Source organism: Pyxicephalus adspersus, chromosome 1 (assembly GCF_032062135.1).
Source record: "Pyxicephalus adspersus chromosome 1, UCB_Pads_2.0, whole genome shotgun sequence".
In the NCBI taxonomy this organism is placed as follows: Eukaryota; Metazoa; Chordata; class Amphibia; order Anura; family Pyxicephalidae; genus Pyxicephalus; species Pyxicephalus adspersus.
Genome location: NC_092858.1, coordinates 75042201 through 75114289, shown reverse-complemented (window position 1 = coordinate 75114289; position 72089 = coordinate 75042201). Strand labels below are relative to the sequence as shown.

Below are 72089 nucleotides of genomic sequence, written 5' to 3'. Positions count from 1 at the left end.
TACAAAAAGCACAACTACTGTTCCCCTTTTCTTAGCCATCCAGCCTCCAGGCCCAGAAAAGGTTCTGATTAAAATATAGGTGGTAACCAGCTTTAAGGGCATTTAAGGGTAATTCTAAGGGCTTTTAAACTTTCAGCCATGCAGTTGTCAACAAATTACTTACTGACAAATCAATTATTACAAGCTCTGCAAGGCTGGAAAAGATAGAATTTCATCAGTGAACCTGGGTGATCCAGCAAACTTGGAATGGGTTTCTTTAAAGTAATTTGCTATTTGTTAGCAATTGTTTTTATTCCTGGCCTAGCTCCATTCCAGGTTCACTGGATCTCCAAGTTTCACTGATGAAAGTATATCCTCTCCAGCCTTGAAGAGGTTTATTAAATCAGGCCCACTGCGTTTAAATCTCTTAGCATAGCAGTAAACTACATTGAAACAACATTTTTTCTTTATTTTTGAGGCAATACAAAAACAAATAATTGAAACTGATTGGGATCATGTTTAAATATGGCCAGGACATCCGGTGAATACTACTACTACCTATTTACATTAATTCTAAAAAAGTAAGAGTTTGCAGAGAACAGTTGTTGAAAGGGTTCAATCATTTACTGACAGGGCTATCAGAAATATTTGAGGTGTATGCCTCAACCGTGGTCAGTTGTCTGTCTAATTCTATGGCAGCTGTCTTACGTGAAGACTTCCAATATGCAGTTTATAGTGCTGTATCAGTATGCCATTTCATTTTGTAATGTACGAGAAGCAGATAGCAAATGATGACTCAAACAGTTACAAAGCAGGCTTAGGCAACCTGAAGCTTTGCAGCTGCTGTTCAACTTCTGTCTTGTGGTTAGACAATGGCCTAAGTGCAGAAATACTTTTGGACTTTGGTATGAAAAATTTGGTATGATGAAATTATATACAAGGTCATATGCTGACTTCAAACCATTATTCTTTATATGAGTAGGACTCATATTTTGATCTCCAAACAATTTAAAAAGTCTGCTCATGTGTATTGTTATGTTATATCCAATAAATTGATTTATGTATAAGGTCTAGTGTCCTTTATAAACATGACCAAGCATATCAGTACCTGATAAATTGTGAATTTATTCATTCTGGAGGCGTAGAATATTTCTGTACTGCATTACTGACATTGTGTTTACAATGCCAAATGTTGTGCTCAGTATGGCACCAGCAACTGCAACAACAGCTTACTCATTTGTGCATTTTTGTATTTCGTATCATGATATCTTCAGCCTAGGTCATGCATATATTAATTTCTTTTAATGTTATCTTAGCATCAAAGCACTTGTTGCAGCTGTTCTAGCACATGTGGCATCTGACAAATGGGTAAAACTTTTAGGAAGGGGGGATGAATTTGAAGTTTCTTCTTACATCCAAGTTATGCGAACATGAAGTACTAATGTACCTCCAAAATAATGTGTAACCATTTATTGTTTTTTCAAAATCCATACCTCTTCAGTTAAGCCATGCTTTTAAGTGAAATCCTCTCCAAAACCAGAGGGGTACCTTATTAAACTTTTCCCTCACTTTTAGTTCCAATAACAACCCCTAAATCATTGAATTTCCTAGCAATTTCTTTCCCTTATATAGACAGAAAGGGCTATTCTCTAATCTAATCTCTAACTTAATAAAAAAGTTTCAAAGTTTCACTTGAACACACCTTAAACTGTACTTAAAGCATATCTACTAACAATGAACTTGTATTTTAACCCATTTGCTCTCTTAAATCTATCAATAAAATTGTTATTCCTGAATGACAGCCAGGCTATAGGGGGTTTACAGAAGGAGATTACCTTTTGCCATGATTTCTCCTATGCCAGGTTTCTTTTGATTTGCAATTTTCAGGAAGCAAATGTTCTAGATGAATAAATGGCATTGCACATAAAATATCTGAACCATCGCATCCATAATGTATACGTTTACTGACAATGCATATTTAAAACAATATGGCAAATTTTAATATCACAGTTTGTGCTGCATATTCAAGTCTTTTTTACTTGGAAATTCTGTGACTTGCTTTCTATTGGAACATGATGCACATCCACCAATATGGTTTTCTTGGTTTATGGTTTATACAATATAATCTACAAAATAGTTACACAAGTCATGTTGTAATTCAATGTTATTATGTAAGTATGACCTTTTCATTTTAGGCTAAACCTGCTATAACGTTTTTAAACTGGACTTGTGGAAAATGAGAGCTCTCACAGAGTTTCAAAGGAAAGCAATGTATTTATGGAGACTTCTGAATTGAATTCAATGGAAAACTCATACAGTACCTTTCAGCAATGTGTGTTTGTAGCTCAGTGAATGCAGCTATTTAAAGTGTGCAAAATGCAGTAAGCCCAAGACAAGTGCTAGATGTTTACATCTGACAGGTTTCAGCTTGCTACAATAGAAAAATAGCTAAGATTTCATTTAATTTTGGAAACAAATTTCTCTCCAGTGCTTACAGATACAGAGGTAAGAGGTGGCTTGTTTTAAAAGACTTTTACTGCTTGTGCAGGATATATAAATAGTTTAAGATGCACTATCAGGGCACAAGTTTCCTTCCAAGCAACTATGATGTAAAGCAATTGGTTGACATTCATAGTCTAATGATTTAGTGCCAATGGTTATGTCAGCTATGGCCTTGATCCATAGCTTTTACCATGGCTGGTGTTTAGTGCATTTTGCATTGCTAATTGTTATGCTAGAATTGTGTGTGTGTTGCTATAAATATTGTTGCTACCTTAGTAACCAACAAGGGCGGCTCCAGACATTTTATATGCCATTGCTATGTTTGTGCTGGAAATATGTGTGTGGAAGTTATGTATCCTGAATCCTATGTTATTCCAAAACTGGACATAGCCATATTGAGAAATGAAAGTGTACCACCCAGAAATTGAAATGTACTGATATAACGTTAGCAATGGCAGTTTAATAAAAACATAGACTGGAACCTATGTTCCAGTCTATGTTTTTATTAAACATAGACTGGAAGAGCTATGGTGAATGGTGCACATAGCCCCATCTCACTGAACAGTAGATTTAGCCCATGAAGGAATAGTTTAATAGAACATTGGACTTTTTACTGCTATACACTCTAGCCACAAAACACATTCCATATGAGTTTTCAAGTCAATACCAAATTGTGTGCTTTTTCGGATATCAATAGTATCTTTCAAAGCAAAATAACACAGGTTTTTTTCTTATATACTCTTTAAAGTATGATGTGTGGATTGTATTATCATTGCATTACATTAGGCTTTTATCTTGGTTGTTCAATGTATTTTTGCAACTTTTTAATGATCCTGCATTGGTAAATGACCATCCATGTATTATTTCAAAGTGGCAAAACTGGCTATGCTATTTGCTTTTTATGTTTTGGCTACATTTAGTAGCATAACATAATAAAATAGCAAGGAAAAGAAGAGGGTTAATATTTTACTGTGTTCTTCTTTGTTGCATTGAGACTGGCCTGTAAAGTTTACTGGCCATTGTCCCAGAGGAGTGTCGGTACTTCATGATCTGCTATGCTTCGACTGCGGAATGCAAGACTCCGAAATGGGAGCTTAAAACATATACATGAATTGTAGCAAATTGTGCCAATAAACGCTATTTTATGTGAAAAGAGCATTGATCATCAACTAATTCGAACAAAATAAAGAGAAAACTGTTTTCTTTGCAGCAATGTAGTAATGCTAGCTATTGCTGTAACATGCTGTAACATGTCTAGTTCCCAGCAGTTGGAAGTCATCCTTGTAATTCTGTACCTTTGTACCATTTTTATCATTCTTAGGAAATTACTAGGAGTCTGGTCGTGGTGCTAAAATTCCAGCTTCAATTCTTGGTAGGTCTCTCCCACACAGAACAAGTATGACTGACATGTAAATAGAAACCCAATGTTTATGGCAGATCCCAATGAAATTTGCAGGAGACAAATCTTGCATCTATCTCATTTCTAGAGCTTACATCCATACTACTGGAAAACATAAAGCATGGGGATCCAGGCTTGTTTGCTCATCACTTGTGGCAAATTACAACTTGGTGGGTCTTTTCATGGTCTTTTCATGTGGCTTAAAACACACAATTGAAAATATTTTAAACCTTTAGTTACCATACTAGAGGAAGGAAATATATACCTAAATAATGGGGCAGCTGACACATACCAAAGCCCTTATAGCTAAACTAAACCTGTGATACTCACCTGTCCCAGTTCCTTGTCAAATCCTGGCAAGCAAAGCTGTGCTGCTCATGTGGAGATACCCTGAGAAATCAGCCAGGTAGGAGGGATTACGGCAGAAGGAACATTTTCTGCAATTACGACCTGCCTTAAGTGGAGCCTTAGTTGAAATATTGGCCCTTATAACCCCCCTGACTGCGGTTGAAAGGTCAGGCACACAGGAGATTTGTAAAGGTTCACAGAAATAGCCGAAGATAAATGGCAGAAGTTCATATCAAACCTAGGGTGGGATAAAACTCAAAAGTCTTCCCTACTTTTAAATACTATAAAACTAGCATATCAGTTTCATGACCAGACTACCCTTATGAATAGAGTAAGTCTGTAAGAGACTGGAGTAAAGTCATTTTTAGGGTATCACTTACTCAGCAAAAAAGCACTGTAACACACAGGAATTACTCATTCCAAACCACCTAAAAAGTGCTTGATTTTAAAACATTAAGCTTGCCTTGAAAAATTGTAACCTGAATAAAGATGAAAGAAATGATTTTCTGCAGTGGACAGCTGAAGAATTCTGTTACAGGGTGCAAAGGTAATTCTAAAACTCAAACAGTATATCTTACGTATGTGTACCTCTGCCTTTTTTTTAATTGAACACCCCACAATATACTTTCCCGTTCTGCACTGGTATGCTAAGATGAGTTGGAGTGACGGGTAAAGTTATAGCACATTCCAGTGCCTACTGTATATTCCTGCTGCTGAGTTGAATAGGACATCTTAATCATAGACTCATAGGAATATGTGCTATGGAGGGTGCAAAATGTAGATATTACCATGAAGTGAACTGTATGGTATAAGTATGCAGGCAGGTGCCTCGAAATAACTGCACTTTATAATGAATGGCATAGTGACATAGTTTCTTTGTTCTACAATGTCTCCACATATTGTTTTGTTGATGTACTCTAAAAAACCTGTGTTGATTATATCTAGCCAATGTACCTAATTTACTGCCATTTTGTAGGTTTATAAAAAGCGTTTATGAGCATAACAAAAAAGTGGGAACTTAGCTTTTCTGGAAGCCCTAGGTGTGTAAATTAGGTTTGTCACCCATAGGGTAAAAAAATAATACTGTCTTTTTATTGGGAATAACTGTGACATCAAACCCCATTTATAGGCCTGTAAAATATTATCCTGGTGGAAATTCCAATGTAACCTAATGTGTGATGGTGTGAAATGTGGATTGTAGTATTTATATAAATCTAAGCCTTACCAAACCCAAATTAAAAAAGGCAAGATCTAATTGCAATCATGTTGACAAGTGAATACCAAAAGTGCGTATATTGAAGCGTTGGACTAAATACCTGCCTTATAGGTCAAATGTGCTTGCACACTTCACTACATCTCTGTAACTCTCATCTCTGAATTCAGTCAGGGAAGGGGCGAACAATTTGTGCCAATAAAGCAATCAAAGACAAAAATGTCCCTTCTGCAATAAATAACCTTACCTCCCAGATCACAATTATTTTCAAACACAATCACCTGTCCCCATTTTGTTGTACACTTCCTATTTTTCCTTCTTCTCTTCCTTGCTGCTATCTATGGCCAGGATGACATTAGTCCCATGCAGGAGCACAAGAGTTTGTTCAGTCAAGTCACAGGGAAGACCGGATGTTCCAGGTATCCTGGTATCCTGTGCTGAGCTGGGCATGTGATGTTTGACAGTTCAGGAGAGCATCAGGCAGGTATGATTTGATTGCAAAACCCTGCCTGATCGCAAATTTAACCTAGTAAACCTGTCTTTTATACCTAGGACAAAAGCAGATGTTAGTTTCTTTTTAAACCACATGCTCAGTGGATGTGTACGTATAGGATGCTCACATTATGTGGAAAGCTTGACATTTCCTGTAAAAACTTAGCTTGGCTCTACCACTCTGGCTTCCCATACTGGTCCTTAAATATTACAGATAGTCCTACTGACCCACAGGAAAACAAGGTCGTCTAACCTGTCTGTAAGATATGAAGGGGCAGACGGATAGTGAGGTCCTGGGTTGTTAGCAAATATACCTGTAGACTCATTTGACTCACAATGGGAAGTGTGCATGAAAGGTTTCTTTCAAGGATGGTATGGTGTCAGTGATGGCAAACCAAAACTGGGGGCATTTTTTGCAAGTACTGATTGATGGAGAGCTGTAATTGTTTGTGTACTGTTAAAATAAGGTGCACAATGCAGTACCAGCACTACTACAAGTGGCAATATTCAATAAATCCATCGCTCTGGTGTTGTTTACTGACTCTCTAGTTATGCTGATGTTGGTATGTTTGTTACACTTTCACAAAATTCCAGTGGGGTAGGGATTACTAAAAAGTTTATGTAAGTAACTTTATGATTGTGCACTGTAGTTATGATTTGTAACCTGATAAACACCACCATCATTATCATTGTGCTTTCTATTAATAATTAACGATACAGATATGTGCTAAACACAAAAACAAGCTCTGTATGCATATATGAAAACTGAATCCATGGGCTAATGAAATAATATATATATGATGTCATGGGTGGCTTTATTCCATCATTAATTCTTTAAGCTTGGCTCACCCAAAATTAAGATGTCTTAGATAACACACAACACTGTCCCCCTCACTGGAAGAAGCAGAATTGTTCAGAGAGGCCTCTAGCCGTAAGAATTTAGGTATAGGGCCACATGACGAGGGTGGGAGGCCTAGTCCAGGGGTGTTAGAGGTTAATAAAATGTAGTAAGGCTAGAGGGGGCTATGCTAGTGTGGAGCATAGGGTAGGAGGGGGATGAGAAATAAGGGGCTGGATGTAAGTCAGAAGCCCTCCTTTGGAAGAAAATTCAATGTAATATGTTTGCGTTATCTAATCCCGGTTAAGTAATAATAATAGAGTGTTATGTTCATATCAAAAGTGTAAATGTATTTATTTGTCATGTATTTACTATTGGATATCTGTTAATTACTTGAATGGTTAATTTATTTAATGGTGTTTAATTAAACGGCTGCGTGACCGCCAATTTAATCAAAGATTGGTGTCTGGGTATTTATTGGTGCGGGAGTGGTTGGTAAGTGGGTGGGGGTCGGGGGAAGGCAGAGGTTCTGATGGTGGTGGTGAAGGATGGGCTAAGAAGGCCAAGCTACCCTCGTCATGTGTACATATTGCAGGATATTCTATCTGTACTAATTCCAGACAAGCATTGCCTGTCTGTGCTTACGTGACTTGTGAAAGTCCACAAGTTTGTTTGAAGTTATTCAGCGCTATGAATTATGTCAGCTAACCTTAGAGTCGGACAAGCAGATAAATATTTTTGTCTGTGCAACAGGTTTATAATTGATCATTTCCTTCTTATGACTTGTAAAATGTAATTGCATTCTGCTTCTTGTAATGGAAAGTAATTTGTTTCCAAAGTTCTACTTCCTGTTTATTTTATTAAATGTGAAATCCGGAACATCTGCAAGAAGAAACAGGAGTCACACTCTCAGCACCACATTTAGCTATTACTGTCACAAAAATTTGCTTTGCTTTGCAGAGCGGTATATAGTACAAGTAGTTTAAAAAATACTGCAAAGAACAATAATGCTAAGAGAAGTATAATTAGACATTTTAGAGCACCTAAAATGGGGCAGAATCAATTAAAGTGTAGTAATTCAATTAGAAAATTGAGTTACTACACTTTACAGGCGTATATTTAAAAAGCAGTGAATGTGACATTCCCTTAATATTCAGTACAGGTGTAACTTCCTTTTCTAAGCTTTAAATGGCAGTTATATCTTGATAAGTATTCATAAGAGGTAAACATTACAGCAGCTATTTTTTGTTTTTATTATACCTTGTTGAGACTGGGCAGGAAAAAACAGTGGTGTGCGGCCTGGATGTTGTTGTTCTTTCCAACATAAAAAACTGGATCAGATCTATCACAAGTTTGTGTAGTCCTATGTAGCTAAATACAAAGAAGGCCAGTGTATGTTTTTCTGTTTTGGTGTGCCTTCAATAGTCACCTAATTATTTGCTATGACACATTCACTCTCTTTGTTAGAGATATTAACTTTCTCCTTAAGGGTTTTGTGTGAGTATATCTAGCGAAATTGAGCCACAACAGTTATTCTTGTTTCTTTTATACCATCCAAACATACTTTGTTGCCAACTACATCTTTGTATACATGACACACATGTATGATTTAAAAAAATGATTTTATTGTTTCTGAAGAAATGAGTACCATGTATAGTAAAAGCGTTAAATTTGCTATTTGTGTTTGAATAATCCTGTTTATTGCATACAGTATATTCAAAGAATATACAAATACTGTTTAGAACATAATCTATTTGGTTGTCCATTTTCCTGAGGGATTTCCATTTTGGTTGCTGAATTCTTTCTATAGAGTTCTCCTGTGATTAAGACATGGTATTGGCTATACAGAACATGTGTGCTTACATTGCAGCCTATAGATGAACCACAAATCCCTTGTTGAATGGTTAATGTCACATTTTATTGGCTCGTTCAGCCATTCCCTGTCCCTTCAGAGTACTGAATCGTTTAAGATTGGGTCTGTTAGTCTGCTACTTGGCATCACATGTATGTCTTTTTTACTTTTACTACTCAGTTTCCCAATTGTACATTTAGGAATCCTACAAATGATCAGACTTCTTTCGCTAAAGAACAAGGCACGGGCTTTTAGAAAATTAGAACATCTGCTGGATGGCAGACATGATACAATCATCATTCCTTCAGCCTCTGCAAGTTCTACTGAGACAATGAGACTTAAGCTGCGTACACACGTCCAATAATTATCGTTGGTAATGAACGTTGAACAACCGATGAACGACCGATTAACCAAAAATCGTTCTAAAAAAAGTGACCAACGCCGCCCCCGAACGAGGATAGTCTTTCAGTGATCGTGCATGTTCCAAGCATGCGCGATGAACGAACGTTCTATACAGGCTCTATTGTGTTTATGTGTGTGTGTATATATATATATATTTATATGAATATATATACAATACATATAATATATATATATATATATATAAAATCTATCTCTCTATATATTTATCTCTCTCTAGTATTGGTAAAAAAAGTTATGTTTTGTTTTTATGGTTATTTATTGTTTTTTAAACTTTTTTATTGGCACTTTGTTACATGCACTTTGTTAAATAAAATTTATCTTTTGGTTATGAAGCAAATGTTTCATTTTGTTTTAATGATTGTATGGGGCCTCTACCTTCATGTACTCATCTTTCAAGCAGTCGATAATTGCTGCAGATGTCTCGGGGATGATATGACCCATTGCTTGCTGTGAGATCCCGGTGGAGAACTTCATGTCCTGCAGAGATCTTCCAGTGGCAAGGTATCTCAGCGTGGCGATCAACCTCTGCTCAGGTGTAATGGACTTCCTCATTAAGGTATCTTGTTTCTGCAGCAAAGGTCCAACTGCAGAAAGTAATTGCTGGAAACAGACATCTGACATACGAAGATAATTGTTGTAGTCATCTGGGAATGAGTGGCACAGTTCCCGTAGCAGATTCTCATGTGAAATGTTGTCTCGGTCCAACAACCAATCCTTACACCACATTTGCCGCTTCTTCTCAATGTCCTCCTCTTCAGCACTAAGCAGACATACCAAAGCAAGAGCAGCTTTCTTCTTCCTTGAGAACACTTTGAAGGGCATATTGCACAGACGGACAAAGGAACAGTGTGGTGAATGTCGTTCGTTTGACCTGATCGTTCGTACACACTATTCACTTCCTCTGGTGTACGTCACTTCCTGTATCGTTCAAAAGATCGCATCTATCGTGTGTACAATATCGTTGAACGATCGTGTCGTTATCTGTATGTACAGGATCGGTGCTATACAATTGTTCAAGGATATCGTGCAGAATCGTTCGTCGTTCGTTTACCAACGATAATTATTGGAAGTGTATACGGAGCTTTAGTAACATCTATTGTTAGAAGTGACATTTGCCACCAGAGCTCCTCCTCAGATATGCTAATACATTCAACATCTAGATGCAAAGCAGAGTGGTGATGAAGCAGAGGACTGACCTGATTTTAGTCAGCCCCTGTATGAGAACAAACTGTATTCATTAGTTGTTTCTTCATGGAAATTGTGGGAGACCACGGTGACCATGTGCTTATTGTTTCTTATTCACAAAAATGTACCAAAGATATTACAGAAGCCTTTTTCAAAATATATTGACATGGCATGGCTGCCCTATGTAGTCCCTGAAATAAATATGTATGCAAATTATAACTGTATGCATACCATCTGTAAGCTGCACGGTGGATAACCTACGATATAAATTAGGGTAATGGTTTATCTGCATCTATCAGGACTGCTTCTCACTGCTACTGTACATAAATACAGGTGTTAATACAATGTGCAGCAAGGCTTTCATTGGCGCAATGGGTTGACATTCATTCCTAATATTATTACAAATCCAATTTACTAGAGCACTGCAGCACAACACAAGGTCATGTATTACTGTGTGCTGTTTATACGTTATAAGATTTTAGTGGAAACCTTAACAAAGAAGCTATGAAGAAGAATTTAAATATATACATCAATACATATACAATGCATGTACTAAACTGACCATGTATCCGAATGCAATCTCAGAAAAAATAAATTCAGGATATTTGCTGGTCTAAGTACATACAACAGAATAAGAATAAAAGATAAAGGGACTATATTGATAAAAATATAAATTCATAAAAATTTGACTGCAAAAGGGACAGAGCAAAAATTTAGCACCTGCAAATGGAACCATGGTGTGCAAAAGGGAGATACAGACATCCAATACACCTAAAATTGTTTGATTTTTAGGTGGGTGTATTCCTAACTAGCTGACTACCTTCAAATACAAATACTGGGTATATTCCAACTTAACACAATAATGAAATTCCTTGATTGTCCAGTTGTCTGAAGCTTAGTGTACTGAATGTATAATTTACATTAAAATTACAGACTGAAACTGGATGCATTCAATTTCAGATTGGTGGAAACATTTACGGAGGTCACCTATACATGCATTAAAAAAAAGACGTGTGAATATTATTCAACTACATATACTGTGTATATCTCAAGATCAATTGCGTTCTTTGTTTCTTGGCTCTTCCTCCAAGTGAAGTCATGTTCCTCCTTTTCACCAACATCTTGTACTTTGAAAATTTAGAGTACATATTTATAGATGAAATATGTATTTTTGAAAATTGCAGTTCCCACTCTAGTGAATACTGATCAATTGAAGGAATATGACTGGGTTAGAGTAATGCGATGATTGATGCTGCGATGATTGATGCTGAGATGCTACACTGCCATTTCCATGATCAGAGCTTTTGTACAATATTGATGGGTTGGTGAGCTGCTCATAAGTCCACATGGTTTTTAAACAGGTTGTTAAGCCAGGGTTGTCTGTATACCAATTAAAATATTATTATTATTATTACACAGTATTTATATAGCGCCATCATATTACACAGCACTGTACAAAGTCCATAGTCATGTCATATACTTGCTCAACCACAAAGTCCATAGTCATGTCATATACTTGCTCAACCACAAAACCAGTAAAAATAAACACCTTGAGGAAGAGATTGCAACAAATATAACCTCAAAGATGACAGATAACAACTTGTAGGGACTGGTAGATTGCAGTCTACAAGTAAGTATCATGTATTTCTTCTTGACTGTCATAATAGGGATATTGTCAGGAAACTCCTTTCCTGGCTGATTGCTACTTGGCAAACCATTCTGGAAAGTGACTCATATTTAACAAAATAAATATCCGCAAGTAAAAGAAAACTCTTTGTCACAGGCTTTTAAGTGCAGCTTGTATATGTAAGTTTATCCTGGAGGTTTATCACTTGTAACTTCAGCACTACAATCAGAATTGGGGAAGGCAGAGTGAAGAATTTTTTTTTGTCTTTTAGATTTGATATCTTGGTAGTTAGAACTGTAACAGAATGGGTGTTATCTGTAAATATCTTGATTGGAAAGCTCGGTGGTTTGCAAGACAATGGGCTGGACAGAATTTTTGAAAGACAACTTAAGCATGCCAGTTGAGACACAATTAGCAAATACTCTTCAGCGTGTCATAACTTTTGTTACCCTGTTAAATTTGTAGTGACATCAACTCTGTGCAGTAAGTAACTTGGGCAGTAAGCGGAGGTGTAGGTAGGACTCCACCACAGGCTGCCTGCAGAAGACTACAGGGGGCATTTTACAAGACCAGTCAGCCAACATAACGAGAGAGAGCAGCTCCTGGTCTTTTTTTGCAGGAAACGGAAGGGTAATTTTGTTTCCTGAACCATTTCTCTGAACATTTATTTTGTTGTTGCACTCCCTTAGGCCCATTAGATGTCTGGAACATTGAAAGAAAAATAAAAAAAAATGTTGGAAACCTTAACCGGAATTTTTTCTGTAAAAAAAAATGTTGTATTTGGGCTTTAAAGTTGCCATTTTATTTCTAGAATTTCTCTTGATTTTTTTTTCTTACAAAGGCAGATCATTGTTCCAAGAATTTTTGCCGTAATTAAGATTGTCCTTTTTGCCTTTTATCAAAATGTAAAAATCCCTCTGTCATTACGATTGTATGTATTCATGTTCACTTAGAATGTACAGATAAAGAGTTTAACTGTTAAATTTAAAAGAAGTATACATACAAATAATCGTGACCTAATTGTTGTTTGCTTTTCTTTTAATTCCACTGGCAACGATCATCACCAAAAGAGGTTAATGCAGGAACACAGTTTAAGACGGTATTATCTCTTCTGTAAAAGGAAAGGTTAATCTACTGAACTTAAAAATGAAACAGCCACATGCCATGATGACAAACTATTACAGGAGTTTGTGCTTCCAGGCTATCCTTGTAAATGCTGTGTTTTATTACCTATGGTAAAATTTCTGCAGCTTGTCACAATCCTTTGTTTTCAAATCATGCAGTACCAACTATATAAAGTATGTAAGATGCTCAATTATTTTAGAAAACCTAACATTTTAGAAAAAATAGGCCATGCTAACTGCCTTGCTAAATCTCACTAAATGTTAGTACCCCAAATTACTGTATTTAAACAGATCATGCAACTTTTTTGCAAGTTCCACCCATATCCCAAAATATGCTTAAAGGTTTATTCCAATCCATACAAGCAAAAATTTTTTTTAATGTATCAAACAGGAGTATATGATAACTCAATTGGCAGCTTTGGCCAACATTATTCAGGATTTTTTCTAAATATTCCCTACAGGCAAATCAATCTCTAGGAATAGAAACTGATGCCTCAGGAGCAAAGATGAAAACAAAGAAAGATAAATGTTTAGTAAAGGTAACATTTATATAAAGTCTGTAGAATACCAAGTTACATACTGTTTATAGGATTTGTTCAGGAAGAAACTAAGGAACAATTTTAGCTGATCTGTTTCTGCACATTTAAGGCCTTTCATTTCTACATTGTCTTCTGTGCACAATGCTTTTCTTTAGTGTGTCATTATGCAATCATAATGATAAGGGCTGAATCCCACACACTAAGAGATGTAATTATATTCAGTATCTGTTCTGTGTGCTTTTACTTGCAGTCCTTTCCACCAGATAATAAAACACCTTGGTGTCATCAGACTATTTCCCAGTCTGTTAACCTTTAAAATAAAGTAAACTAAAATGTCATATATTTCTATTATTTGATACTATTGATAATAATGGCTTCTGAACTGAAAGTTTCCAAAGAGACTTAAAAAGTGTTTGAATTAGTGGTAAAAATGTGGTTTGTCTTCTAACTACACCAACCGATATGTCATGTTAAAGTGATAATATGTATTAAATGTAATATCACATGCAGAACACTTAATATCTAGATAGCCATTTATTACCCCTAATGCCCATATGTCCATGATGGTAAAAATGATTTCTATGGTTCCAACATCCAGGAAATAGTCACAGAAGGCTTTTTTTTTTACCCTACACTAAATTGTAAACATCTAACCTCCATCTTTTATGTATTATATTCAGATCTTTATTTTTTAATTTAATAAAAGTAAAAATTGATATAATTTATGGTTCTGTTATATAAATCATTTTCAAAATGTGTACAATATGTTCATGTTTCTAATATGTTTATGTTTTGCCCATCATACAAATATCAATATATATATAAATATGCAATGCAATGGTCATACAATCAGTGGTATGCCTGGGTGCCACTGTAAATTAAAATCAGATTACCAGACCAAACCTTGAGTTAGTCTGCTGGTTGATTTCATACATACTGCAACACCATGCCACACCATTGCTGTAATTACAGGCAGACACCAGTCAGGTTCTGGAACTCAATTTGAAGGCTGGCAACACTTGCAGCTCCGGAAACCGGTTTGTGAGCCTTACTCGGCAGTTCCTAACTGATGTTTATTCCCACAAAGATAGCATTTGCTGATAGTACAGGGTATATTTTATTTTATTTTTTTTTCATTGTCAGATGACAGAGCATCTGAAACCTAGGCCCTAGTTTGCCTTTTTCTTTATTTTGGCATCATGATGTGCTATCATAATACCAGAAAAACAGGCTGATATGAGACTGTTCTTATCTAGTGCAACATATTATAGGTTGATGGGGGTCTTGAATTACTCTAAATGAACTTTTCTCACTAAGAAGGTTTGCTGTATCTCCTAGCACAGTCTCAAGAACATTGAGAGGATACTGTAGCAGGGGACAGGCCTTTGCATATGAAGACCTGGCCAGGGCTGTATAAGGAAAAAAAAACAACAGCAAGACTGGTATCTCCATTTTTGTGTGATAAGGAGAAGGATAAGAAATGCCAGAGAACTTACACGATTACCTCAAGTGGGCAACTTGTCTGCATGTTTTTGATCAAACTGTCAGGGCCCAATGTTCTGCAGTGTGATCTGTACTCACAGCCTGGCCCCATGCAGCTTCATTGCCATTCACCAGAGGAAACTAAAATTGGGAGCTTTGCCAAAATTTGGCACCATTGACACCCCATTTTTTTCACAGATGGGACCAAGTTCAAACTGAGTAGATATCTGGCAGATGTGAAAGAGTCTGGAGATGCCATGGTTAACAATAATATGCCTGCCACATCACCAACATGACTGGTTTGGTTGTGAATCAGTATTAGCCTGGGGTTGAATATCCTTTAGGGGTAATACAGGACACCATGTGCTAGCTAATGGTACCCTGGCTGCTGTTAGGTACCAGGATGAAATCGTCAGACCCATTGCTAGATTTCATTGTCGTGCAGTGAGGCCTTTCCTCAACCTGGTGCAAGAAAATACCCAGCATCATGGTTAAAGATGGTGTAGGCCAGGCATGGTCAAAGTTTGGCCCGGAGGCCAATTACGGGCCATGTTCAGATTTCCACCCGCCAGCAGCCTCTGTCATAAAATCAACAATATGCGGCCCGTCAGCACTGTTGACCACACTATGAAATACACACGTACAAAAATGCTATTTTATATTTCATTAGCTGATCAACCACCTTGCAATTATCAGCTCATTACTCGGCGGGCATAATCGGCAAGATGGGAGTCCCCGTGTGTGCACAGGGAACCCTCTACGTCATTATAGTGGGTGTGTGCTGTGCGGGGCCTGCATAGACCACGCTCACTCTGATTCCAAGAACGTGCTCTGCACAGAGCCCGTACTAACACCAGACTCTGTGCACAGGGAAATCCCTCATGTCAGCCTGGTGGGTGTGTGTGTGCTGTGCGGGACCCGCGTAGACCACGCCCACACTAACCCTGAGTACCTGCCATTTGGTCGGCCCCCACACATTTTCACTTCACCAAATCTGGCCCTCTTTGCAAAAAGTTTGGACACCCCTGATGTAGGCAGTTATTAGATGACAAAGTCATCTATGCCATTCACTGGCCCCCACATACCTAGACCTGAATTCAACAGTGTCCCTAATCCAGGTCTGGGAGGATACTTGCCAGGACAACAATGTATATCAAAAAATATTTTCAACTTTTGGTCTTTGATATCTGATATGAGATGAGTCTTTGAGATCTGATATGTAAATATTTTGTATTGTTACCCACTACTACTACTACTTTGTACCGAGCTACAGAAGATGATGGTGCTTTGTAAATAAATAATAATATTGTGTACGTGGGTGTATTTAGTGATTTCAACAGATCTTAATTTTAAAAAATGGGATTAATTTTCAGTCTTTCTCTAAAATGATCATGAACTAACATGAAAGTGTGTATCTTTCCAAATAAATTGAATTTACACATGTGTGTCTCCTGATAGCCAGAGGATGCAGTAGCTAAGATTTCTGGCAGACTTTTATGTTAGTTGGATGTTTCAACCTGCTTGGAATGCATCTTAAAATTACAGAAGATTTCTACTGTTTACACTGTAAACCAATCTACAGCCTACTCTAGCAGCTGTTTAAAAAGGCAAAACATGCATGTGCTATGCAAGCAAATGATACTAAAATTATTACACCATTTGTCTTCACCTTGCCAGCAGACTCACACCATGAATTTTACATGTGTGACGATTGTCGCACATATATTTTTCTGTCCCAGACATTTGCCTATGCTTAGGAGAGAGATTAGGTAACAGAAAAAATTCAAGTTCTGCTAGAACAGATGGCTGTCAACAGAAATAACTAATCCATGATTGGTGCTGTTGTCTGAAAACACATGCTGCAAAGAAAACATATGCTTAAAAGTAAATATTTCAATTATTATGTAATGAAGCATAAATAATTAAATTCTTATTTAAGTCGTCTTTTGTCCTTAATTTTCCAAACATTTTGCAACAGGGTCAGTTCTATAGGGATCCTCAAAGCATATATAATACACATCTAAACACATACCAAGCAAATATACATGAATTATTGGTGTGTCTTAATACACACAGGATACACACTTCCAGATGTACATCTTCCAAGTGGAACATTTGTTGTTTGTGTTCTGCAGATGTAGGTAATAATAATCAAAACGGTATCTAATTAGTTTTAATAGAGACCATCTGATCAATAAATACTCAGAGAGTATTCAGAGATTTTTAATTAATATACACCTGTGTAAAAATCATGTGGTCACAAAAAATTACTATCACCATCTGTGTAGAGACTGGTCCATGCTGCATGTGTTGGTTCTAAAATTAGAGTTGTATTCTAGTACAGGTCGCCAACTGGTGGTCCGTGGACCACTGGTGGTCGGCGAGAAGATTTTGGGGGTTGTTGCAACCCCGAGCGGGGTCAAGAAAAGGACCCCGTCGGGGGGAAGCACCGGCCAGAGCCGCGGACCACGACCCCCATCTAAATCCCTGGCTCAGAGAAGTGGGCGGGCTGTTTTTCAAGACACAACGTCATCGTGCGATGACAGAGTGGGCGGGGTTATGGAGTTATGACATCACTATGGGGGAGGTTCCTCGCCTTTGATTGACAATTTTAGTGGTCTGCAGGACCAAAAAGGTTGGCAACCGCTGTTCTAGTACGTGTACAAAAATCTTTTTAAGTTTAGTTTAAATTGTATTTATCTTCTTATCAGCGTGCTACTTTTGCATTACCAGTGATTGCTAGCCTAAACCAAGCCTGTTGTCTGATACTTGACATGAGTTACTGCATTACTCACCTTGTGTGATAGTGAATAACTCAACATTGTCTGTTTCCACCCGATAATAAAACTTCCAATGGTACTTAAAAATAATATCATAATGGCACACCCTTTCCAGTTCACAGATTTTCCACCAGATGCAAAAATATCATGGTACCATGAGTGGCAGTGCTTTATTCACTGAGAGTGTCCCATTGTTTAGGCCAGGTCAGTATACTACAGATAATTCATAAAAAGGGGATAGTGCAAATGGTTGTAGTTGTGTTACAAGTTCAGTACTGCAAATCAGTTTGTTTAAAAACATTCACGGTATGTCCTTCTAGTAATTTTACTATTAAATATTACTTTTTCTTCTGAAATTGTCCCTAATTAAAGAGAGAGTCAAGAGTCATCAATACTCAATCAGGGGGATAGTAAGTCAACCAGCATCAGTGAGATTGCTAAAGGAATCTGGGAACATCAGATCATCACTGCAGCATAACAGAGTCATGCAGACATCACCTTGCTCAACCTTCCTGCCCTCCATACCCAATTAGGACAAGAAATGCGGAACTTTTATTAGTATTATTATAATTATTATTATTATTATTATTATTATTATTAATAATAATATTATTATTACCGATTTTAACAACACAGTAATATGCCCAACAAATATAACACCTAATAAAATGAATGGCAAAATCATAATAAAGAAAACACAACCCCAACTGTTTTTTTTAGTCTTTCAAGGTTGCCGGTCTATAAAGGCGTTTACAACCAATTTGGGATAGGAGCCATCATGATATTGCTGTTCCCTGACGCACTATCACCCAGATCCGAAATGATATCACAAATACTCACAGACTATTCCAAACTAAAATTAAAGTTTTCATTTTCACATCATTCAGGAGCTTAAACACCTACATGCCCCCTGCAACAATACAGGGACCACAGGGTGGGAAACTTTTACGGCTAATTTTCTTGTAACTTCAACTGCCTGGCCCCTAACCCTATATCACCTTAACCCCACTCTTAACTCTTATCTCCCATTAATCCACAAACTGACCCCCCAATAACCCCAAAACAAGTTTTTACCTTAACCTGTCTGCTTCCCTTTTCCCCTTTCATGCAGTACCCTTACATTGTTCTCTCCATGCCTTTCTAGTCAGTAATAGAGCAAAGTTCAAAGCGGAGCAATAAGGCTGGTGACCACCACTCAGAACACCACTCAGGCACCACTTAGCCTTAGGTCCCCTCTAAGGCTAAATTTAGGCAAAAACTCCAATGCTAAGGGATGTTCTGTGTGAGACACTTTGTAAAAATAAAATAGATTGCCCTGATGTCAGCAAACTTTAGCTAAGTTCTAAATCTGGTAATGTAATGCTTATTTATTTATTGATGCATTAGTGAAATGTTCCATTCAATAAAATGTTTCTTTGCATATAGAAATAGGCCAGCTCATTCCCGGCATTATCAATTTTCCTGCAGTAATTGATTGGAATTTACTATTGATTCTGTAAACCAGCAATCTGCCTTGGGTAAAGATTATCAATAATGCCACCTTCCAAGCAAACCAGCTCACATCAAGTGCTCATACTATATTACTTGTACCCTGTTTCCCCGAAAATAAGGCCTACCCTGAAAATAGCCCCTAACATGATTTTTCCGTGTTTTTGAGGATGCTCAAATTATAAGCCCTACCCTGAAAATAAGATACAATATATATGAATACATGGACAAAAGGTGCTCATTTAAGGAAAGTGCTATTGCTAGACATGAGAAGTTAGGGTCAATGGTTCTAAAGGAAATTAAGTCACAAGAAATTCAAGATTGAATTCAGAGTTTGGAGAGTTATGATGATGTTCCAGAATATGATGACATTACTATATTTGAATAAATGTTGATTTTTTGTTCAAGAATAAATGTCGACTGTTCATGAAAAAATAAGACATCCCCTGAAAATAAGTCCTAGTGCATTTTTAGAGCAATAATTAATATGACACTGTCTTATTTTCTGAGAAACAGGGTAATAGTTTGCAAACTGATATGGATTCAGTAGTACACAGGAATTCATGATTTACTTCTGATATAATTTTGATGGATGTTAAATGCATTTTTTATACTTGCTTTTATGAAACAATCTATATTCCTCAACCTGATGTCAAATTGACCTCTGGACACCATATAGCAAACAGCACTTCTAGGTCTAATGACCTTGTTTTTCCCAGTTAAATACAAAATGGCTTGCAAAACTTCCCTAAGACACCCAATTAGGTAATTATGGAGCATACTGTGTTCATAATTGTTTTCACCCTGCCTTTCTATTAGCAAGCTACTAGTGTTAGACTGACAGCTATCTGCAATGAAATGGTATTGAAATGGCTTACATTGCTAGGCCTTTCTTTTCACAATCGTCCGTGTAAACACATTTTAGAAATCCAATGTAGAGCCAGGTTTAAGCACTTTGTGTTTAAAATATATGCATACGTAGTTAAACTAACAGATTATTTCTTTCTATATGGAGTTTAGCTTCAAAGTTAGAGAAAAGGTAAAAATTGTATCTGGAAACAATTCTCTTGTCTTCACAATGTCTTCATGAAATTATATAGTAAAGCCACATCCTGTATCCTTGTGTTTATATTACACAATAGACACTGCTATATTTGGAAGCAAAGTTCTCTACAATGAACACAAAAGAAAAACCAAAACTAAGCAAGTTAAATCTCATTCAGTTGATCATTATTTCAGAAATCATTATTTTGTTGCAGTGTTTATTGACAGAAGATTGCTAGCTTGTCTAAAAAGGCCTCCTACTGAGGGAAGCTATGACCATACTCACAGAAAGATATCTTACAGCGTTTTATTGACTAGGGTCATGCTAAGTAGTTGCAAGACAGAGGGGAATAGAAGATTTTGTGAATTTGTATTTGGAGGAATGGTAGCAATTTGGTTAGATTTTCTACCCTGCATTCCAGGTGTACTTATATTGTAATTGTGTGCAGCACCCATAAGCATTGGCATGCCATTAGGCCAGAAACCACCTTTATTCTAGCTTTCAATGCCACCCTTTTATTAAACATCTTTTTCTTGTCCACAAGTGTACAGATCTTTTTCGATAAACACTGTGTGTTGATGGGGTTTCTTATGCTAGCATGTTTTGTAGATCAGTGGAATCAATGATCCTGAAATGTCTGTCCCTTACTTGGGTTATGTTTCACTTGTCTGCACATATAATAAAAGTATAATTTCCCATTTGCAGAATAAAGATAATAGTCAAATAGTGAAGTTTTCAAACATGTATTCGTTAAAAGTACTTAGTGAAACTGGTTCAAACTGGCCATATATGTCATGTAAGAATTGGAAGAATAATAAATAGCTGCCCTTCCCTTTTTTCCATAGCTAGCCCTGTGTTGGCCATGTTTTTTAGTCTGTATTGTTGTTCACTTTCCTTTCACAGCAAAATAAAAATAAAAAAACAACAAGCATTAATAAAAAGCAGTTATGAGTAACAGACTGAATTTGTGATAGACTGACCAAAGCCAGTCAAATGCTAAAGGTACTGTAGTCAATAACATGAATGATAAAATAAATGAAGTACATCTGTACTGGTCATATATATGTCATATAGCCGGGATGTCAATAAGACATATAACTACATACTGTATGTCACACTCAGGAACCCAACTACAAACACAACAGACAGTCTTTTATATGGGAAAGTATTTAAATTATATTTATTATAATTAGTATATATTATATATACTTTTATTATAAAGGTAGCTAAAAAAATGAAGGTGGTTTAGTTTTTTTTGTTTTACTAATGGCATGATTAAAATGATTCATTATTTGCACTAATTTCTTTTTACTATTTAATTTTATTTTTCTATTATCTATAGTATTTTATGATATTTAATTATATAATAATTTATTAGTATATTAAAAGGTGCTTTTTTTGCTGCTGTTGTATCTTTAAGCCCCACTCCAGGCTTGTGTAAAATTTACCCACGTGGTAAGCCCTCCATGCATTGTGTAATGGAAATACTTATGTGGCTAGGTGGTAAGGAGCAATTTAAAATACTTACCTTATTTCCCACTCCGGCAGACTTCCTATATACGTATGAATGGTCACCCAAAGTAGCTTAAGTTAGATGTCTTGCTAGTTGCAGCTCACTCACGATATGACATACAATGCAGGACCACCAGTCCTGCATTTGCAAGGACCTGCCAACATCCTGGTTGTGGCATACAATGGTGGAGAACACCAGCTGCCAAGGACGAATGGAATCAATATTTGCACTTATTCCTTTACCTCTAGCCAAAAGAGCATTTAACCCACCCTCTGTCAAGTGGGACCCCACTGCATTGATACATTTAACATTGACCCACAGTGGGGCTTTAATCATCATATATCCTATTGCAGATTTAGAGCTTAGTTTTGGAGTTTTGACTATTTACAATACTATTTTTGTTATCTACAAAAAAATCTGTTATCTATATATGATTTACCTGCACATATAATTTTAGACTAAATGTATATATAATTTTTTTAAATGCTTCCTCTTATTTAGTTCCTTCTTTTTTCCCAGTCATAGGATTACTATGTGTATATTTGTGATTCTTGAAAATAATAAGCTGCAGAAAAATAGCTTTAAATTTGTAGAATATCACACGTAGTGACCTCAGCATTTAGTTCTTTAAATTATTATTAAAACTAAGAACAGCAATAAATATATAACTAGTTATGACTGGAGCCTCAAACCGTAGGGAGGACATGAAAAGGGGTGGGGGGTGAGTGGAGAAGACTGGGTTAAGTTGGGGTGACAGGGAGGTCAGGTCAAGGAATGGTCAAAGGATTGGGTGAGAGAGAGAAGAGGTTAAAAAGGGGGCAGGGGAAAGGGGGAGGTCATTTGGAAGACAGCAGGTAGCAGCCTTCCCCTCCGCTCTTCCTGGAGGATGTATTTAATGGCCTCTGAAAGCATGGCGGATAAGGTCCTCGGAGGTGGTGCTTTTCGGTATGCAAAAGGTGGTGGGGGCCCATCATGGTGTGGAGTCTCCTGAGGTAATAGAAGGTCAAAAGGTGGTGTTTAGGGACATACATTTTTTTCTGCTACCAACCGTATACAGGTAGTCCTCGAGTTACATATGAGATAGGGACTGTAGGTTTGTACTTACCGTATTTTTCGGCGTATAAGACGCACTTTTTCTTCCCCAAAACTGGGGGGGAAAAGTGGGTGCGTCTTATACACCGAATACATGTAAAATATAATAAAAAAAAATCATACTCATCCGATACCGCGATCCCGCGATGCTGCGTGCTTCTTCTCCTCGCTCTCCTCCCGGCTGCAGCGCGTGTCTCCTCCTCCTCTGAGCGAGGAGAAGCCGGCACACGTGCCCTCGCGATCCGGTAAGCAGGCTGATCCAGCCTGCTTATGGTATCGCGGGGGTATGCGTGTCAGCTTCTCCTCTCTCAGAGGAGGAGACACGCGCTGCAGCCAGGAGGAGAGCCAGGAGAAGCCGACACCCGTGCCCCCGCGATCTCATAAGCAGGCTGGATCAGCCTGCTTACGGGATCGCGAGGGCACGGGTGCCGGCTTCTCCTGGCTCTCCTCCTGGCTGCAGCGCGTGTCCCCTCCTCCTCTGAGCGAGGAGAAGCCGGCACACGTGCCCTCGCGATCCGGTAAGCAGGCTGATCCAGCCTGCTTATGGTATCGCGGGGGTATGCGTGTCTGCTTCTCCTCCCTCAGAGGAGGAGGGGACACGCGCTGCAGCCAGGAGGGGAGCGAGGAGAAGAAGAAGCCCACAGCATCGCGGGATCGCGGTATCGGGTGAGTATGATTTTTTGGCACAGGGTGATCAGAAGGGGATACATTGTGTCAATGTATCCCCTTCTAATCACTCTGTGTCAATGTATCCCCTTCTGATCACTCTGTGTCAGAGTGATTAGAAGGGGATACATTGACACAGAGTGATTAGAAGGCGATACATTGACACAGAGTGATTTTTTAGTATTTTGTTCAGAATCTTTTTTTTCTAGGTTTCTCTCGTTTAAAATTGGGTGCGTCTTATAGGCCGGAGCGTCTTATACGCCGAAAAATACGGTAAGTTGAATTTGTATGTAAGTCAGAACAGGTACATTATTTTAATAAATGCAATTAGAACAGATGTTTGTCTCAACATAATATTACACAGTGTGGTGTCAGTTACTGTATAAAATCCTCACTGTAAACTAATCACAAAAAAAAAAAAAAATTTTACGCAGCCTAGACATTTATTAACTCCTGGAGCAAGCTGTGCTTTGATATGCAAAAAGAAACAACTGCAGAATTTGTCTGGGTCAATAAAGAGTTACAAGAGCTTGCAGAACAGCAAAAGATTTCTTCTGCAAGTCATGCATACAGCCTCCTCCAAGCCTCCGTCCTGCACACAAACCAGCAGGGAAGCCTGTTCCTATCTAGGAGTTGTCAGTACACAGTATTGTGGTGACTCTGACGCCATTTAAAAAAAAAATAAAAATAAAACAATTAGATGAGAAAACAATTTACTTGCTTTAACGAAAAGTTAATCTTGCTGAGGAACCTTCAAAATAAAAAATAGTAGTAATGTTATTTTAATACTCTGTGCATCCAACTGCTCTAATCATAAAACAGGAAATCAGATATTCCCTCATATATTCTTTGGTGTGAATCAAATGCTGCCATTTAAACACATGGACCTGGAAGATGCCAACGAGGGAATGCTTAGGTGAATGTCTGATTCCATGTTTTACGAATAGAGCCCTGAATGTATGGATACATCGCTGTCCACATTAGAAGTAAGTATATTGCTAGGCCTTATATTGTAACCTTTGGCTTTGGCCTGCTGAGGCATTATCAGCCTACAGTCTATGAAGTAAAGTGAGTGACACAAATCTCTTCCTCTGTGTAAGAACAAAGGCTATGAACTAACAGGAAATAGAAATGGAGTAACAAAGACCACAGAACACCACATGCAACCAATTGCTAACTGTCTCTTGCTTGTAATTGTAAAGGAAATCTACATCACAGCCTGTAGTAAATAACTGCCTGTGTGCAATTCATGTTAGTGTTACTTTCTGACCTCTGACACGGGAAACTTCAGACACAACAGGCAGGAAAAAAATGAGTTTCCATCTAGACGACAACCTGTATTGTGTGTTACATACATGACGTTGACATTTGTAAGTCAGCTGAGGGCACTAATGCTAAATTTATCAGTTTATGAAATATGGAACCTAATGGGATGTTTTAATAAAATTAAAATGCATTTTCATGACTAATTTCTTTTAAACTAGGTACACAGTAATATTTTTAGTTATTTACAATAAATAAGCTTATATTTTTATTTTGTTACATCATTTTATTCCCCAAACACTAAAGTTTCTCAGTCCATCCGCATATATTATATAATATCTACTGCTGCTACAGAAGAAGAACTATGAAAACTACCACCTTAAGGCAGATATTTCAATGGAATGGAAGGTCTGCTTATGTTGGTCATGCCCCCTTCACCTTAATACATCACCTACCTTACCCACCTTGTCCGCATTGCTAGCTGTGACATCCAGCATTGTTCTGGGTTTGGTCCTAGGTTCTTTGAAATGCAAACAAAGCAAATTCACAGTGAAAAACCCTTCAGTCCATTGCAAGAACATTTTCTAGATTGGGATTAGGATTCTATTTGGATGTGTTTAACAACATCATCCTTGCCAAGGCACTGCTGTTAAAAGGGGGGAGGGGGGGGCATTATTTTTGTAACTTTATCTTTTTATAGGTACATTCTACGCCTACATATATTAGTAGTTAGTTTGTCAGGTATAAAGGACTCCATGTTCTTCTCAGACTTTTCTTACTTGCAAAATTGTTCCGGGTCAGTGAAGCCAGTAGTTTACCATAAAAGCCAGGGAAATAGTATTTTTTTTGTAAAAGGTCAACAGCAGTCCCCATATATTCTCAGGAAAATATAAAATGCTACTAAAAACTTCCTTGCCAACTATGATTTGTGCTGTTTTTATTTGTCTTTATACCTAACTTTTTTAAAGTTTCTGAACATCATGGTGTAGAGTCCTCTTCATTTTTGGCTCTTTGGGCTGGGCAGTTCTAGCACAGAGTGGTATCTGATTTGATGAAATCAGCTCCAATTTCTGCATTATTGCACTGTATATGATGGGATCCATGGAGAAGTCCTCCCAGTGGGTAATCCACCTTTCATTCAAAGTCATCAGCCTTCCTAATTGAGTGACAGTAGACCTTAATTAATCTTGAAGACTGAGGGCAGGAAGTTTACCCCATAGTTGGGTTTACCTGAAAGAAAACACACTCAGGTAAGAAACAAATGATCAGAAAAGGAAAAGTATTGACTATTTATTTTTACAGAACTGGACCTTCACACTAGGACTAGGGACATTGAAGAAAATCTTCTTCTAAAGTTTATGAAAACCTTGCAAGACCTTTGTTTGCCTCAAATACTCTATGAAACTAAAAGGACATTTTTAGTTTTCAGTCTCTGGGTAAATATCAAAAATTCTTCTAGAATTAACTACCACCCTCTCTAACTCACTTGGCAAGATCTAAATATTGCCTGCAAACCTTCTAAATGAAGGTATATTCATCAAAAGCTGACCTCCAGGTCCCTTACCAGAGCCACTTTCCTTCCAGAGGTCTAATAATAGCAAAAAAGCACAAGCTCACTGGTCCCTTATTGTCCCATTTTATTGACTTTATCACTGTGGGTTTTCTGGACAATTCCAAAAAAATGACCTGCACAGACAGCTAATAAGAAGTGCCAGTGTAAGTGTAAGTGCCCCTAACAAGGATCCCGTTGAACATAAACATGGATAAGAATGAGGAGGACCTGGCACTAGAGCACCATGTGACTGTGGTTTTAGACAAGTAAAAATAGGTTTTAGATTATTTTTCAATTCCTTGCCAGTAGTTAATTAACTGGAGGTATGAGACTGGTGAAATCCCAGAGGTACTATATGGGTTAAATGAATTTGGACTTTTGAGGTTCAAGGCTCAAGTAAAATTATTGCCCTTCTGTTCTTTTAGTCGCAACTGTGCCTGGAACTAGGCGGACACAAACCCTGCCTTCAGGGCAAACTTTACTGTGCTTTCTCAATCTCTGTGAATATTAAGAAATAGGTTCATAGGGGTCCACTGTATATAATTATTGTAACATGCTTCTGGACTTGGATTGTATTTAATATGGACATGACTTGTCCTATGTGAAAAAAAATATTAAAACAAAATGATTGCCCTTCAGTACATTTCTGCCACTGTCCCTGCAGTTTGGAAGGCTTTAAAATGTAAATCCATTGGCTATAAAATGTGTGTTTAATACACAGGTAATGTACATAGCCTTGTCATGTCACAATGAGGTAAAGATCAGTGGTGTTATAATTATTGTGAGGATGCAGGAAGCAGATAAGCTTCAGAGCTCCTCTATATCCCTTCCAGGCAGCTGGCTCTCTGTTTTTTCCTGTCACAACACCACCACCAACCTTCCCACACCATGTGCTGTTGTGTGAGCGCAGGAGGAGACCAGCCGAATGACAGCCACACTACTACACAGCCAGCTGACAGGAAAAGATGTATAGAACCCTGTCTGTTGTTTCATTTAGTAAAGTCAACTGGGGAATAAGATTAGCTTATAAATAAAACAGATAACTGAGAGGCGAGAGAGATGCTGCATTTAGTTGGCGGTGCCTGCCTTTGTGTCTGTATTTTGCCAATAAAAAAATACCAATAAAATTAATTTGTTATCATGGAAAAAAAACAGTGGGGCAATTTTCCAAAACTTGTAATACCCTATTTTTTCCCATGAGTAGAATGGCCTTTACTTATCTATATGCGAAGTTTCTTTATGAAGCCATTTCTTTATGAAGCCAAAACAATGTTCACAAGGGGTAATTTTGTTGATTCATAATGTAAAACCTGCATTTACCTCCACTTCACTAGAGAGTTTAGTGGTTCAGCAGGTTATTGTGAGGGATAAGTGACACGTAAATACAACTTTCTGGGTGTTGGGGCAAAATGGCAAAATACGAATTTCTTGGGTGGTTTGTATACAAAAAAACAAAAAACACTTGTACTCCTCTACCAGAAGAGGGTGATGGTTCTTTGTGTTGAAGGCTGCATGCTGGATGCAATTGCATACATCATACTATCATGTTACAGTATATGCTTTTAAAATATATTGCTATAAGTAGCAGAATATGAGGAATAAATCATAAATCTCCACGGACTTCAGAATGCTGAGACAAATTCAGTAATATTGTGATTGGAAATATGTACCATTTAACCTCCATATGACTGCATTTACATAAAAACTAATGAAATATTCTAAAACGTTGCAAATGCTGCTGACTACATCCGGAGGAAGGACTAATTTCACAATGCCAAATGCTCTTTGGTAATGGCCAGTTGGCTGGATGACAAATAGAAATATTAACTTCTGCAGAAACTACCCACAAATCTAAGTAGTGGAAACTACATTCTAGATTATTTTTTGCAATTCTGAATTAAAGATTGCACTGTGCATACATCAGAGCCAAGGCCAAACAAAATGAACTTATGTACACATAATGGGCCTGATTTATTAAAGCTCTCAAAGACCAGAGATAAGAGACTATTATTGGAGAACCTGGGCGATCCAGCAAACATGGAATGAATCTAGTCTAGGATTGAAAACATTTGCCAACTAATAGCAAATTAATTTTAGGAAATCCATTCTAGGTTTGCTGGATTACCCAGGTTCTCACATGGTAGTCTATCTTCTCCAGACATGGAGAGCTTTAATAAATCAGTCACAATGTTTGTTGCATAAAACCCCAGCTAGTATTTTGACCTTTAAAAACATAAATCCAGTTATGTTAATAAAATAGGCATCATTAAAATGTATCCAGCAGTTTTAAGGCACAACAGACCTGGTTTAAAATTAGATGTGTATGGCCCTTTTTTGGAATTGGCTTCCTTCATTTCAGTAACACTTCTACTGTGTTTTCTGTTTTTTTGAGAAGACCACAGCCGCCAATGCCCCTATTATACAGCTTTCTGTGCTTAAGGATGATTCTACCCTAACCACAAAGCTACCAGTTCTTACCACAGAACTCCAAACACTAGATTTCAAAAGAAAAGGGCAGGGCTATTACTGACTTCCAAACATGCTTCCCAACAAGATAAAGATAATGGCAGCCATGAGTGTTAAACTATATTGAAACCCAAAAACAAAAATGTAACATATATTAGTTTACTAGTTTTTAGATGTATTAGATGCATTTGTTTTCTTTATTACATCCATTTCCTTTTTATCCATTGCTTTACCTTTTTTTTCCATGTGGGAGCCCTGTAATAACACCTTCTGTACCTTTGTGTCTTTGCTAATTTTCTTTGTTTGTATCTAACATGATTGTCATAGGCTGGACTTCATGCCTGCCTTTGTTCATCTTTATTACATGGTACATTGGTAGGCCTAGTAGTTTATACAAAAAAAGATAAGGATGTTTGTGATTACTTTGCATCTCAAAGAAAATGATGAGAAATATGCATTTCTTTCAAATTTAGCAGGTAATTCTGTATGTAAATTGGTAAGTGGGAGACCTACCACTAGAGCTGGGCATTATCAGTGAAATATCACTACTTCTATTGTTTTTTTGTTTTACCAAATCAGATAGGAACAAGCCCAATGGGGTTCTTAATTCTGGCTCCTAACACTCATTTATCCCTGGCACTGCAAGAGTAGTCTCAATGCAGGGGTATTTTTAAATGTCTGGATTTCGGCTTTAAAGATGTGCAACCTACAATATATTATAGGCAAAAAATAAATGTTTGTCTTTATAAGTTTAATAAAGTCTGTAGCACTCTAAATTGAATAGAACCAGTGTTTTAGCTCTATATGTAAACTACATATGTTTTTAGGGACAATGGCATAGTTATCAGTTAGCTATTTTTAATATGCTGAAATGTGTTTATGTAAGTGTTGTAAGGTAATTTGTTAATAAAAAGTTTCTTTTTTTTGTTATTTATATATAGTTGTGTACTGCCTTAAAAGTCTCATAAAACAGGAAATTAATTTCCTTTGTCGTTTTATAATTTTGAATTTGGGGTATTTTGCTTTGGTGGTATAGTTAAGTATATTCAGTATTCTGGCATCCATGAATTCCACTATAACTGTATTTCTACTAATTGACTCAAACAATTCTGCATTCAAAATAAAATGAAAACAAGCTGTTTGTGGCTTCACAGCCAATGTAGATCTACAAATACCAGCAGCAGTCGCAACATAGTAATTGAAGATCCAAGAAATGTAGAGTTACCTTATGTTACTGTGTTATAAATTGAGAATAGAAAATCATTCTGTTTCAGTTCATTTATCAGTAGATTTAGAAATGACAAGCAAAAGTTGGTGGTGGGAAGGGGCAGGGCAATGTTGTTATCTAGGGCCTGGTTCATTTAAATCTGACCCTTGGTATCATCAAAGGAGAGCCTCTGGCAACATTTAAGACAATCTGTAGAAGACAAAACATTTATGTAGGATTAATGGATGTAATCAGTATGGGATCAATGAACAGACACATATATTGGTATAACATACCAATAAGCTAATAATTATTTTCAACGTGTACATAAAAATAGGCAGTCCTGTCACAGTAGCTGTCATTTTAAGCTTTGATTTTAATGCATGAATAAATGTCAGGAGGCATAGGTATTAGTTTGTTGTAACACCCTGCCTAGCTACTGGACTCGTGTCACACCTTCTAAATGTAGGACAGCAGTCCTTGAAGCTAACATTTTGAGGCTTACATCAGCTTTTATAGCCTTTAGCCACGTTAGATCCATGACTACATCAAAGAGCTGGAGATTAATAGAGCCAATGGGGCAACATATTATAACTTCATGTTTTAGCCTTTATTTATTTAATGGAAACACTTGTATCCTAGCTACTTTAAGTGGACCTAAAGTGGAAAAACAAAAAACACCAGGAGGTAGTCTCTTGGCAATGTCTCATATGTCAAATAGCTAACTCCCTGGCCCCAGGTGGCTTTTTGTTTTAGCTCTAAATTACACAGCGCCTGTATGTCATCACACACAGGAAGCCCCTGGGTATAATGCAATTCCAATCATCCAACAAGTGAGGAGGATCATCATTTTCATGGAACTTCGCTATGGAGCCAGTGGTGAAGATGGCACCTTCTATGTGTGCAGCAATGTCAGGTCCTGGGCCTCATCACAGTGGAGCAACGGCACAGGTAAAGTATGAGTTATAATCAGTGAGAATACTGTGCATACTAACTGATTATGGCAGAAGACTACTACCCACCAACAAATTTAGTTTCTCTTTAAAGGTGTCTTCTCTTTATATTAAACTAGCTAATATATTACACAGCGCTGTACAATAAATAGGGGTGGCAAATGAAAGACAGATAAAAACAATGACATAGGAGGAGGAGAGGACCTTGCCCAAAAGAGCTTACAATTTAAGATTCCACCCTGGTAGACACAAGGGTAACAAAGTTTTGGGCTGAAAAGTGGTTTATTTTTTTTCAGGACTGTAGCAGGACTATAAGTAAAATTATTCAGTAGTGGTTGCCTGATAGTCATCACACAGTTATTATTATTATTATTATTAATAATAATAATAATAATAAACTTATTTATATAGCGCCAACATGTTACGCAGCGCTGTACATTAAATAGGGGTTGCAAATGACAGACAGATACATACAGTGATACAGGAAGAGCAGAGGACCCTGCCCAGAAGAGCTTACAATCACACAGACTAAACCCTGTAGTGGTCACCTGTAACTAAAACATCTTATCTTATAAACTATACCTGACACACCCAGCAGGTACATTTTATTTTCCTTCAGTCTAGACATTGTATACTTTATTATAACAACTTTTTACTCTAAAACAGGAAGTTAAAGTAACTGCTCTGGTAAATAATAAAAGTTGTGAATATTCTACTCACCATTATAATCATTACACAGCTGTTAGATGGGTACACATAAGTATCCCAGAACTTGTTTTACATATTTATGTGTTGTTTCAATGTGTTGTTCTGAAATGTACTCTTTTTTGTTCTTGCAGATCTAAGAGTGGAAGCAAGATTTGTAGGTTAGCTGTATGACTAAATTGCTGACTGCATGTACTAGGCTCTTCAGATCTCTGTGACTTCCTTCCAACAGTATGCATGTGTTCTTTGTCAGGAAGTACTGGTGCTGGAATGAACAAACATTGCTGTACTCGGATTTTTAATGTTTTTCTGCCACCCATGGTGGATTTGATTTTCAGAAACACTAGAATCCTGAGAAGAAGCTACTAACAGCTTGTCAACTAGACTGTAAAAGAGAAGGAAGATGTGTAGGGATTAAAATTAAAGGTAAAAGCAGCTGAAAGAGGTACAAGCTAAAAAGAGATGGCACTGGAGTTGAGAAAGGAATATAAAAAAAGAGAGAAAGCAGAAACTATTGTGGGTGAGACTGTTCCATTGACACTCTGGTTCTTTTGGCAGTCTTGTAAATAACTGTGGTGCTAAGGCAGTCTTGTAGGATTGTTACAATGAAGCAATATTATCTGTTAATAAACTTAAATTGAATCTGTTTATATTGTGCCTTTGGGTACTGCTTTCCTATAAAACCTATTTTCATTACATACCTCATGTTAGTACATCAGTATCGGTCTTTGTGCTTTTGTTTGTAATGCGGGCAGATCATGTCAGGTAGGAAGGACCAGCATGGTGTTGTGCATAGCTTCTTGATAACAGGAACATTTGGTAATACCCATATGAAAAAAGCGGTGTACCATGGACATTATGACTGGAAAGGAAAGCGCTAGATGATGTTCCATTCCATCAGCCAGGATCTGTTGCACCTTCCAATGCACACTGTACAAAATATAAATTCAGCTTTAACATCCAAACTTTAATGGATATATAAAGTCATAAATACTTTACCTTTCCTGTAACACAGCACGTTTAAGTTACTTATGATCTGTTTCTAACATTGATAATAATACAGAATAAAACATTCTGTGTTCACTATAGTACACAGCAATCCAATTCAACTGATCCTCACCATAACTTGACGTTCAAAATTTAAGCATTGCAAATTAAAAAAAATACATGTAAAAGTCGTGTATTCTTTGTTCATATGGGAGCCATTTTGAAAGGATTTGCAGTACAGTCTTTGAATATGGAATGTGATCTTATCAGTCATACTTCCATTTACTTTTGCTTACTGCAGCATGTAATTATTAGTTATATTTAAAGTGCTTTTGTTCCCCAGAGAAGATAATGTAAATGCAAACAGAAGCATCTGAAACACACCTAAATTGCAAACCATTTCCACTGAAAGTATTTGCATTTGATTTGCTTGCCTTCACCTTTATGTTAAATTAACATTTTTACAAATTATTTCTATAAGTTAACTTGTGGTAACACACCATATCTTTTCATCTAGTTTTATCATCTTCAAGTCGAACACATCTTCATGTTCAGAATAAATTTAGCTTAAATAGATTTCAGCTGCTGCACTGTCTGAGTGTGCGGAATTTATGTAATGTGTTGCACAACTCTGAGCATCATGCCAAAAACATGCTAAAGGCCACACAGATATTCAAAGTTGAAAGGAGCCATGATGCCTATGAATGTTGCCTTCAGTTTAACAAGCATCTGGTTTCAGATGTAAACGCTGCAGCTTTCAGGATTTCATGGAATTTCCTTTTCTCAGAGAATTTACATGGAAGTCCCTCCTCTGTAAGTGATGAATACATCACTTATCAGATCACAGACTGTTTCATGATAAACTGGCTTCTTTCTCTTATTCTCATTTTATTACAAAAGTTTTTTTTAAAGTATTTTAACATCCGACAGCTACTTTTCTTATGCTTTCATTGCAATAGTGCAAGAGGCGGTACTGTTTGATTTCACTAACTTCATCTGAGCAGAAATATATAAACACAATCAAGTTTCCAATGAGCAACTTACCCATTATAGCTAGGATCAGTGCACACAATGACCTCTCAGCTCTTCTAGCCCTGCTTCAGACAGTGATACTTTAAATACTCAATGTACTTTATGTCAGAAATGTATTGCATAGGTCCCCCAAAAATTTCTCAGGTCCTCTAGCAGGCAATCTGGACCCTGCATATTGTCTTATCCCTATTAGAGGTGCTTGACACAGTAACATTCAGAATTTCGTCTAAGATCAGAAATTCAAAGTCAAAATAAATATATATAAACATTGTAACGGCATTTTTGTGAATTGGAATGTTTTCCTGATTACGTGTTTTATTCAACTAATTTTGTTAAACAAACCAGACATTATATCCCAATGCAAGGATACTGTACATAATAAAATGATACTAAGAAGAAGAAACAAGAAAGAGACTGAAATGGTCAATGTAAAGTCAGGCAGATGGTTGCATTCTATATGCTTCCATTCAAGGATGTAGGTGACTGACCTTTCTATAGAGCGTTTAACTTTCATGCATAGACCTGTGCTATCCCAAGATTGCAACAGTTATATTTAATACTCATCTGTTAATATAAATCCATGATCCTGATAAAAGCAGACAAGATTGGACTAGATGCTGTGCAATGCCAGTACATACCAATGAAAATTTACAAAAATAAATGAATATATTAAGTCACTAACACTATTGGGATTCTGACTGAATGCTGAGCACTGGATTGGACTGGATTTTATGATCTATGTACTATATTAGTGTTTTATTCTTTTTCTGTGACTTTCTTATTTGTAAGGATTTCTACATAGGAATCAGGGAACATTCCTGCCTAAAGAAAAGATTTTGTGGCATTTATGACACTATGGTGATCTGGTCTATATTTACATCGTGAACTGTCAGATTTGGACCACTGCCAATAGTTTGAGGACCATTGCTCGAGGGAGAATTTATTGCATCAACCTCATGTCACTTTTAAAAAGTTAATTTGTTGTAAATACATGCAAAAAGAAAATAACATAAACTCAGTTTTAATTTGGTGAACCAATTTGACTACATAGTGTCAAAGACAGGTCAAAGGAAATCTGGAGTTATGAACTAAATGGCTTTAGTTTTTTTAATGTTTTGCTTATTAGCAAAAGTGTGCCTGTGCATGAATGAGCAAACTTGGTGATTTTGCAAACATGGATGAAGCAATCCAGAGGGTAAAATACATTCAGCATGTGTAGAAAAGAAATGCAGAGGGTATAACAACAGCCAACATGTGTATGGTCAATCATGGTCAAACAGGAGGCAATTTATGTACGAGAAAAAAGAAGAGGTATGGAGGGTATGACAGCAGGCAGTGTGTATAAGAGTGCAAAGTGTTTATCAGCAGGCAGTACAGGCAGGAGAGGAGTGTGGAGGGTAGAACAGTGGGAATCATATGTAGAAAAAGGTAATGGGGAGGATATGGCAAGAAGCAGTATGCATAGTGGAGGAATACAGAGGGTAGACAACTGTTAGTATGGATAGTGCAGGGGGTATACCAGCAGTTAACATTTGTAGAAGAGTGAAAAAGGTATGAAAGTAGGCAGTATGTATGGGGGAGAACTGAAATGTGAACAATATGCCCGTAGGCAGTATGTGTGGTAAAGGAGTGCAGAGGGTTTAAGATTAGGTGGGTGTGTAGGAAAGGAGTATAAGGTGTAACAGAGGGGAGTATGTGCAGAATGTGCATAAGGGTGGGCAATGTGTATAGCAGAGAATTGAGATAGGGTATATAGCAGGCAGAATGAGAAGTGTGGAGGGTATGGCATATGATTGTACATGCCCAATAACACCTCACTCCAAATTGCATAATATAAACAACACATAAAATAATAAAACACCAGACACATGATAGTGGAAAAGTTTTGGCTGCATCCTTTTATTAGGCTTAAATAAATCTTAACTTGAACTGTATTAACTCATAAACATTGTATAACCAACAATCTTAGTCATTCAAGACTCAGGCACCATAAATGAAATAGAATTGACAACTTAAATACTCACAAAGTGGGTGACCCAACAACCAGGCCTAACAATCCTTGAAAACCAAACAGAACAGACCATCTTAAACCATGTAAAACACCGTCTACCCACAAAGTGGGCAACAATTCGCCCCAGTAAAAATGAACCGCAAAACAGATCTGTGTAAAGGCTAGCAGATGTTTTAATTGAATGTTGAATTTTGCACCAAAGTTTCATCAATCAATCATATGATCCTCCCCTTTCGGCTTCTCAGCAGCAACTACCAGTCAGACTTCATCCTGAAAGAGAAAAGAAGAAACCCAGCAGACCAATCAAAAAATCTAACTTATATACTGTAATAAAATTTCACTAAAGTTATTAAAGAAAGAAATGGGATAAGGTGGGGGTGACATTGCTGTAGGGCCATTTTTTGTTTGCCCTCAACTTTTTCAACCCTTTTTCATCCCTTTAACAGTGGTTAGCAGGATAAGTATAGAGTGTAAATCCAAAGCAGACACAGACACCACAAAAACCTGACAGGGGTTTCATTTTATCCATGCTCTATTTTGCCCTTGGACACTATTAAAGATCCACTTTAAAAATTTGCTACCAAGAAGAGCTTTATTGCAGAAAGGGACACATACCCTTTTTGTCAATAAGCATTCCTTACTGCCCGATTGCTCACTTCATCTGTCAAAAATCCTAAACTTTGCATGCCCAGGCTTCTCCTGCAGTTGCTTTGCGTAGGAGTTAAGTCATGTCAGCCTGGCCATTCAAAATGGCAACATCGCAACAAGAAAGATGGCGGCGATGGAACAAATGGGAATATACAGGGTTTAGTTCTGCTTTAAAGACAAAGCTTCAAACATTATTCAAAACTAAGACCACTATAGAAACATAAAATAAAAAGAAAATGACAATTACCATATGTAACTGTAGTGTCCACAGTGCTCTGATTTACCACAGCCTATTTGATTACTGCTTTGAAAAGATGCAGGGTGTTGCAATAACTTTGTAGTTGCAACCTAATGAACTAAATAAACCACAAAGCTTTTCAGGGAAAATAAAGGCATATGCTTTTAGTATATTGGGTTTATTATGTCTTTACATTTGTTACACGTGTCTCTTCTGCTCTTGTTACAGCTTTCCAATCACAGGCTGGGTTACTTGCCAGGAAACAATCAATGAGATGCTTTGCCAGTAAATCTTGAGACGTTAATCTCCTGGCTGAGGACCAGCAGTTTGGCCTAGAGAAGGAGACTCTTGTTTATTCTATGGTACAGTCTGTGCCTGTGTATTGTGATTTTGTAATAGGCCTGTTTTTTTATCTCCTAACCAGCTTATCATGGTGCAAATCAGGAGCAGAACAACATTTAACAACAATTCTTTAAAATGTCAGTAATAAACAGAGAATATGTTTCTATAAAGATTGTATAATGATTCATGTTCAAACAGTCAAAAGAGGATTTTGCAATAAGTATGTCATATGAATATTGTATAGCTGTCTGCTTTGTGCTTCAGAGCACTTATTGAGAAATATAGTAATGTTCCCCATATCTGGGAACATATCCTAAACAAGAGTCCTCCATAGATTGCGTGTAAATGACAACAATCATACTATACCCAGTGCAAATCTATCAGTCAACCTGATCACCTTATCCTATCAGCACAAGTTATTGACTGTAAATTTTTATTCACTTGCTAAGAACTCATGTGAACTTTCAGCACAAGGACAGTAAAACAGTTCAAGTAAACATAACTTGATGTTTCTTTTTCTTTTATTTACCTTCAGTTAGGCCATGAACTAGAAGAAGATGATAGGGTTATCGTGTTCTCTTAAAGGTTACTTATCTCAATGACGACAACCCTTTTATGTAAAGTAAAAATGTTATTCTTTTTTTTCTGCAACATTTTTTTTAAAAAAAGGTGAAGCCCCTCGCCCTCTGTCTTGATCATCCCAGAGGGGAGCGCAGAGCTTCTTGGGATACCTACATCACGCATCCCAGGAGGCTCCTGGCTGCTCCATCTGCGTATGCTGCATGATCATCTTGGGCATGTGCAGAAGGGGCACTTTCCTACATTGAGGGAAAAGAAATGCCAATCTCATACATGCGCAGTTAGATCAGCATTCTTTTTTCCCCTTTACAGCAGGCTACATCACCCGATCCTGCGCCTGTGCAGGGTGACGCAGCCAGAACAAGCAAAAAGACAGTTTATGATGGTGTCGCCCGCCGCTTCCTTAATGCCTGGAAGAAGGAGGTTTTCAGGACAGTGCAGGACTCGATCGAGGACTTCTCCAGTGAGATATAGGGATCTGCGGAATTTAGAGTTTATTTAAGTTTAGTTCCATTTTAAAGTTAGAGGGAAGATATAATGTAATGTAATAGAGCTCATTGGATTACATTGCTGCCCCCTTTTCTAGTCTCAGTGATAGAGAATTATGGAGATCGGGGAATTATGAGAGGCTGATTTTGAGATATTTAGGTATGTTTGCAAGATTGCAAAATACAGGAAATGGTTTTTTAATGCATCCATGTTTTCATTATTAGACTCACAAAGTTGCTTAGAGAATATACTGTCCTAGATGCCATTTTGTGTTGCTCAAATGTTTGATTTCATGGTATATTGAGAAAAAAGAAAAAGGAGCCGTTTCTGGTGAAAGTAAAACAAAGACTCGGATTTACAGTAAAAAGATGCCATCATCTTCATGTCATGTCAAAATCATGTCATGTGAACAACAACAATTTCATAGCATCGTGATTTTGATGTTTGTGATTTAAATGTATTGCTATTGTTTTATCAGGAGGCAAAATAAGGAATATATTAAGCTTTGTAAAAAAAAATGCTTTTGAGTATACGTGGGTGCATCCTTTCACAAAATCAGTTATATTCACTTATTAACTACTCTCTTTATATTTTAAAGCATAATGGATACATAACTCTCTTAATAAAGAAATATAAAACTTGAGCTGATGCCATCCTATCTAATGGGTATACTGTTAATGTCTAAGTTAAATTTCTCTGTGAGACATTGTTTGAATTTATAGACCCATTTATCTTGATTGCAGATGATGATTGTTTATAGGAATGTGTTCAACAACCATAAACAAGAATTGTTTGTTTTTATTCTGTATGTTAGGATTTTCAACATCTGGATGAAACCCAATTAAAATCCATTGCCAAAGGCCAGTCAACTCAGCCGTGAGCAAACCAAAATCAACTGAGTTATTAACAAGGCTTTTCTACTTTGCAGTCTGTTTTCATGTCATTGATATCAGGGGATGACAAGGCAATCTAAAACGAGCAAGAAAATGATTCTATCCTAAAGGGAAGCCACCACACATTAAACAACAGAACAGTGCTTAAAGGTCATACTTTAGAACTGTCCCTGATTTTGAAGGACTGAGCCTTTTTTAAATGCTCCATCTTTGCTTCATTGTGCTTCTTTTTGAGTGAATATATATATCTCTATATAAAATGTGTTATTTAACTTTTAAAAAGTGTTATTTAGAACTACCCACCTGCTTAGAACCAACCCCTTGTCTGTTTAACCAATCATTTTGCCTATTTATATTTTAGGGTCATCAAAATGGGGGCGTGGTATGTAATGTGTCCATTACCTACAAACATTAAACTAAAAAGTGTGCCTCCTCCCTCTACCGAAAAGGTGGGACATATGAGAGTGGACTGAAATGAGGCACATATTGCCCTGTGGTAGATTGATGATTGTGAAAATCAGAAATGATTGCTATAAATTCCAATGGAAGAGAGCAGAGCAGGGTGCCTCTCGCTCATCTTCCCCTCTTCAAAGAACAGAACGACGTTGTGTGTACACAACTTATTCATTCATCTGACACTGGAAATGATCAAAGATCATTCTCAGCGACAGTAATCTGCCATAGCCTAAATCTAACTAAGAAATATTCACCTTCTGCCTATGCAAAAACACAATGGGAACAATTTTATTGGTATAGTGGGGAAAGGATACTGTTGTTATGCGAAACCTATCCGTTCAAGAAAATAAATATTAGAGCCCTAACAAGGGTTCTAACTAATCCATACACTATACAAAACAGAAACAAAAAACATATAATACACTTTATTAACAAACCTATATATGGCCTGTTCTCTATTTCCTTTTGATAAATGACAGCAGAATTTATTCCGGAACATAGAACATAAAATACCCTGTGAAGCTGAACGCTTGTCAGAGGGTCATCTATAGTTAGAAAAAATATGCTATGTTAGGAAGAAGGTTCCTCCTTGTTTGGTTTTGAAAATCTAAAGGCTTGCAAAATGAGTGCACTTATTTTGAAAGATTTCAAGAAGTACACTGTAAATGCCTGTGTCAATGTCTGCAGAAAAGGAAGCTGGTAAATACAGAATCTCCTTTTTCATCTTCCTATAGGCTATGAAATAGAAATTTTCTGTATGACCACGCTATTGTAAAACAGATTATGCAATATTCCCATAATATTAGGCAGCTTCAGATCCTATCCAAAAATTCTTAGGAAATAAGAGAACAAGCAGGAGAACTAAACATAAAAAAATTTGATATCCCAGAGTTCCTATTTATTACTGAATCTTGACCAAAACATCTGCAGATGGTCTCATTGTGTCCACATCTAGCTGTGTTTTCATAGCATTGTTTGCTTTACAGTGTATACTTCTGACTTGGAGAAAATAGTTGTTTCCCTAAGCAAACTTGGTTCAGTTAGATTAATAAAAGAAAATCAGTTTTTTTACATCTTCACATTTGTATTTGCAATAAAGCTGTATTCCGTTTGTTTTGTTGCTTCACAGCACCGTCTATAACAGCAAGTTTGTTAGAGGAGTGAAATTCCCTGCATTCCATGCAGCCGGGAGGAGCAACAAACTGTATTATGACTAAGATGTTAATAAATAACTATTCCAGGAAGTAAGCCTGAGATATGTTAGCCCTCTTTATAGAACTTCTTCTACAGTTTCCATGGCGTATAAAGATTTGCAGGCTTATGTTAGATTTTAATACTTTGGGGACATTTAAAACATCAGAATAATGGCCAACAGCAGATTTAGACAAGAGAATCAGAGGACAAAATGTAGATCACAATGTTAACAAGCTTCACCAAATCTAAATTCAAATTCCTAGAAATCTTGGCCTCTGTTCATCCTCCATTTAAAGCGCTCCCTAAACTAAATTGTTACTTCACATAAAAGGGTAGACAACCTTTTTGTATAAAGTAAAAATATGATTCTTTTTTTTTACTGCAACATCCTTTTTAGAAAAACAATGGAAACCCCTTCCCTTTTTGTCCTGATTGCTTAGGACTGAATGAGAGTGAAGAGCCTCCCGGGATATCTACATCACACATCCCAGAAGGCTCTTGGCTGTTCCTTCTGCGCATGCCCAATCTTGGACATGCGCAAAAGGAGGAAAGAGATGTCGATCTCATACATCGGTAAAGAGATGGCGATCTCATGCATGTGCAGTGGGATCGGCGCTCTTTTTTTTCCCTTTTCAGCAGGCTATGTCACCTGATCCCAAGTCTGCGTGGTGCAAGGTTAGGTGACCTACCCAGAAGAAGGAAGGAGAAAGTGAAGAAGATGGAGGCACCTGGCACATCCTCCACATCGGGACGAAGAAAAATTCCAGCACAGCGCGGGACCCAATCGGGGACTTTTCCAGCGTGTTTGAGGGATCTATGGAATTAAAGGTAAGTGTGTTTTTTTTTTTGCTTTCAGGGCTTTTTTTTTCTGTGATTGTATACATTTACTTGGAACTCTAAAGATGACTATTGCTATCCTTATTAGTCTGTTTTTTACCTTAACCAAGGCTATGACCTTGCTTCTCATTGCCTTGATACTGCCCTCTACACCAAAACATCCCAGTATACCTAAATGCACAGTTATAAGGAAGATAATAGCCAACAACATTTGATGACAACAATAATTTAATACATATACCATAGATGCGCTAGAATGAAATACAGTTCGCATGTTTGTTTATGTTTCTCATTCCATCACTGTAGTACTTATAATTTACTAGTTTACCATGACATTACAGTGTGCGACTGCCATATTTATAAATTATTATAGGTAATGAGGAAAAACAAGAACAAGATTCATTGTGAGAGATCAAGGTCCACATTTTGCTTCAAACAGAATGAAGTGAATGAAGCTTCAAAGTCTGCAAAAAAAAAAAAAAAACAGGCAGCTTTACAACAGACAAACCTGATACCAAAGACACAATTAGACAGTAGAGTTACTTAGACATGAGTTTAAGTCATGTTCAGTCAAACTAAGTCAATAGAGTGCAAAATGGGAAACATTAGGATAGAGGATGATATCACAAGTCATGCATTTCCTCTTTTGGCAGACATGAACCACAGCAAAAAAAAAGAATGAAACAACCTGCATGCCAGTCACACATACAATTAGAGCAGTTATAACATTATTAACATCACTTGTGGAAGGCCCAGTAGTTTCAATGCAGTGTGTTGGCCCATTTTGGTTAGCGGTTGGGCTTTATACATAGTGATTGCTTGAATCCTGCTAGAACACAGAGTAGTTTTCTCTTTGCATCAGGAGCAGGCCTACAGACTAGTGTCTCCTGCTTTCTAATCCTAAAGTTGCTAGGTGATGTATTTAGAGATTCCTTTCTTTTTTTCAAGACATAAGAAAAGGAACTATGGCCAAAATGTGCCTAGCAACACAATGTACAAAACACTGCTACTCTGTATACAAAAAATAAAATCAGAATATTTTAGTTATGAAAAATATACAAAAAATTGTGACAGGTAAAACTGATTTGATGTAAGATTTACAAACTAATGTATTTAACTTATTTAAAAATCATTGGTTAACTGACCTATTACTTCTGTGGGTATGGTGGATGCCTGCTGGTTACTTGGTTATCACATGTTTCTTGGCTTTCTCGAGCTTAAATTGCAACCACATCTTTAGGCCTGTACTAACAGGTATATCCTGCAGTTACCACCTAAGGGTCTGTGTGCTTTGCTGGGCATGGGTTACCAGTGGGGAACATAGTGCTGAATCACCCAGGTTCTCCCAAGATAGTCTATCCTCTCCAATGTCGGAGAGCTCTAATAAATCAAGCTCATTGTGAGTAACATCTGAATGATGCATACAAAAAATACATGCATACAATCAATGTACAAAAGAAAAATGAAGGGCAGAATACCCTATCTCATAGGCCAAATCTGCTTACACACTGTACTGTAGTTCATTTTACGTTTATTACCAGTTCATTTTATAGTGAGAGATAGAAGAAGTAAAGATCTTACTGGGAGTTTCTGTTTGGACGACAGGCTGCAGCTACTAATAAGATACAAACACAGCCACAAAGTCTGAACAATCCTTGTATCTCCTTTATTGGTCTAGATGCAATGGAGAAGTTATACTTAAGCTGCGTACACACCTGCAATTTTTCTCGTTGGAAAGGATCTTTCACGATCCTTTCCAACGAGAAAAGACTGCACGATGCATGAACGATGCTGTACATACAGCACCGTTCATGCTCTATGGAGAGGGGAGGGGGAGAGCGACGGAGCGGCACCCTGCTGCGCGCTCTCCCCTTCCCTTTCATTAGGATCGGTCGTCGTCCATCGTCCATGGATCCGCCAGGACGGTCGTCGGACGATGGACGACGACCGACTGTACACACGGCAGATTTTCGCCCGATAATTGGCCGATATCGATTATCGGGCGAGAAAAATTTGCCGTGTGTACGCAGCTTTAGTCCTTTGTACTTATACCCAGACCTAAATGAGAGTACGAGGGTAGCCCCACTGGAAGGAAGGTTTTACATACTTCTGGAGTTCAACTTTAAAATGCATTCAAAGGAAAACAAATGATCTGTGTAAAAGGCACCTAGAGAAACTTCTAACCAAGGCTCAAATACAGGAAAAGTGATCAGAGGGGGAAGAAATATTCTCAATCTGCTACTAAGCCTGGGGCCAATCAGTGCTGGCTGGATAAGAAGTGTAAGGCTGCATACACACGTTAGATTTCTTTTAGCTGGACCAAATTTTTCATGGTTTTTCCAGTGATAGATAAATGAATGAGCACTATACATACAGTGCTCATTCTGTTCTATGGAACGTGTTAGATTCTCATTTGGGATGAGCTCAACCGTTCATCTCAAGCAATGATTTATCTGACATGTGTACATAGCACATCCAACCACCAACTCTTCTTTATCTAACATGCCCATTTTCCTCAGGAAAGCTTGGCAATTCCTGTTTTTCCTGATCTGTATTATTTGAATTATAAGTTGTTGACATGTAATATACTGTTGAAGGCCTCCTGAAATAAGGTTTTACCTCTACCCTGTAAAAATATTGTCAGAAAAGTCCCTAGGAGATGTAAAATGCTTTAGGGTGATTCACTCAATTTCCCTCTGAAACAAAAATAATACAATATTCAATACATTTTTTTGTTCCTCTGGATGTAAAAAGAGTTTAGAACTTTTTTTGAAGAGGGAAGGTGACCTTCACACAGCCTGTCAGCAACTCATGAAAATATAGATCACAGTGCAAATTAAGGCTTTCAGCTTTTTTGTAGAAGGGCGTAGAGGAAAGCAGTAGTAAAAATTACACTTCCCTTGCGAACCTGATACAGTTGGCAGCACAAACCCTAAAGCCAAGTCAGCATGTTCAAATTTGTTCTTTTTCTTAACAAGTACAAAACTAGTTGTTCAGTACTTCCTTATCATATGAGGAACTTGGGAAATGGCAGGGTATGCTCTTCACACAGTATGCTACTTTGCAGAAAACCTGAATGTTTAAAAAAAGAGGTAAATTTATTATAAAATCAGATAAAGCTTTGGTAGAGCAAGAGGATATGGAATCAGCCAGACAGCAAAGTTCAAATAGATTGGAGCAGTGCCAGTCTGATAATGCAAAGGCCACAGAGGCAGGTGTTACAATAGTCCAGTCAGGATATGACTACATTCAGATATTTTATACACAAGGAACACGGCAAATCTATTAGAAACATCTGGATGTAGTTTGTGTGATTTATATATAGAACAGAATCAAATATTACCCCTAAGCAATATGCCTGAAGAATGGAGTTATTGGGGAAAATATAAGGAGAAAGAAATTCTTTTCTGCCTTACATAATACATAGTTTAAACCAGTGGTCACCTATCTTTTTGGTTCCACAGACCACTAAAATCACCGGCTCCTGACCGCCCATGCACGGGGAGCCGGGTGTCAATTAAAGGGGGAGAAATCTCCCCCATAGTGGCGTCATTGTGACGTAGCCCTGCTAACTTTAGTGATAATTTAAGGTGCCTTCGGGGGTCAATTTTTGGGAACATTGCAACATTACATGAAAAGTTCGTTGATAAAATGTTTTCTATATTTTAATATTAATAAAAGAGGTGCCCAGAGTATGGCCGAGTGAAGACTTAGAATGTTACATACACCAGCCCACTTTTTTTAAACATAGCAAATCAAAACTTATATTTGTATTTTATGTATAGGCTACAAACAACTACTTTAATAGAACATTTGGTTAATGTTTAATAGTCCATTGTATCCCATACCATTGTCCTGATGCTTTTGGACAGAAAAGCCAGTCTGACAATTTCCTAACTGCACATCGGCACTCCAGCTTGTGAACCTTTTTTTAAGGTCATATACCTTACCATATGCCTGAAGTCTCTTCATATTTTTGCTCATCGTTTTTTTTTTGGCAATCTCAATTCAAGTTGTTTACCATTCATGGTATGACTTAGGACTTGATGGACAATTTTCTGTTTTTATTTTCAAATAAAGTTCTAAATTGAAAAGTTATCACTTATTTAGGAGTAGTACAGTTGACAAGTGTGTTAGGTGTTTATGACAAGGAATGTCACACTCATTAACATTTTTTCCATCATAGACAGAAAAATTCCTCATTTCATTATCAATATAAACATTTAGGGATCTGTTTATAAAACAGTGAATCTGAAATTCACCATTTACCATTATTTGAACAAATGTAAACACCCTTTTACGTTTTTATTACTGTAAAAAACACAATGCTGTCATTTATTCACATGTGTTTCTGATGATTTGTTACATATGCGATAGCAATGATAATTTTGTTGTTTGAATTGCAATGAGTCAACAAGGTGACCTCTATCTGTCTGACTAATAGCAAATCTGTCTGGTCTATCTACTGAAAAACAGTCAGAGCCAAGTATTATTACAACATCATTTGCAAATAGGTCAAGTTTAAAAAAGGGAGATCTCCAGTAATATTCTGAAACAATTTTCATTTTCACATTTGACCGAAATGTATCATTTGCAAGATCAATCCTAAAGAATGTTTGTATATATATATAAAAAATTTACTTGTCATGTCCGTTCTCTTGACATAGCCTAAATCCCACCCTACCCTATTCTAACTAACTGACACCTAAAGGGTCGTAGTCTGAGCATTTGTTTACATCCCCTTGTAGGTTAGTTATGTATTTGCAATACAGCCCCATAGCTGTCTCAATGTCCCACAGCTAGAAATGAGTCTATTAGAAGGCCACGGGGCTGTGCTGTGCAAATGTGACAGCCTTGCAGTGGATTGAAACAAATGCATATACCATGGCTTCTCACATGTTGATAAGTAGGAATCGGTGCAGGGGGAGGGTAAGTAAAGGAAGTGGGTGGGGTGAGTTGGGATAGGTATATTTCTTGTCTCTTATAGACAACTATAAATTTGGTAAAATTGTTCTTTATTTGATTCCCCTGACTCTGAATGCAGTCTATCAGCTCAAATACTTATCTTCCTTCTCAACAGTTCACAGACGTTCTTAGCAAAAATGTCTTCTAAATGCATCCACAACCTAAATTATTCCTTTATATTAAAGAGAATGCAGCAAAATATAAGGGGTCACCCAAAAATTCTTCTATTTATGTAGAAGAAGTAAGGCTAAATGATTAGTGCAGACACTGCTGCAAATTACAGTAAAGAGATGTTGACATTGAACACTCTCCCAATAAAAAATTCAATTTTGGGTTCACTCACCCTTTAATACAAGTCCTACAAGAGAATTTTGTTATTGTTCCTGTCCCGTAATTCCCCTTCATTACCTATCTGTGAAAAGCACAATACAGACACTTGTTTACGCGGCTATGATTCATGAACATGTGACTGATTGTTTAACTGTCTGGGCGACTTTCCACAGCGTTGATGTAATGTAAAGTCAACAAGATGCCTGTTACCTGAAGTAGTAAAAGCAAACATTGACCTGGAGGGAGTTATCAGTGCAAAGTGCCATTACACATCACAAAGCTGGGAAACCAATATACTAAACAAATCCATGTTATGCATACACGTCTACGGTCTGATTGGAGGCTATATAACATGTCAGAAGAGGAACTGTATAAACTGTTTTTTAAACCTACAATCTTCAAACATATTTTGTAGACAAATGTAGAAAAAAAACACATTACTGTGAATACTGTTATAGCTAACTTTACCTAACCTTACTTTGCTTAGCTTAAGCCTTTCTCCAGTCTATCCAAAACAAATATGTTTTAGCTGAAATTGGGCTTGAAAGGGTATCTGAAACTAATATTTATTAATGATGTTAAAAACCATGAGGATTTTTATTGCTCTTTGTGTTTTCACCTTCACCCTCTCTATTTTATCCTGGTGACCAGTGACCACATATGTGGTCACCAGAAGAGCTATCATTCTGTAGGTACATTGTTGTAAAAACAGTGTAAAGGGGAGTAACTTTTTACTCACCTACTCTGCTTTATGTTTATGTATACATAATCTAACAGCCAATATAAGGTTTAAAAAAATAGGCCTATAACTGTTCTATTTTTATTAAATTCTATGTTTTATGGACAATTCATGACCACCTTCTCCCTGAGGATGACAATATTATTATTTGTGTACTCTATGTACTCTCCTTACCTCTGCATTTATTCCCAGAATGACCTATTATTAGATTAATGTATTGGGCATGCTGTAGTATTCTGGGCTATGTTTTTTTTTTTTTTACTTACAGCTCCTTAGGTCAAAGGTTACCATCCCTTTTTGTCTGTGTAATCTTGCTGAAATTATTTGTGTATAGTCTCTGATAATAAAATATAAATAATAAAAATAAATATTAAAATATAAATAATAATAATAAAATATTTTCTGATAGTCTCTTAATCTTTACTGTGACACCTGTTAAGCTCAGCTGCAAAATCCGAAAGATAGTTATTAAGAATGAAGAAAGAAAATTCTACTTGGCCCAATACCTAAACGATTCATTATAGCAAAGTATTCTATGAATGGGTAATGACATTTTTAGGCATCAGCCCATCCTGATTAATTGTGTGAAATTCCTTCCAGCTACCAGCTGTTAGTTTATATTGCACTACAGTCTATGCATGCAAACATGTTATTGAGATATTTCTCATGAATAAAATACCTACTAAGTATTCCTGGTTGTATTCTGGATGTGTAACACGTTTCTTAAATATTTTATCATAAAATGTGGGTGCTGCCATTGCTGACTTCCTTTAAAAGTTACTAGTTTCTTGGATGTCATGGACATTTACCATGACATGACATGCCTTTAACTGCTTTACTTGATGACTTAGTCAAGAAATTAGACGCAGAAAGCTAAGAAAAGCCAAAGGAAATTGGTAATGGCTACAAAGTTATTTTTAGATAAGTTATTTTTTTATGGCCAGTTGAATTTAAAAAACTAAAATCCCCTTCCAACCAAATTATTCTACAAGAAATAGCTATTCAGTAGAATCACATTTATCTTGGTCAACTCAGTATGTGGATCCATTTTAATATGACTCCCCAAAATATCTCTATACATCACTTCATTTTGGAGTTAAAACCTTTTTGTTTATTTGATTTTTGGGATGTGGTACATAATATGCTGTTTTTGTAAAAAGGAGTGAATCAAATTAGTAAACATCACAACATGTTTTTATTTTGCATTTGTTTTAGTGAATTCTTTAGCAGGATAGATGTTAATAGTTGCTTTTTAAAATAGATCACATATTATTATCTGTTGTTTTTTCCCTTATATGTTATGCCCATTAGACACTGTTCAGATAAAACTGTTGGATATAATTGCACTTTATAAATAAAATATAACATCAGAATCTTAAGATTGTTCATGTGTGTGCACGTAAATGTTTTACTTTTTAACACCTCACTGAGAATCAGAAAACTCATATTGTATTAGCTGCTAAAGCAGAACTGGTTATACTGCTTTTTTTGCCAATGCGGCTCCACCCAATGTAATATTTGTACATTCACACAAACACACATAATACATTTAGTTGATGTTTTAGGTAACATATGTAGTGTAGCTGTACAGATGTGGATTCAGTGGGCCTGATTTATTAAAGCTCTCCAAGGCTGGAGAAGATACACTTTCATCAGTAAAGCTGGGTGATCCAACAAACCTGGAATGGATTTCTTAAAAGTCATTTGCTATTTGTTACCAAATGTTTTCAATCCTGGATCAGATCCATTCCAGGTTTCCTGGATTACGCAGCTTCACTGATAAAAGTGTATCCACCCCAGCCTTGGGGAGCTTTAATAAATCAGGTCTAGTATACAAAAAGGAAAACTGGCAGCACAAGTAAATCAAAATGAGTAGGGGTACAGATTACATGTTGTTTATGCCCAGCATCTCACAGCTGTTGTCTTTGGTTGTAATATTTGTCTCTGCCTACTTATATGCTTGTAAGCAGTTGAAGATTTGTGAAAATGTGAAGTACAGAGAAATATATTCAGGAAGGTTGGAAATGAAAGACTTTTTTTGTCTGCAACTCTGGTCACTGGCCTGAGCAAGTTACTATAAAACACTTAGCTTATAATGAGTGGGGGATTATTCTGCTCTGTTAGAGGTCTGAATTGAGCAAATGGCACTTTTTATGGCCACTAGCCTAACAGAGACACCAGCTTAGATGTACCATCGCCAACTTGGTCTAACCCTGATCAAGTGCACCCTTGACAGCGGCTTGGATATTGTTCAAAATCCCAATCTATACCGTCATCATCATCAACTGTTGTGGCTGTCAATAATTACCAGTTATATTCTGTCTGATGCAGTGGTAATGAAGAGTTAGGCTACGTACACATATGCAATAATTATCATTAACAATCGATCATTCGATAATCGTTAACAAAAAAAGTGCATAATGACAGGCCAATGACGACAATGAACGAGGAATGTCACTGAAAACGAAGGACCTTCCTGGCGGATATGTTTGGGTAACGATCGTTCGCTATTGTGGGTTCTGCAGTACACTTTCTCTGGTGCACATCTCTTCCTACATCATTCAAACAATTGTATCTAGTGTGTGTACATTATTGGTGGATTATATTTGAAGGATCCTATCATTACAGCATGTACAGAATCGTGCAGAATACGATTGTTCAAAATAATCTTGAAAAATCATTGATCTGTCGTTAATCATTCGTTTTCCAACGACAATTATTGCACATGTGTACATAGCTTTAATATTGGAAGTAAACAAAACAAATTGACAAATGGCAGATTTGCTTTTGGAAAACCTTATCTGCAACAGAAGGGAGTACTAAATTGCCCTCCAGCACCCTATCAGTTACAGTATCAGTTACCCACCAACACATGCTCATTACCAACCAAATGCTCATGTGTAATCAAGTCATAGCCTAATAGTTGGTCAAATCAACCTCCTTTAAAGCTAAGCACCAGGCAGATACCAACAATGCCAATGATGTCATTTATTATGCAATACAAACGCTAGGTTTAGCTCATAGCAATCCAGTGTACAGTAGCACACATCCTGAGGCAGAGAGAAGCAAAAAAACAGCTGTGATACAATATTCATGTGCCGACAAAAACAATACTGATAGAGAGAAGAGAGCAATGAGCTTATTGATCTGTTGCTTCTTCAGTTCAGTTGTGTTCTTTTTGTTGAACATAATTGTTGCATATAGTGTTCAGTTGCAGGCTAAAGGAAGGACAAGACTTAAGTGCTACCTAAGTGCTGCAGAGATATATTAGGTCTTCTGCTCTGTCACACAGGTCTGTTCTATGTGACAGAGCCGCATAAATCTTAGAAATGGTGGATTAGATATACAAATTCGTTAGTAGGTAAAACATACAAATATTTCATTGGTGCATTTACCTGTGTACCTGGTGTTTAACATTATGGAGTTCATTCAGACTCAATTGAGAACTCTGCACCACCACTTTTTTTTAGCAAGGATGTCATTGGACCCAGTTAGCTTTATTGCAGCTGACATCTCTGCCCTAATACTAGTTTGCAGCATGAGAGTCAATGTCACATGGAAAATCACTGCTCTTCCAATCAAGCTACTTAAAATAATTTTGCTGTAAAGATTTCTTTACTGTTACTAAAGACCAACGATGAATTGGCAGCCATTCACCTCCCAGTAGAATACCAGGGGATGTCAGTTGTTTCCAGCAGAGCTTTTCTCAGAGACACACACAGTTACAGTGCTAGCAGCAATTCTTTAACCTTAATTGGTTCCCTGCTGCATAATCTGTGTTCTGAAACAAGCTTTGCCATGTGCTCTTTTCATTGAAGTAGAAGCATTTATTAGGAAAAAAGTTTTATGGACAACAGTACAAAAGTATGCCCATGGAGACTTATATACGTATGCACACTACTTATGGATTTTAACAGAATATTTAAATGCTGTGAATTTGTATGCTGTTGGCAGTCTATTGTCGGTGCTTTTCAATAGAAGATGGCTTTTTTGTGTTTAGAGAAAAAAAACTTATTGCACTTATGCTGATTTAAATTTTATTTAAAGCCCATACTTTAGTCTAAGTCTTGGATTGAGTTGGGGAATAATTAAAATTTCTGTCTCATTGGGAAGTTTTTCTATGGTAATTTGGAAGCACAAGAGAGGTGAGGAAATATTTCTTGGGAAAAAGAAATACTTTTTTAAACAACTGTCAAAGGATCAGTTGTCCTCATTTGAAGTTTATCACTGGGCTTCAGGTCTGTGCCCTATGCCACATGATTCTGTGCTCTACAACTTGACCTAAATGCTCCAGGTTGAGAATGTTAGTCCAAAAAGTGAAACTGTGTTACCTTGAAAGCCCAATCATGTATAAGGGAAAAATTGTAGAACATGATTAGCAATTTAAAGTAAACAAATTTTTAGTTTATTTACATTTACTTTGCAAAATGACTATACACTGTGAACATAACAGAAAGTGATGGGAACATTGAAATCTGTCTTTTAAAACCCAGTGAAGCCAAAGAAGGGAAATTTTAATTCCAATCGGGTTGATATGTTAATAAAAGCAGCGTATAAAAGCAAAGCATAGATAAAATATCTGTTTCTTTGGCTAAATGTGTTTGTACACGGCATTAGATCTGTTTACACTCATCTCCGAATTCAGCCTTTCTTAGGGTCAACCAGATGGGATTATTATTATTTGAAACCCAAAGTAGCAAGAAAAATAAGATATAAAAATAGGAATAAGAAAAATAGGGTGTAAAGAAATTGTAGGACCTTAATCTATTAACAGGAAACTAAAAGGCATTAGAAGTCCTTTTTGTATGGATAGGTTTAAAGCAACAGCAAAGTACAGGTACCCAATGTTTTTTTTTTTTACTTTTGAAGTTAATTTCCAAAGATACTACTAATTTACACTAATCGATATGATTGCTTTAGAATTTGGCTTGTTTGCTGTTAGGTTAAATTTGGGTTTAATCCTGCTTCTGGAATTTAAATTTGCATTAACACAGCTGCCTGAAGTTTGCTGAAACCTTTGCAAATGCTTTCCAAAAGCTTGCCATACACATTGGTCTTTTGCATACTGAATATCTGGGCCAGTAGCAGTCATACCACTGATATGGGGCTTCCAGTAACACTGGTAACAATTGTTAATGGAGCTCTGTCTATTTGCATAATCTATAATTACATATTATTAGTGGTAGTTATATTACTAAAGGGTAATACTACACCTTTTAGCTATCTGTCCTGTAAGTAGCTTATCTGATAATGGAAAGCATTTTACAGGGTTTTTTTCCAGATTTCAGATTGTGTTTGAACTTTTTTTTCCTTCCTGGTGTTTATCTGTTGTAGATGGCTTCATAAAGCATTTAGTAAAAAGCTTTAAATTACTTCTGATGTTCATGCCCTATTTCACTATAAGAGGAGAAAAAAGCAGTCACAATTCAACTCACATGGAAGTGCAGTTCTCACTGCAGACAGTTTTAGCAATTTAGGATATTTTTAACTCAGGAAAGAGCTTCAATAAAAGCTGTATTTAAAGTTCACTGTGATGCACTCTGATAATTTTTTTTGGCACTTTACCAATTATTCTTCATTCAAAGATTCTCAGTAACAGCTCAAGACACACTTCATCTGTGTGTGTCAGCAGACATGTAGGTGTAAGTAAGGTATGTTGTTGGTGGGCTGGATAGATTATTATCAATGTATCAAGTAAGGTGAATATGGCTAAACAGCAGTCTATAGTTGTGCTCCTTACATGTACAGGATGAACTATGGAAGGACATGTGAAGAGTCCAGATTATTGCACATAGACAAACAATCCTAAACTCTACAGAACGTGTAATTTAGAACTAGCTAAGATCTCAAGGGGTACAGAGACTGCTGTGGGTGTCGGTAGGTAATAATGAACAGTGTTTGCTACCTCACCTAATTACAGGTGGTTTATTAAGGTACTACTTATCTATATTTAGATAAAAGTACTCAACAAGAGAATTGCTTTAGGGAGGTAAAAATATTTACTTTACCAAAACTGGGCTTGCCATAGCTTTGTAAACCAAACTCACAATTCCTAATTCTAAAATAACCACAATGAAATTAGAATCTGTGGTCGCAGCTTCTGTTAATTGGAGCTTTCTTAACAAGTATGCAATTAGAACCTTCCTTAATTATATCCCAGATATATTGGGCCTGGTATTCTCTCTGCTATTGACATCATTGGTTATCATGTCAGAAAGAAGGTAGTGAACCTGACAAGATATTTAAAAAGGTTGTGAGCCTGGCAAGGTAATTTAAAAATTAATCATACATTTCAAATGATTGCAATTTTGTCCAAGATTAGTTGGCCCAGCAAATTAATTTTAGGAGCCAAAAGTTTGGTGTTAAAATATATCTCAAAATGCATTAATTAAATTGCAGATTGGAATGTCCTACACGCACTTAGGACTAATCTACCAGGTCCAAAATGCAATATTATCTATATGTAGACAGCATGATGAATTGGATGTTATCATGCTTTGGTTAAAAAATCAACAAATAGTGTGAAGAAATTATCTCCTGAAATACAGTTTTAATTTTTTTACTAGTTACAAGTTTACTGGTTGTGTCAATAATTTGAAAGCTCAGATCTACAAGCCATCAAAGCCAATATGTCATGGTGTCATCATTACTCAATATAATATAATTATCAGAATCGGGTACATGAACATCTTTCTTTATCTTTGCTTTCTTTTTTGCAAAAGAACAAATACTGGACAGCCTTTGGTGATCTGTTTACACTGTATAAATGCTCTCAGCCCATCATGGTGTACACAGTCCTAGGATACTGTATTTCCTCTGGCAGTTGCCTCTCATTAAAATGGAAAGAAAAAATCAATGTAAATGTCTCAGTTTATCATCAGCTGAGAACAGCACATCTCAGAATACATCAGCAGTAATCCATTTGTCATAAGAGGTATAATGAAATCCCATATGTTTCTAAATTTCCTGACCTTAGCCCACAAGGCCAGTATTACAATAAAAGCAGGCACAAAGTCCTAGCATCCAAGACTAGTCTATTCTTTTGTGTATTGGTCAGTGGTCTATGATGATACAGTTTACAATGTGCATATTTGTAACACAATTCTTTGTTAAAAAGTAAAAATGAAGAATATTAAAGTGAATAAAAAAAGGATACTCTGGAAAGTATGAAATGGGCTGCTTCTGTGCAGGTATTATTTCTTTTTTAGGCATAATTTCTATTTTATAAGCTCATTCTGATTTTAACTTAGTTAATATTGTAAAAGAGCTGTAATGACATTAAAGATCAGTGAAAGATGAATATTACCTGATAATGTCAGTTGCTGCACCTTGCGAATTTTTGTTGACCTTACTGATTAGGTGTTCATACAGCTATTAAAACTATAAATAAATACAGTTAGTGAACATTTATGGAAATGACAGTACACAAATAAAATAATAATGGGCCTGATTTACCCTCCTGGGCAGTTCATTTCTTTCCATTTTTATATGTCTAAAAGTTTATTTTACAGTATAATATAATAGTATGAGTATAATAAAGTTTAAAACACAAAATCATGTCAAAATAATAAATGAAATAAATTTAAAACATTTTTTTTAATTTACAATTTTTTTTCTGTACGCACCAACGAAAATCCCTCCCTGGTGATTCCAGAAAATCCCCGGTGACGCATCGAGTGCAGAGAACGCCAGCCGGAGGATGAGACAAGACGCCAAGGACGACGAGGGATGCCGGCGGATCAGGTAAGTCGCGATTTACTTTTGTTTTCCATAGGTTTAGCTACCCTGGGTGTGACTCTGGGTTACTGCTGGGGGGGTTAATAAAACTCTAAAAGGCTGGAAAGCATACACTTTCATGAGTGAAGCTGGGTGATCCAGAAAACCTAGAATGGATCTGGTCCAGAATTCAAAACATTTTCTAGCAAATAGCAAATGACTTTGAAGAAATCTATTCCAGTTTTTTTGGATCACCCAGCTTCACTGATGAAAGTGTTTTGTCTCCAGCCTTGGAGAGCTTTAGTAAGTCAGGCCCAATGTGTCTAAACAGTATATGTGCTGTACTAACATTGATTTGGTTGTGTTAAGGGAACTAAACTAAATGACAATATACTGTATTATGCTGATGGTTCTTTTTTTGGCTTTCAGCTGGTATATATAATTCCAATTACTCAGAATAGCCCATTTTTTGACAGCAGGAGAGACAGAAGGACAGATTGGTTCCTTTGATATTATTAAATGCTACCATTTGTTCTAGAATTAGCTTAGCTTTTTGAAATTCAACACAAGGCAAGATTTATCTGCTTAATAATTAGGAAGGAAAAGACTAGATGTGACCCACCTACACAGCTCAGGTTAAAAAGGTGACATGACTCATGCTTAAGGCATTTCAAACAAAATCACTTTTTGTCCCACACTGATATTTTTGTTTGGATAAAACCTGCAAGTCTATCTAAAGACTACTATGTAACCTGAATTTTATGTACATACAGAAACACAGATTGTCTAAATTATGGATCTTTCCCACATCTGTACTAGTTAGTAATACGCAAAAAGAATTGCTATAAAGATAATAAATTATTTATTCCTCCTTTTGTAGCTGATAACTCTGATGGGCTTTCTCAAAACTGTTACTATTGATAGTTGACCAATACCCTTAAAAAAAGAGTACTTCCCTATTTTCACCCATATCCTGGTTTATATGCCAAAATTCTAATCACTGTGAATTCTTTCTGTCAGTCTCTGGTTGTTTTTTTTTACAGATAGTGATATTTTCTCTCCACATGGCAGTAAAAATGATTGGATATTGACCCTTGAGACTGAAACGCTGGGTTTTGGGTGAAAGGGGTCAGTTGCTCCCACATCATTGAGCTCCATTTATAAATAAGTCAAGAAAATGAGAGTTAACATGGCCAATCAAAAGTAATCATCAGCATGAGGGAAAAGGGGCTGTTATTAAGATAACCAGAATGGACGAAATTACATGCTTGCCTTAAGGCCTAAAACTTTGCTCTATCAAAAAAAGTTTCTCTCCTGCCAAAGTCAATCTCCATCTTTCTACAAGGTAAAAAATTGTGAAGCTGTTTTTTACTCTCCTAACTCCATCAGTCTGTCCCTGTTCTGAGTGGCCTACTTATTATGAAACAATCAAGCTGTGCATCCTTCTACAGCCTGGGAGGACCCTGCCCCTGGACATCCAATAGTTGCTAGTCATTGGTAAATTTCCATGCTGGCTTTGAGTACTGAATATATTAAATCTGCACATGTGTGTGTAATAGTAATGCACAGCCAGAGGATACATTTATTTCTGCCAAGGAGGATTAACATAATCTTTATAAACAGTGTTTACCAAGCATCTATTTGTTCTGCACTTACCTGAACAATCTCTGAACCGATCAACAATTTTATTGGTGCTATCCTTCTACGAGATACTGGCAGTGAAATCCATACAATAGCATCCTATTGTATGAGCTTTGGCTTCTGGTATAATATATCTGCATAAACATTACATTAGAACATAGGAATATAAAGTTTATTCTGAGTGGATGCTATGACGTAGGTTTAACTTAAAAAAATAAAACTTTACAAAGTTTTGTTAAAGTATAACTTTTGTATAGTATTTCCTCCCCCCCACACTTCACGTTTTATACTTCTGTCTATGCTCCAGTGGACCATTGGAGCAGACCAGAGAGTAGGGGGTTGCATGGACCTTGCAAAATGAGTGCATGGCAGGAGGTGTAACTTGAAGAATAACTATGCAAAAATATAGGTATCCTTTCAATGGGCGTTCTAGGAAATACATTTTACCTGAAAACGTGCCATGATAAGTCTGCCAAGATACGCCTTTCCAGTCTGTATGTCTGGGTGTCATTCAGTTTGTTTCCCTTCATTTCACAGTGATCATGTTTTTCCCAGTTTTAAGACATAATGTACCCTCAGTAAAATAGGGCATATATATGTATATATATATATATATATATATATATATATATATATATATATATATATATATATATATATATATATATATATATATATATATATATATATATATATATATATATATATGAAACAATGCAAACTAACAAGTGCTACCGTAACATGACCTTGAGGACCATTGGAAGCAGTAAGGGGTGTTTGACTGGGTGTTAAAAACATTGAAATCAAGCAACTTCGCAGCTAAGCCTGGTGGTAAGCAACCCAAAATGTAATGTATTTATTGTATAAACTGTGATGCTAAACATATGGTAAAGCTGTTATTTAGAATACAAAACAACATATTGGCATTCACATGCAGACACACACAATGTGTTAATAAATGCTTTTGTCACATAAGGAATGTTACATATGTCACTTCTCCTTTTATGAGCAAAAGAGTGACTGTAGTAAAAAAGAGGCTAGGCCTATGCATCTGTTTAAAATTTTCTTTGAAACACATTTGGACTCTCATAGCCAATACCATTCCCTCCAAGTACAGTGATAAACAAGGTTTAATAAGGTTTAAGTCAGTTACCTGAAACAAGTACGTACATCTGTAATTTTAGAGCAAAGTTAAACATTCTTATTTGTATGCTCTTTCCAAGTAATTACCACAAACAACTGAAACAAGGGTGTAAACGCCTCAAAACAAGGGTGTCAGCCTCAAAACTAACATTTACAAAAAGAGAAGCCTCCATGTCACTCTAGGGAAAGATTCCTTTAAGGCAGTGGCAACTTCAGGTGCATGGTATTTAAGTCCACATTCAATCCCAATGTTGCTGCCTACAAAAAATAAAGCAGAATAATAACCACTCAGCATTTCTGGCTTGGCAGCCTCACCTGGTGACCCATGTGAGATTTGAAATACATAATCATTCATTCATTGAACTCTAATTCCTATAAATATTTTTCCATTTTCCCATTAGAAAATTTGGCAAATTGCTGTATTTTCCAATCCATCTTTCTGTGGCCAAAAATAGAAAAGAAAACATTTTCTCATGTGTTTAAAGTTGTTTACTGGCACTTTTCCCATAAGAAGATTAATATTGAAGATTGTTTAACAACCATCACAGCAAAATCTTCCACAATGAGAACAAACTGTCGTAATTTAACTGGTTTTAAAATGAAACTTTCACAATGGGTTCCGGTTTATAGATGGATTAATGTAGGACAAATGCCTTTTGGGTTTCTGACTGCACAAGCACACATTATATGCATTACAAATTATTTGGTCAACAGTACAAAACCTTTGATACCTACAGTCCAGAGACAGTCATAAGAATCTCAAACTGATCAAGGTGGGAGACAGACAGCAAACTTATCATGAAGCAGGAAGGGGGAATACTAGAGGAAACAGATTGGAGTCTGAATTGAAAAAGAGAATGGGGGACTTGTCAGTAGGTGATCATGAGCCATTAGGAGAAAAGGAATGTGGGAGACAGTTGGGAACCATGAGAAATAAAAGTGGAAGCAGAATGGTAGTGGTACTTACCCTAGAACAACCATGCAGATAAGGATTTCTGACTTTTTTCATGATGTAGGTTTCATTTAACAAATTTGGAACAGTTGCACACATTTTAGAGTCTAATAATAATTTAACATTTTTCTATGATATAGGGTATTCATTTTTATGATCACATTCAGTTAAGTGTAAAAGCTCTTGCTCCTATATTTCATACATGTAAGTGTTTTGGAGCTGACTTTTTTCATAAAATACAATGCACAACCTCTTTCTGGTGTGCTTATGCTGAGATATCAACGTCATTCCATAGGTTTGCATATTCATTATTTTACACCAACTTCAAAATTCACTTTCCTAATGCCATTCACAACAAAGTTTTTACACAATTAATACTCATACAGTGGCTCCAGTTTCTGTTGTGACACAGAAATTGCTCAATACCTGTTAGGAAACATTTCCTTTACTGGGCATTTTTGTTGAACATGGTTTGTAATTAGTATAATGTGTGACCTGACTAACTGTACCAGTAGAAAACAATGCAATGTAAAAATAAAGAATTCAGGAACTTCCTGTTTGATTCTGCAGTAGATTATAAATCATTTTAATCCATTTAAAAAGGGTTCTTAAAGCTAACATCCACGTGTTCCTAATTGGTTTTACAACTTTGTTCCTGGCAGGCAAAGTTAGAATTTCTATTAGAAAGGAATTTTACAGCTAATTATAGTAGATGAAATGATTGCATGTAATGTCAGACAACCTAATCCTTATTTATTATGGCACCCATGTTTGAGTGATTTAGTAAAGTCCATTCCGTGTTGGATTTTTAGAGACTCTGGTTAAACTAGAAGGAAACATTTTAAAAATAGCAATATCACAGGATGGGGTCAGCAGCATGAACAACAGATAATGCTCCACCTCTAGCACGTCCCAGCATTACATAGTATATAATTGCAGAAAACAAGAAATAGTAAAATGCACACAAGGAATGAAGCAGCCGTCCTCAGAGTGTAACCGACTCCCAAAATAATAAGAAATATTCAAGTGGTGCTAATAATCTCATAAAAGACAATTAAATCAAATCCATATGAAAATAACCTAATAAGGATAAATATTCCGCATTGACTATAAATGACCAGTAATGACAGAGTACTTTGAATTCAAATTGCAACTGAACTCACTTGATGGCAACTGAATAGGGAGCATAGTTCTTGTACTCCAGAATCACTGCACACCAGATCAAATGGACACTCTCACTCCAGGCTGCAGCTGATTTAGTGGTAAGCTTAGTGTTAAAATAAGAAAATCAGAACCAAGAAAATAAAACAAATCAGAAGAAAAGAAGCAGAATTCAGTTTTGCGTGTCTTAAAACGCTGAAGACTTTTTTTAAACTAGTTACTTGTAACTATTGGTTATTGCACTTTAAGCATCACTGACGTGCCAGTTTGGAGGGCAGACTGAATGGTTTGATTTTCTCTGTACAACACCACAACATATGTCACATCTCTATATATTAAGAATTGGTTTCTGATGCAAACCTTAACATTAGACATTTGGGTATGAACTGTTGTTAATGGTTTTATATTCACTGTACATCATTAAGAAAAATGCATAATACTAAGTAACTTGTGGTTGGAGAAGACATTCATATCCATGCTTGTTGGAGTCCTGTGTACATAGTAACTCTATTATCTTTAAAGAGGAACTAAACTCAAAACAGAATCCCGCGTCATCCCGGCATTCGTCCCGGGCACCGCCATCTCCTCTTCTCCTTTTTGTTCTTCTTCCTACGTCACCTAACCCAGGCGCGAGATTGGGTGATGTAAGATGAAAAACAAAATTTGCGGATCTCACTGCGCATGCGTGAGATCATCAAATTTTTATCTTTGCGCAAAAAGGCTCCTTCTGTGCATGCATTAAAAAAAGGGTTGTCTACCCCTTTATGTAAAGTAAAATTCCTGAGTTTAGGTACGCTTTAAGTGTGTAATGTAATTTAGCAATTCAAAATTTTATAATAGCTTTGGCAACGCAATACAATCTGCAAGCACATTTTCCTTATACATTTATGTGAATGACTCACTATTTGTTTGTACAGCACATCAAAATATCTAAGATTTGACTGCTAAATACCAATAACATTCTGTAGGTTTTGGTGGGTGTTATAATTTATAATTCTTCTAGGGTCAATATTGATGTGAGTGGTTCTTTGATCTTGTAATATGGCAGAATATTTACTAAAATATTAAGATATGTATATGTAGGTAAAACCTCAACAGTAATCTCTTGTTTGCTTTGTAGAGATAATCTCTGGGATTAGCTAAATACAAGAATTGCACATTTGTGGCCCAAAAATTGCACATTTGTGGCCCAAAAATTGCTGCAGTTTCCTCTAAATAAGAAGCGTCCGTAATTTGCAAAAATAGATAACCGAGTCCCCTTATTATGAAAAGGTTGTCTCATAGCAGCCATATAATATATTGATGAGTGTGCCATGGATCCTCTAAGTGATATGTTGCTTTTGGCCAGATAGCTGGAGAGGATACACTTTCATAAGTGAATATGGGTGACACAGCAAACCTGGAATGGATCTAGCCCAGGACTCAAAACATTTGCTAACAAATAACTCATAAGGAATCCATTCCAGGTTTGCAGGATCCCCCCAGCTTCAAAGATGAAAGTGTATCCTCTCCAGCTTTGAAGAGCTTTAATAAATACAACCTAAATATGTGCAATTCTGTGGTGTGGTAGGCAGCTCCTGGGTGCATATCGTGTTTCCCCAATGATAAGGCATCCCCATCAAATAAGCCACCCCCCGATTTTTGCTCAAACAATTAAAATAAAGCACCCCCCGCAAATAAGACATCCTCCGATACCTGATACTGTGTGCCTCTGTGTGACTCCTCGATGCTGGCTGCAGTGCAGAGTGAAACTGAACGTAACTTCAAAGGACAAGCAAGCTGCTGATCCCTGCCCTAACAGAGTCTGTTACCCGGCCGTAGAAGCCAAAAAAAAGTGAGTCAGTGATCAGAAGGGGACAATCAATGGCACATGAGTGATCGGAAGGAGACAATGAATGGCACAGAGTGATCAGAAGGGGACAATCAATGGCACATGAGTGATTTTCAACAATAAATGTGTACTGCAGTCTTCTTCATGGAAAAATAAGACATCCCCCTGAAAATAAGACCTAGGGCATATTTTGGCATTTCAAAAAATATAAGACAGTGCCTTATTATAGGGAAAACAGGGTAGTAGTATTTTGAAATGTGTCTGGGAGCAGCTAACCGTGTGGTTTTTGGACCACACATCTAAAAGAGGCCTTAAAATACAGCTGGGAATTGAAGAGTTAAAGAGGCACCCCAATAATCTAAATTAGCCCCAAACAAACTACAGAGTGAGACATAAGCAGAAGCATTTTTGGAAAATGTAGTTAAAATACATTTTGAGTGCAATGAGCTTAAAGACCCTGCATAGAAATTTTATAAAATAAATCACACTAATGAAGTCATTGGTTAACATTTTTTGTGTAAATTGCAATGAGCTTTAATGTGTCACTGTGCCCCCCACCCCTTGGGATAAATATACTACACTTCTAGGAATACCATGTATACGTTAAAGGTTTGAAAATGTTTAGGCAGTTTTGCTCCTCAATCAACTTTAGTTGACAGCAAATAAAAGAAAAAATTAAATCAAATTTAGTAAAATCACTAGACCAAAAAGTCACCAGAAGGTAGAGGTTTTGACATAAGAGACATGCAAAGTCACTTTTCAACCTTTCCGCGGCTCTGGGGGTTCTTGTGTACACTGCATGGCACATGCACTGGTATAGAACTCAATTCTATTTGTGGCACTGCAAAGAATAGACCAAGAAGTCAAAGACAAAGCAACTCCTGAACACCCACAGAAGTTACAATGGCCAAAGAGGATTGCAATGGACCTTAAAAAGTCTGCAGCAAATATCGCAACTTTGGAGAATGCAGCATCATTGCTTTAGGGTACTAAGTAAAAGGTAGGTGTGTGCCATATGCTGTCAATCTTTGCCAATAATTGACAAAAGCTCACCCACACCAATTAATTTAATTCTGCTTTAATTTCCCTTCAATGTGCAATATCTTTTTACATTCCTACACCACTGATACCTAAACCAATGTTATATTTAATGGTGATTCTGAGGTTATATTGTAAGAGATCAGTTAACATTAGCTATTAAATGAAGAGAATTTTAATCTCTTCGGATTTGTCCTTGCACTGTACATATAATTGGCATCTATTTGCAGACATATTTGACCTAAATTTAAATCTGTATGCTTCAGAATTTAATTTCCAGGAATGCATTTTGGCTTATCACCAAGACAGGACTTCAATTACTGTGAATTTTCATTTCCTGTATGTCCAGATACCTGCACTTTTTCTACTGGAGGGATTATTATCATTGGGGAAAATAAAAGAACGTTTGTTTGACAAGCATTCCAAGATGCAGACAGTTCACACACCTACATTAAGGGCATTGTGATCGAAATGAATTGTATGTAAAGACATTGTTTGTATGTTCAATATTTACACTGGCAGCAAACATTTCGCAAAATATAAATATGCAGAAAGGACATTAAAAAACGTCAATATTGTAAGAAGAACTTATATTTTTCATGTGTGATTTTAAGCTAACATTGTAAATTCGATTGCATTGCATAAAAATTGCAAATTATATATTGTCAAAAAAATTTTTTAATTTCTTTTTTCTTTAATAAACCATATTATACTGATGTGTACTGTACAACAGACAAACAAAGAATGAATGAGTAAGCCAGGTATTTAGGTTTGCTTTGCTTCCTGATCACACAGCACTTTGTGACTCACGCATGTAATAGATGACAAGTATTGATCTGCAAACTTTCTCTGCAGATGCACTTTCTACGTTGTTGTACAGGACTACAAATGTGTGAGGGTATATATATATATATATATACATATATATATAAATAAATATAAATATATATATATATATATATATATATTAGTATATTGGGGCCAATGTACACACTGTTTTAGGGCCCCACATTCTCCAAAGGCCCCAGCTAACAGAATAGCATGGGTGTCGGGAGCTGGAATTCTGTGCATGTGGGGCCCCCTAATTCATATTTGCCCCATTTTGTCCACAACTGTCAGTACACACACACACATACACACACACACACACACACACATATATTTCAGAAAATAGAAGGTTAATTCAGAGTGCCAAATAAAATCAAAGTAAGGAAACATAATAATTGCAGTAATGCCTTAGATCAAGAATAGAAGTGCATTATATGTAGATTAAATGTGTGACCAACACTTCTGTGGGCGATGGTCCACTTTTCTCAAGATAACCCACAAAGTTAAATCATCCCCAATATATTAATCTCCTTACAAAAAAAAACACACAAAGTGATTTAAAAGAAAAAAAATCTGTATCACCAACAGCAATCAAATATAAAGAATGTCATATACATTTAAAGAGACATAAAATTAAGCACATCATTTGAATGAGATATTGGGAAAAATAATCAGGATAAAGGATCAAACACACTAAAATGGTATCATCATCTGGCATGTTGGACTATATGCTGTGGGCGTTGGTGGTTGCTAGGTTGCCTGACCTGTGTATGATTGGCACTCTTGGATGCCCTGCTGATGTCCTGTAGATCCCTTTTGCTGGCTTCATGTGTTAGAAAACATTATTATTATTATTATTATTATTACTATATTTATTATTATTAAACAGGATTTATTTAGTGCCAACATAATAGGGGCACTGTACATAGCACTGTACATTAAATAGGCGTTGCAAACGACAGACAGATACAGACAGTGACACAGCAGAAGGTGAGAACCCTGCCCGAAGAGCTTACAATCTAGTAGGTGGGTGAATTAACACACAAATAAGATCATTCTGATTTACACTGCATTAAGAACCATTAGTTACAACCCCAATCAAATTTAAAATGGTCTTTGAAAAGGATAGATGGGGTTAAAGCAGATCTCTAAACTAAACATTAGAACTTTTACATGTTATTCATGTATGTTTTTAAAAAAGCAAAGTAATAAAATAAAACATTATAAATATAATAATGTAAGTATAACTTACCTAAATCAACCTACAATTCTGAACAGTTACTAGAATAGGACTATAAGATTAACTTGAACCCAAAATGTACACATTTTCCTATTGATTTCCATGGTTTCATTTTTACAAATGTGGGAATCAACCCTTACTTTTAGTTTTCTAATGTAGCTCAATGTGACAAATATGCGAATTTCTGGAAAACAATTATAAATAGACAATGTAAATGTAAATAAATCTTTTCTTTGTATCTAATGCATACCATGCAGCCAATTCTTAGGCATTTAGTTTGGTAATGGATAGAATGAAACGCATGACAGATCTTACAGTATGATGATACTCATTGACAGATTCCACAGAGAGTTCAGTTCCAGTGTTAAAACTTTTACAGATTAGAATGGGCATTTCACATGCAGCTCCCATATATCTTTGCAAATTCATTCAACTAAGACCTCTGGTTTAAAAATAGCAACAGATAAATGAGCCATTTTGCTAATTAGTAGGGTGTGTTTAGGAAATATATTTATTATTAGTGATGTCACTCTGCTGGCTATGCAATATAACATCTGAATTACAATTAGTTGGGCACATGTTTTGTAAAAGTAAAACAACTTGTATTCTATTCAGCAGGTAAGCTGTTTGACTCGTATTCTGCTTTTACTTTCCTCTGTTTGAATATTTGATTTTCTTGTATAATTCTATTTGTTGATGATATTAATTTGTAATATATATATATTATGTATAATAGTAAATAATAAAGAAAAAATATTGACACTATAAAGTGGAGCACATTTTATATAGTAGACAGGAAAATGGAATTAAATAATATTTGTAATGGGATTGGAATTTATAAATGGGATTTCTTCACTTATAGCACATCCCAAACATAACTATTTTGTAAACAAACCATGTGATGTTGCCCACATTGTTTTAATCCTTTTACTAGCCCCCAACCCATATTTAAACCCCTTCTTATTCTAGACCCACTTTTTTCAGCAGCTCTAACCTTGTGTAATCTCATTGCTGTAAATTTACAGAGGGTTATAATGTCACAATCTTTGTCAAATGACAGTGTTTTTGCCCTGTGTCTGGCCGCAAAAGCCAGAGAATTAAACCTAGAAGGTGATCACATGCTCCCCAATACACAAAAATGCCTGATATGTGTTTCAAATGTTGAAAGTAATTAGATATTGGTCAGGGTTGGGTGAGTAATATACAAACTGGGCCTAAATTGTTAAAGCTCTCCAAGGCTGGAGAGGACATACTTTCATCAGTGAAGCTGAGTGATTCAGTAAACCTGGAATGGATCTGGTCCAGGATTCAAAACATTTGCTAGCAAATAGAAAATGACTGAAGAAATCCATTCCGGGTTTGCTGGATCACCTAGCTTCTCTGATGAAAGTGTATTTTCTCCAGCCTTAGAGAGCTTTCATAAATCAGGCCCACTCTCGTATGGGCAAAATGAAAATGAAAAGTTTCAATAATGCTCACCATGCAGATGTATTCTGCCTGTGATGCCTAGGTCAGAATAATGTCATGATCCTTCTGGAAAGATTTCCAGAGAAATACAGAACCACCAAATTCTAATCTCATATCTTGCCATGGACTGGAATGTCTTTCTTCCTCTGCATTTACTAAGAATCTTCCCATAAAGAAATTGATGTCACGCTTAGAGGTGAAAGAAGTAACATAATATTTTTTTATTTTAACTTTTTTCATTTCAGGTACATTTTGGAAGGGGGGTTAGAAAGTAAAAGAGACCTTCAATTTTGATGTAAGGTCCACTTTAACATTACTGTTCTGATTAAGTAGGCCTGTGATTTACCACTTTAGTAAACATTCATGGGTAAGCTAGCTTTGATGGATAATATTTATCTTTAAAGTCGTTTGGGGACAGTCATTCAACTATTGTGGAGGGTTTGGTAATTATTAATTATTAGGAAAAAACTCAGCGCAAAAAATGCATGACATTTAAATCCAACTTGATAAAGGCACTCAGACCAAAATAGTTTGTACCTTTTGGAGCAGAACAGACCATACTTTTATTGTCTGCTTGTTTGCTTTCAACTGCTAGCACTATAGACCAAATATGACTGGATAATGATTGTTTGGAGAGGTCCTATTAAACAAAGCAGATGATCTCAGACTTGGATTACAACATCGAGAGACATAACATTTGGAGATTTGCAGGTAAATGATATCTTATCAAATAATATATAATAAAAAAACAATTGGTGGACTTAAAAGTTTGAGCTCTCAGTTTACTGTCTTTTATGAGTGGATGTCATAATTCTTTAGACAAAAGTGAATTTAGAATTTAAATAATATATTATGGTTGAATACGTCACAGGGGCTTTAATAAACTGCAAATGAAAAGCAGATGCTTCCATTTATGGGACAAAGATTTTCTGATAATTGAAGAATAAACCACCATTTAGGTCTTTTCTGATGTTTATGATGATTCTGATGATTCTCTATTTTAGTCTGGTAAGTTTATTTTATCATGAACATATTTGGAATGTTTATCCACAGTCGGAACCAATGAAAAAAATTGATTATTTTTTCTATAATACAAATTACAAATAGGCAGCAAATCAAGGCATCAGAAAAAAAATATATACATTTTACATATGTACACAAATCCTTTTCAGGAATAAACTTACAATATAAGGAGTAAGCAAGTGTTTGTTAATATGCCACATTCTCTGCTGCCCCTTCACACACAACCTTCTCTGCTGCCCATGCATGTACACTACAGTCACATAGACCACCCTGGGGCTCATCTGCTGTACTGAGCGGGCACAGGCAGCAGAGAATGGTATATGGTAGGGGCAATGTAGACAAGCATGGGACCATGCACCTTTGGTTCTCAAGAAGTACTGAACTTTGGGGGGGGGGTTAGGTTAGGTTAACATAAAGGGGAAGTAATAAGGAATGTTGTTGGAATGTACACTTATTCGTATATGAAACACAGTGGAAAGTTGTTCACAGGTCTCTGCAAAAGACACAATAGTAACACAAATGTATTCATTACTGTAAAAGCTGTGGAACTGCATCTAAGTGATACCGTAGGAAAAGCCTTGATGAATTTCCAAAATTACAAAATATAAACATCTTCTAATATTTAACATTATAGAATGTTGATTTGGGGAATATATCTATTTACCACAGAAAATGAAAAAAAAAGAAATTATTTTTCTTGTTGGTGGAAATTAGATGACATTTAATTAGATTTACCTTTGCCCTTCTCCGGACTAACTACGGGTTTGGATTAGTTTATTTGGTGTAGACACATACCCTATAAACCTTACAAAACCATATCAAACTCCCCTCTCCTACACACTAATGTAAGAAACATTTATACCTTGTAGAACATTATACTTAGCCAACCAAATGGCACACATACCAGTAGTATAAAAAAAAAAACTGTATGTGTACTTACCACTTAACCAAAAAAATATGATAAATGTGTACATCGGGGTGGTGCAGTCCATGGTTGCCTCCATAATTTGTCCTAGCAAATACACTTCACATCTTCACATGGAGGTTGATTACTATACAAACAGCTCACTTTGATTGGTAAAAAAGGAGGTTGAGGTCACTTCAATCAACCCATCACAAAATCCTATATTTCCCCATGCAAATAATTGGGTATTTCAAGCAAGCAGGCTTTTATTTTTTTTTATATTGTTTTAATATTTTAATTAATAATATTTTTAATATTTATTACCATTGCAAAGTTACCAACTCATTTGCTAAATCCACAAAGTATAAACATAACATAGTCTTCTAATAAAATCTATTCAAAAAAATAATCCTAGTTTTTACACAAATATTAATCCACTATGAAGTTCATGCAAATCTGGAAACATAACAATAGAGGCATGAGCAATAAAAATAATTGATATGCCAGATACAATATTCATTAATATTATACTGCTCAAAACCATTACAGCACTCGAACAATTACAAAAAATGCATTTACCAAAGAAGAATAAGCTGACTCATAGCACAGGTTTCCGACAGTAGAAATCTCAGGAATATTGGTCTATCACTGACTCCTGCCCCATGTTATTGTGATTCGTATGGTGGCATCAGGGGTCAATGAGAGCCCTAGGGGGTACAACTCTGTATATTTTACTAAGTTTATACTTCACAAATCTATAGACTACTTTGCTCCAAAATATATAAATGGTTGCAAAGAAAGAAATACACCATTCAGTTATAGACACTAAGGAAGAAGAAGGTGATGCATTCCCATAGCCACCAGTGTTGGGGGGTTCTCCAATTGGTTTTCATGGGAGAACTTACCAAACTGGCCTTCAGAACCCTTGTTTTGTAGAAGACTAATTGTGAAGCATATATGTTAATAGCTTAATGCTTCTGGATTTGTTTTTATTTCCAGTTGGTGTTATGTAGGTAAACAATATTTTTTTTTTTATCATTCTGGTGGACTCACCTAAAACCACAAGCTAAGTGTGTATGCATTTTTTATGTTTCACATTGTTCACCCATGTCTCTACAACCAAATAACAATGTAACAAAGCTTAAAAGGAAAGGCCCAACAAGCCACTCATCTGCATTACAGCCAAAGCCCTGTTTAATTTCACTCTTTCATATGCTATGGAGTCTGCGTACCTGTTTAAGAAAAGATCTTGTGGTTTTGATTGTGTCATTTGTATTGTTTCAGGTCTGCTCTATTTATTCTTTTGCAGAGATTTTCTAAAATGTTGTAGTTTTGAGTGTGTTGAAATTCGTTCCTCCCACCCACCCCCCTTACACACACACTAATATTTACAGTGGAACCCTGGGTAAGAAACACTGCTTTATACATTAACCACCAGGTGTGATAAAAGATTCCTGTGTAATCTGAAATGATTGTATGATCCCATGTATCACTGCCAGCTTGTATTCTGTGTAATGGAAGAAAAAATAACTTTTATCAGCAAGCAAAAAACCCCTTGGTGCTGACTGTTGTATGCATTGTGGATTACTGTTGTATTCCTTCTTTGGTGTTTAACACTAGAAATAAAATTTGCTGTAAAATTTTGCTTCTATATCAACCCAAATGTTTTTTTTTCAGATTAGAACCTTGGTCAGCCTCTAACTGGTATTTTATACCAGAGCAGTCTGAATAATGGGGAAATCTATGTTTCATGGTGTAATGTGGATTGGCAGCATAGATTCTGCTGAGAGCCCTTGCCAATGAACACTATATCAATAAGCCAGGCCCTACCTTTTATGCTACTTGATGCCAAATTTACCCTCACCTAATATACTTTATTATGGCATGTTTCGCAACAATTAACCATCATAAACAAATATTAGTAAAAGCAATCCTGACAAGAACAAACTGCATTATTCTGACTAGGATAAAAAAAATAATCTTCTAAAATGGATAATTTATAAATTGATTACAAATACACATAAACATTGAACATTACAGACTGGAAAATAAGAAAACAAAGATAAAAAAATCTGATTATAAAAAATTGATTTCTGTAAATAGTCAAAGAAATGTCTAACTGGTTGTCTGTGTTAAGTTTCATGCTTACTCCTGTAGGTTTAGCAAGGTATATATTGTATCTGGAAGGACAAGGGGAAAATATATATAAACTCATATGTGGATTTATATATGACCCTTTATAAACCTGCTATATTCAATCTACCAAGCAGCCCAAAGGAACAGATAATAATTGTTCTGTCCCTACCAACTGCAGGGTAGTGATTTCTCAGCAGCCAGGACCATGCCTGAGGTCTTCTTTTTTCTGTATTCTCCAAAGTTCTTCAATACTTTATTCATAATTAAAAAAAGGCTTCACATTATTGAAAAAATAAGTCTTCAGCACAAACTTATGTAACAATATCTGCTGTCTCACCTTTCATTTTTTACTAAGACCAAATACTGACTTTACTTTTGACTTTTATGTCACTTCTTGTAGCATATATACTGCAATATTGTCTACCAATCAAACACAAGAAGGCATTTGTTTAACTTTCTCTGAGGTTATTCATCTTCAGCCAGATCCAGTTTTCAGCCTCGGGGTATATATATCACACAAGTTCAACACATGTAAATAGGCTTGTTGGAGCTCGACATTGGCATGTCTTTCTGCACATACTACAATCTACTACAAACAACTAGGCTATCTGCCCAATACACCCCTCTGAGGAATGTCTGCATTTAGGGTTTCAGCAGACCTGCATGCTCTGTTATTAAACACTGAATATTTAACTAACACAATAATTTAGCAAATTCACATGAAAGAGGTAAAATTTACAGAAGGCTTAACACAAATACGAACACAGGGAAAGATTAGTGTTTACTTTGCTCACTAACTTGGGTATTTTTTGTATAGTTTGCCAGTATTGTGAAAGCTGATTCCTAACCAGCTCATATATGCTCACATTGCATATGCTCACATATAGAAAGTACTGGCCTTTTATGATTTAAGTTAAAAGAACATTTCTTGAGATATGTCAGGAGAATTACAAGCATACAATGAAATCACTTATATTACCTATTGGAAGATGGCCAATGCCAGTGCTGAAGGACTTTTCCCAAAAAAGATTACCATGTTAGAAAAGGAAGTAAAGTAGTTGGCACTACAATTGCATGTATATATACAAAAAATGCTTTGCCCTTGAATGATGGGTATTTACTTTATAGAGAAGGACCACTGTTTAAATCCCAACTAACAAATAAATAGCAAGCAGGTTGATGAGTTAACGAAGAGTATGCAACCAAATTGGTAAATATAGAAAACCTGTTTTAAAAGTCAAATGTGCTTGCATACTGCATTACGTCTACTTTCTTTTTAACCTCTGAATTCAGCATATAGGGGAGTAATTCAAGTTTGGCCATGTGACTCCCAGAATAGCAAAAACAACATAACTCAGAAAACATGTGTGTCACACAGGTGAGAATTGTAGTCACGGAAAATAGGTGGTGAATAATTGTACAACTTTTGTCTGTTAACAGGAAACTAGGAAGCCCGAGACGTCATATAATTGCACAAATACAGACAAGCACAACTGCAAAATGTTTTTTTTGAATTTGAAAAGTTCACTTACCAAA

At 36.4% G+C, this 72089-nt stretch overlaps 1 long non-coding RNA gene across 1 annotated transcript; it reads right to left on the bottom strand.

Moving 5' to 3' along the window:
• Positions 1-35624: 35624 nt before the first annotated feature.
• LOC140333100 (uncharacterized) lies at positions 35625-69767 on the bottom strand. Its single transcript, XR_011921283.1, has 3 exons — positions 69650-69767; positions 41292-41416; positions 35625-36033 (listed from the first exon to the last, which is right to left on the bottom strand). It is a non-coding gene; the product is annotated as an uncharacterized lncRNA (long non-coding RNA).
• Positions 69768-72089: the final 2322 nt, after the last annotated feature.